General features: G+C 52.6%; 2 protein-coding genes and 1 long non-coding RNA gene across 3 annotated transcripts; all 3 read right to left on the bottom strand.

The window, feature by feature from the left end:
* Positions 1–2,617: 2,617 nt before the first annotated feature.
* Positions 2,618–17,697, bottom strand: LOC140404682 (uncharacterized). Its single transcript, XR_011938549.1, has 2 exons — positions 17,249–17,697; positions 2,618–6,281 (listed from the first exon to the last, which is right to left on the bottom strand). It is a non-coding gene; the product is annotated as an uncharacterized lncRNA (long non-coding RNA).
* mblac1 (metallo-beta-lactamase domain containing 1) lies at positions 8,660–9,322 on the bottom strand. The gene is given in 4 exon segments (XM_072493340.1): positions 8,660–8,885; positions 8,887–8,904; positions 8,906–9,012; positions 9,015–9,322. Coding segments are annotated over 4 exon segments (657 nt in total). The 5' UTR covers position 9,322; the 3' UTR covers position 8,660.
* Positions 17,698–18,990: 1,293 nt separating the features above from the next.
* Positions 18,991–53,046, bottom strand: cnpy4 (canopy FGF signaling regulator 4). The gene is made up of 6 exons (XM_072493339.1): positions 52,892–53,046; positions 50,444–50,570; positions 43,102–43,198; positions 26,247–26,369; positions 23,856–23,973; positions 18,991–21,879 (listed from the first exon to the last, which is right to left on the bottom strand). Exons 1-6 carry the CDS (start codon positions 52,986–52,988, stop codon positions 21,692–21,694), a joined length of 750 nt encoding a protein of 249 aa, XP_072349440.1. The 5' UTR covers positions 52,989–53,046; the 3' UTR covers positions 18,991–21,691.
* Between the last annotated feature and the right edge of the window lie 6,490 nt (positions 53,047–59,536).

The following is a 59,536-nucleotide window of genomic DNA, read 5'->3' as shown; positions in this document are numbered from 1 at the left end:
CCCTTGACCTCTCTCCTAGAATGCGACGTCCAGAACAATTCACAACACTGCAGTTAACCTGCGTTTTATGAAGGTTAAACATAACGTCCTTCCCTCCATGCCTCGATTCATAAAGCCCCAGATCCTGTCTGCTTTGTAACAGAACATGTGTCCTGCCCTCTTACGAGCCTTGTGTCCATACACTGCCCACTTCTCTCAGCCCCATACCCTCTTTAAGATTGTACCATTTGGTTTATCTGCCATCCTTATTCCTCCCACCAAAATGTCTCCAGATAAATTGTGAGGGGTCAAGACAGAGTTCCAATTCTCCCCCCACACCTTGTCATGTACTAAGACAGATTTTCGTCTGTTTACACAGTAAGTAATTCCGGGAACAGATCGTCTGTTCCTCCTACGCAGAGTGGATAGGAAGGATCAATAACTGGAGGCAGGGACAAAGATTTGAAGCAGGAAAGATTAGAAGGGAGTTTGAGGAGAGATGTTCCCACAAAGAGGGTAGGTTGACACCTGAGAGATTAGGTAAAGCCGTCCTTAGCCCAGATGACCATAGGCTGCTTTCCTCGTTGAGGGGGGAGAGCTGACTGGTGCTGATTTAACCCGAAGGTCACCACACCTCAGGCGAGGGGGAAGGTTGAGAAGGCGGGGCCTTATTGAATATCCTCAGCCGGCACGGGAATCAAACCCACACTGCTGGCCTCGCCCTGCATCACGGACCAGCCGTCCAGCCAACTGGGCCAAACAGGCATCTGAGAACTCGCTGCCTGAATGGGTGCTAGAGGCAGGGACCCTCATGACATTTAAAAGCTACTTGGGTGTGGGCGTCAAAGTGGCACAGTGGATTGGCACTGCTGCCTCACAGCTCCAGGGACCTGGGCTCGATTCCGGCCTTGGGTGACTGTGTGGAGTCTGCACGTTCTCCCCGTGTCTGCGTGGGGTTCCTCCGGGTGCTCCGGTTTCCTCCCACAGTCCAAAGATGTGCAGGTTAGGGTGGATTGGCCGGGCTAAATTGCCCCTTAGTGTCCAGGGATGTGCAGATTAGGTGGGGTTTATAGGGAATGGGCCGAGGTAGGGGGCTCTTTTGGAGGGTCAGCGCAAACTCTATGGGCCAAATGGACTACTCCAGCTCCTAACTCTTAAGCTTATCACAGTCAACATGATCGAGCTCAACCAGAATCCGAAAATCGACACTCGACCCTCCTCTTAAACTTCACTTTTCCCATTAGACGGTGCCCGATTGACATAATCCACTCCTCAGAATCCTCTGTCGTCCCCGATCATTTTACTCAATCTCTTTCTGCTTCAGTGGCTGACTTGTCCTTTCAGTTCCGAGATGACGAGAAGTGCTCAGTATTTCACATGGCAGGATTTCCTCGGTGATTGCGGCTCAGAAAGTAACCCAAACATATTCACTTGCTTATCCAGCTCAGCTCGGGAGTCTTACCCACAGAGAACCGCGAGGGTGGGGGCTGGGGGGGGGGAGACGATTAGCCAAAAGTATCCGGGGACACAAGAGGACAAACTTTATTTCACCCGGCGAGGGGTTAGAACATATAACATACAGTGCAGAAGGCCATTCGGCCCATCGAGTCTGCACCGACCCACTTAAGCCCTCACTTCCACCCTATCCCCGTAACCCAATAACCCCACCTAACCTTTTTGGTCACTAAGGGCAATTTATCATGGCCAATTCACCTAACCTGCACATCTTTGGACTGTGGGAGGAAACTGGAGCACCCGGAGGAAACCCACGCAGACACGGGGAGAACGTGCAGACTCCGCACAGACAGTGACCCAGCGGGGAATCGATCCTGGGACCCTGGTGCTGTGAAGCCACAGTGCTGGTCACTCGTGCTACCGTGCTGTCCTTAGGATTAGGATTAGGATTGGGACTGCGTCGCCCGAGAGTGTGGTGGAGGCGTGTCCAATCAAGGTTTGTAGAATCGAGGTTTGACTGCCTGAGGATAAACAAATGCAAGGCCACGGGGCAAATAGGTTCCAGCTAATTTGTTCTCACCGCGAGCTTGCACAGAGAGGGCGAATGGGGGTCCATTCTGTGCTGTAAAAATTCCGAGCTTGGCTTTGTGTCAACTACAGGTTTAGTCAATGCTGGTGGCACCTGGCTTCAGATAGTTTATAAAGGTATTAAACTGGAGGCCCTGAAATAGGTGGCTGAGACCCCCCTGGTGGCATTCCTCAAGGCCTGTTGGCATGCCAGTAACCTCTAACCTCCAGCTCCAATCAGAGAAAACATTGCTTATTCATAAAATATCTCCGCTGTTTCCTCATTCTTCCCAAGCCATTCCGGAGGAGCTGCGTTGGAGGCCTTTGAGGGGTGGCTTCGAACCTGTGTCTGAAAAAATGTTCGGTGGCTTGGTCTCCACGGCCTTCTGTGGTAGAGAATTCCACAGAGACTGTGTCCTCTTCTTCTAAACCCTCCCCATCCTGCATCCAGTCTGCCCAGCCCTGTCAGAATTTTATACGTTTCAATTAGATCCCCTATTACAATCCTAGACCAGACCCTGGAATGCTGGACTGAAATCCCAGTATTTTAGTTCATTTGTAAGACAATGCGGAAAGAATGTTTCGCCCCAGGAGTGATCGCACAAAGAAATAGGGATTTGGTATTTTAAAAACTTTATTACGAATGCAATATTAAACCCTTTAACTTAACAGCCGAAAAGAACAGCTTACAATTACCCCTTAATACTACTACTCAATATCCCCTTAAACAACAAGAAAATCAATCAATCCATTTAAAAATCAGCACGGCTTAGAGTAATACTTTATAAAACAGATTTGGCTTCAGTTGGAACCTCTTCAGACTCTGGCTGAATATCTTCAAATCGCTGCTTCAACTGCGTTGTTCCAGCCTCGTCCTCGTCTTCAGGCAAGACTGCTCTGCTTTGAAATATTATCACTCTTTTCTAAACTATCCTACCGGGGGAGAAAACTGCCTTTACTTGTGGTCAAACCAAGGGTTGCCATATCAGACCTCAACTCTTCTCCCCAAATACAACTTTTTAAAAAATGTCTCTCTCTCACCCTTAGATCCACCCAGCACTGGCATCATCTCCCCAAGCTGAAAAACAAATGGACTTTCCAGGGACTGAAAGCACATTAACTCCCCAGGGACTGTTCTCCAGTCAAACCGCAGTGCATTAGCCCAGACTGACAAACACATTCCCCTGTCAATTTCACCTTCTGGCTGATAAAAGCTCCCGGGACCTGCAAAACAGAATCCTTAAAAAAAAACCCACAGGACCACTGCAGTCACTCACACTCCCAATTGCCCAATACATTTACAATCCAATTTTCTGAAAATCCTCCAACCTTCACATTCCTCTAAACTCCAGTGAATACAGACCCTCCACCCTCATAACTGTTCTTCAGAGTTACATAGACACGGAGACAGACCATTTGGCCCGAGTAGTGCATGCTCAAACCACCCCCCCCCCCCCACCCCCCCCCGCGCTCCACCTCACCCCATCAGCATATCCTTCTGCTTCTTTCTTCCTCGTGTGTTTATCCAGCTTCCACATTCTCACCACTCTCTGGGTAAAGATGTTTCTCCTGAATTCCTGACTGGACTCATGAGTGACTATCCTATATTTTTGATCCCTAGTTTTGAGTCTAGGGTGGTGAAAAAGGGCATACGGGACACTTGCCTTTATCAATCGAGGCACAGATTACAAAAGCAGGGAGGTCATGTTGGAGTTGTACAGAACTTTGGTGAGGCCACAGCTGGAGTACTGTGTGCAGTTCTCGTCGCCACATTATAGGAAGGATGTGATTGCGCTGGAGGGGGTGCAGAGGAGATTCACCAGGATGTTGCCTGGGATGGAACATTTAAATGATGAAGAGAGGTTGGAGAGGCTTGGGTTGTTTTCGCTGGAGCAGAGAAGACTGAGGGGCGGCCTGATCGAGATGGACAAGATTATGAGGGTAACGGACAGGGTGGATAGGGAGCAGCTGTTCCCTTTAGTTGAAGGGTCAGTTACGAGGGGACACAAGTTCAAGGTGAGGGGTAGGAGGTTTGGGGGTGATTGGCAGGTCAGGTGTTTTTCATGTGTTGGTGCAGACTCTGCACTGTATCGTCCGTGATTCTGAGGCTTCTCCTTGTTCTCGTCCATGATCACTGCATCACATCAGGTAATCACATTATAAGCCGGTTATGAAATAATGTTTTTCCAAATGTCAGTGAGCTATTAATACATTTTATATATGCCTCGCTAAGTACCTGATAACTGCAAGAGAACATTGCAGTCATTATCAATGTCGCTGGTGCAATTGATTTATCTGCTGTGTCAAGCTGCAATAATCAATGGTTCAAGTGCCCATACCTTTGTTGCCCCTGGACTGAAATGTTGCAACACCTTCCTGTCTGGCATCCCATGTTGTACCTCCCCTGCAAACTCGGAATCTCATCCTTACACACTGCTTCCTGTATTCTGTGACAAATGTAGAAATTGTTTCTATTATGTTTCATATTTGTGGCAGTGATGTTATTGAAATCCTGGCTTACAATCCATACAGGCAGTGTGTCTACTAAAGCTGTAATTAAGGAGCCGTAAAAGTGAGGTCACCATTGCTTCTAACCGTTTACTATATAGATAGCTAATTATATTTTGGATGGTTCCCTGGGATATAGATAATTTGAGAGAATTGAATCAAAATAATACATAAACTTGTCAAGACATGGCTAAAAAGTCATAAAACATAAACACAAGAAAAATGTTTTAAAAATTACTTTGAAAAAAAGTAATTTAACAGATGCTTCAAGAATTCTGGAAAAACTAGAATTCTGCGCTGAAATTAACCATACGATCCTATTCTTTTTTTATAAAAAATTTTTTTTTTTAGAGTACCCAATTATTTTTTCCAATTAAGGGGCAATTTAGTGTGGCCAATCCGCCTATCCTGCACATCTTTGGGTTGTGGGGGTGAAACCCACGCAGACACGGGGAGAATGTGCAAACTCCACACAGACAGTGACCCAGGGCCGGGATTCGCTGCGCTGCCCCATACGATTCTATTCTTAAGGAAATCCTTATCTATAGTTTAGTCCCATGTTCATTTTCATTGGTTCTAACTCTCAGCTGAGACTTCGTGATTCGTTCAAAAAGGTATCAATCGCTCAACAGGTGATTAGTTATTCAGATATTAATCACTTACTCAAGATTAATTAATATTTCCCTGGCACAATCCAGTTTCTCACATGCCTTTTCACGGTTATCGATTCTTTATGTCATGACTAGCCACTGGCCTTGCCATGGTTACTTGATTGTTGCAATCTGTTAAATATCTCCTCAATACAAATACATTTCCATATGATGTTTCTCTAGGTATAGTTCAGATGGGGACATTCTTTGAAACATCTGCAGACATGACCTTAAGAGTTCAACAGTCCACTCATCTTCCAGAACATTAATTATACTTTTTGCAGACTAGGTATTTCGAAAAATCATTTTATTTCCCAGTTGGGGGCAGCACGGTAGCACAGTGGTTAGCACCGTTGCATCACAGCGCCAGAGTCCCAGGTTCGATTCCCAGCTTGGGTCACTGACTGCGTGGAGTCTGCACGTTCTCCCCGTGTCTGTGTGGGTTTCCTCCGGGTGCTCCGGTTTCCTCCCGCAAGTCCCGAAAGATGTGCTTGTGAAATGAATTGGACATTCTGAATTCTCTCTGTGTACCTGAACAGGCGCCGGAGTGTGGCCACTAGGGGATTTTCACAGTAGCTTCATTGGAGTGTTAATGTAAGCCTACTTGTGACAATGAAGATTATTATAGTGTGAACATGAAGGTATAATCAACGTATGTTTATCGATTGAGTTACTATTAAAGTTCAAATCATGTTAATGTGTGATCGGCAAATGCTAACAAACTATTATCTGTCTAACAGGATAGGAATGGTGCACTGTAGCTGATCGAGAAGCTTGCACTCCATCTTGTCTGGGTCTCGCCTCCCTGTATCTGCTTGAGGAAGACTGGTGAACGAAGAAATTCGAGTCTTGTCCGATCACCGTGCAGTTGGATGGTACCGATCCCCTCCCTTTCAACGTGAAGGCGCAGGTTAAGAAAGATCAATGATTAAATGGAACTTGGAAGTTTAATTTTGACTCCGATGTCTCAGCAGGCTTCAGCCCAGGACTGCTCCGCGCGACCAATAAAAATCCACCGAGATCTCTCACCGATTCCCAGCAGGAGGAAGTTCAAAATAAACCAGTGGGTAAACAAATGGGGGAAGCTGAGCGTTGATACACCAAAGTGTCGTAACCAGAAACCTGTATGTGAAATGAAATGGAAATGAAAATCGCTTATTGCCACAAGTAGGCTTCAATTAAGTTACTGTGAAAAGCCCCTAGTCGCCACATTCCGGCGCCTGTTCGGGGAGGCTGGTACAGGAATTGAACCATGCTGCTGGCCTGCTTTCAAAGCCAGCGATTTAGCCCTGTGCTAAACAGCCCCTGTTTTATGTTCCAGGACTGATAACACCTTATTGTACTCTGGTCACTGAATCGCGATCATTCAATTGCCCGTGATTTGCACATTGAGGTTTCTTCCGAGAACTCGTCAAGTTCAGCAGCCAAACCCTCCTTGTTGAGAGAGACGGCCTCGATTCGACATGCACACATTAAACTCCCCTATTCAGGTTAAAGTTTGCTGTTGCAAAGATCTCACCTGGACAAATTACACAATGAGGCTGACAGGACCCGCCCCCCCCCCCCCCCCCCCCCCCCGTAGTGTGTGCCCGTTGCAAGCTGACACACGGCTACGAAAGAATGTCATTTCCATTCATCGATCCCCGGGGATTTTGTTTTTGTAAAGAATCGACAGAAATGTATGGCACAGAATGAGGCCATTCAGCCCATTGTTCATGTGCCGGCTGGAGGAGAGATTTCCAGGCAGGTCTCATTTTGGTCTGTTGGCCCGCAGGCCTTTCAAGCTCATATCCAAATCTTCATCAATGCGATGAGGGTTTCTGCCTCTTCAACTGAATGAGAGAGGGTGCAGAGGAGATTCGCCAGGATGCTGCCTGGGCTGGAGCGTCTCAGCTATGGGGAGAGGCTGGTTAGGCCGGGGTTGTTTTCCTTGGAGCAGAGAAGGCCGGGGGGGGGCCTGATCGAGGGGGGCAATATTATGAGGGACATTGATAGGGTGGGTAGGAAGGAACTTTCCCCCTTAGTAGAGGGTCAATAACCAGGGGGCAGATTTAAGGTCAGGGGCAGGAGATTTGGAGGGGATTTGAGGAAAACCTTTTCCCCCAGAGGATGCTGGGAGTCTGGAACTCGCTGCCTGAAAGGGTGGGAGAGGCGGGAACCCTCACAACATTTAAGAAGCATTTAGATGAGCGATTGGAACTCCGCAGCAAACAAGGCTACGGCCCAAGTGCTAGGAAACGGGATTAGAATTGATTGGAGCTTGATGGATGGCGCACACTCAATGGGCCGAAGGGCCTCTTTCTGTGCTGATTCTTCTCCAGACCCGCTGGGTGAAAATGTGCCCATTCAACTCCCCTCTGGCTCTTCTTATTATATCTGCCACTATAGTTCATTGGCCTCTCTGCTAATGGAAACAGGCCCTTCTTATTTGCTCCATCCAGGTTCCACATGATGTTATAAAGCACAATTAAACCTCCTCTCAGCCTCCTGTTCTAAAGAAAGCAACCCTGGCCTGTCCAAATTTTCTTCATTGTTGCAATTCTCCAGTCCTGACGACATCCTCTATAAATCTCCTGTCCCCCTCACTGTCGCGATCATAGCCAGTGATAGCACCCCCCTTGCAGCACGCCGCTGTGCAGAGGGACCTGGGTGTCCTTGTGCGTGAATCGCAAAAAAGTTGGTTTGCAGATGCAGCAGGTAATTGAAGGAAAATTGAATTTTGTCCTTCATTGCCAGAGGGGTGGAGTTTAAAAGCAGGGAGGTTATGTTGCAGCTGTATAGGGTGCTGGTGAGGCCACTCCTGGAGTACTGTGTACAGATTTGATCTCCTTACTTGAGAAAGGATGGACTGGCACTGCAGGGTGAGCAGAGGAGATTCACTAGGTTGATTCCAGAGTTAGGATTGGCTTATGACGAGAGACTGAGTAGACTGGGACTATACTCATTGGAACTTAGAAGAATGAGGGGGGAACCTTAGAGAAACATATAAAAATTATGACGGGAATAGGAAAGATAGAAGCAGGGACGTTGTTTCCACTGGCGGGTGAAACTACAACTAGGGGGCATAACCTCAAAATAAGGGGAAGCAGATTTAGGACTGAGTTGAGGAGGGACTTCCCAAAGAGCCGTGAATCTGTGGTATTCTCTGCCCAGTGAAGCAGTTGGGGCTACCTGATTGAATGTTTTTAAGGCAAAGATTTGGTTTTCTGATCTGTAAAGGAACTGAGGGTTATGGAGAGAGCGGGCGGGTAAGTGGAGCTGAGCCACAGAAAGATCAGCCATGATCTCATTGAATGGCAGGCAGGCCCGTGGGCCTACTCCTGCTTCTAGTTCTTATCTTCTGAGTCAGAGGGAACGGGGTCAGAGTTGGCACCTACACATGAAAATGGCCACCTAAACGAGGGTCAGCATCGTCTGGGCAGCTGCAGCCAAGCGCGAGTCAGCAGCTTCGGGAGAAACTATAAAACAGGCAGTGGAATAAAGGGACAAAGGTGGATTGCTTCATAAAACCGGCGCACTTCCCTTTATTACTCTGAAGGGTGGCCCGTGCCCAGGAATGATGACATCAGCCAGGTTCAGCACTTTATTGCGGTTCTTAGCCTGGAGTTCGGGGTTTTCGCTCAGGACCTGCCAGCTCCCGTCATCGTCTTCCCTCTCGAACAAGTCTCCAGCCACCACCACGGTGCCCTCATCCGTGCCCCTCACCAGGACACTCACGTCGCTCCCCGCAGTGGCCCGGGGTGGGCAAAGACCTCGACGCAATCGTCGACCGCGAAGGGGAGGCCAGCCCGGAAGTCGTGGCTGAGGTAGACGTCCCCCCGGCAGACGTCGTACGACACAATGACGGTGGCCCGGGGAAGAGGTTGAGGTTGCCGACGTGGTCCGAGTGGCCGTGGGTGCACACCACAAACGAGACGTCCGCCGGCGCCAGGCCGTGAGCCTCCAGCCCCCACAGGATGGCCTCCTTGTCCCAGGGGTTGCCCGTGTCCACCAGGACCGCCCGTCTCCCCTTCAGCAGCGTTACTGTGCCATCTGCCTTCATGTTGCCGTCTGTGTCTGTGTAAGCGTAGCCCTCTTTGATCACAAAGACCGAGTACTGCTTTCCCAGAATTGTGGATGAGCCGACAGGCTCTGTCCGGATTCTGGGAGCGACGCTCATCATCAATCAGTCAATGCACCGGGAGAAACCTCCAAACAATATCCAGTTCTTTATTGGAAAGACCAAAGGAAACAAAAACAAATGGATTTGCTGCTCCAAATTGAACATACTCTTAAATATAATTTAATTGTTTCTATACCTGGACCAATAAACATTTTTAAACTTAGTTAATGGGATGTGGACATCGCTGGGCGGACCCAGCATTTGTTACCCGTCCCTAATTGCCCTTGAACCGAGTGTCTCGTTAGCCATTTCAGAGGGGCCGTTAAAGAGTCAATCCCATTGGCTGTGGGTCTGGAGTCACATGTAGGCCAGACCGGGGTAAGGATGGCAGATTTCCTCCCCTAAAGGGGACATCAGTGAACCTGATGGGTTTTTAACAACAGTCGGTGATAGTTTCATGGGCATTATTACGGAGACTAGCCAGAATTTAAAAATTTAATTTCAATTCCTCCAGCTGCCGGGGTGCGGTGTGAACGCGCGCCTCCCTCCTCAGGGCACCCCAGCACCACCCTCCTCGGGGCACCCCAGCGCCTCCCTCCTCAGGGCACCCCAGCACCACCCTCCTCGGGGCACCCCAGCGCCTCCCTCCTCAGGGCACCCCAGCACCACCCTCCGCGGGGCACCCCAGCGCCTCCCTCCTCGGGGCACGCCTGCGCCTCCCTCCTCGGGGCACGCCAGCGCCACCCTCCGCGGGGCACCCCAGCGCCTCCCTCCTCGGGGCACCCCAGCGCCTTCCTCCGCGGGGCACCCCAGCGCCTCCCTCCTCGGGGCACCCCAGCACCACCGTCCGCGGGGCACCCCAGCGCCTCCCTCCTCGGGGCACGCCTGCGCCTCCCTCCTCGGGGCACGCCAGCGCCACCCTCCGCGGGGCACCCCAGCGCCTCCCTCCTCGGGGCACCCCAGCACCTCCCTCCTCGGGGCACCCCAGCACCACCCTCCGCGGGGCACCCCAGCGCCTCCCTCCTCGGGGCACCCCAGCGCCTCCCTCCTCGGGGCACGCCAGCGCCTCCCTCCTCGGGGCACCCCAGCGCCACCCTCCGCGGGGCACCCCAGTACCACCCTCCGCGGGGCACCCCAGCGCCCCACCCCAAAGCACTTTGCAAGCCGACAAAGGACCTGCTGGGAGGTAAGTCTGTGCTTTAAAAACACTTACCTGGTCCCGTTTTCGGTCCCTCTTTTCTGCTTTTTAAAAATATTTTAGTATTTAAGGCGGGAACAGGAAGTTTGACCCGCGGACCTCTGGGAAGACCCTCACCAATAAATTCTGGTGGAGAGGAAACCCGAGACACTACACGTGTAGTGTCTCCCACCCGCCCTCCTCCTCTAACCTAATAATAAAACCCACTGGTGTGAGGTAAGTACCATATTTTATTATTAACACGAAAGCAAGTAAGTGATTTTTACGCATTTTTACTTTTGTACCTTTTTCAAATTGTGTGTGTGTCGGGGGGGAAACTGAAGTGAAATCACAGAAAAGCTGTGGCCTGAGTGGCTGGTTGGGATTCTACACTAAATTAAAAAACTGAGCATTGGTAACTAATTAAACATAATTACTTAATTATAATTTAGAGGGATATCTAAGCCAGAGATCGGAGAGTACTATATTTAGCTTTCGCATTTCTATTAGAAATCTAGTGCTAGGAAACAGATAGTCAACAGTAACTTTGAAATAAATAAAAAAATATTCAAAAAAAATTTTTTTTAATTTAAATTTAAATTTTAATTAATTGACGCAATGTCAGTTAGAGGGGTGCTGTGCTCTGACTGTGAGATGTGGCAGGTCCGGGAGGCTTCCAGCGTCCCGGATGGCTTCATCTGCAGAAAGTGCACCCAACTGGAGCTCCTCACAGACCGCATGGTTCGGTTGGAGCGGCAATTGGATGCACTTAGGAGCATGCAGGTGGCGGAAAGCATCATAGATCGCAGTTATGTAGATGTGGTCACACCCAAGGTGCAGGCAGAGAAATGGGTGACCACCAGAAAGGGCAGGCAGTCAGTGCAGGAATCCCCTGTGGTTGTCCCCCTCTCGAACAGATATACCCCTTTGGATACTGTCGGGGGGGATAGCCTATCAGGGGAAAACAGCAGCAGCCAGAGCAGTGGCACCACGGCTGGCTCTGATGTTCAGAAGGGAGGGTCAAAGCGCAGAAGAGTAATAGTAATAGGGGACTCTATAGTCAGGGGCACAGATAGGCGCTTCTGTGGACGTGAAAGAGACTCCAGGATGGTATGTTGCCTCCCTGGTGCCAGGGTCCAGGATGTCTCCGAACGGGTAGAGGGCATCCTGAAGGGGGAGGGCAAACAGGCAGAGGTCGTTGTACATATTGGTACTAACGACATAGGCAGGAAGGGGCATGAGGTCCTGCAGCAGGAGTTCAGGGAGCTAGGCAGAAAGTTAAAAGACAGGACCTCGAGGGTTGTAATCTCGGGATTACTCCCTGTGCCACGTGCCAGTGAGGCTAGAAATAGGAAGATAGAGCAGCTAAACACGTGGCTAAACAGCTGGTGTAGGAGGGAGGGTTTCCATTATCTGGACCACTGGGAGCGCTTCCGGGGCAGGTGTGACCTGTATAAGGACGGGTTGCATCTAAACCGGAGAGGCATAAATATCCTGGCCGCGAAGTTTGCTAGTGTCACACGGGAGGGTTTAAACTAGTATGGCAGGGGGGTGGGCATGGGAGCAATAGGTCAGAAGGTGAGAGCATTGAGGGAGAACTAGGGAATAGGGACAGTGTGGCTCTGAGGCAGAGCAGACAGGGAGAAGTTGCTGAACACAGCGGGTCTGGTGGCCTGAAGTGCGTATGTTTTAATGCAAGAAGTATTACGGGTAAGGCAGATGAGCTTAGAGCTTGGATTAGTACTTGGAACTATGATATTGTTGCCATTACAGAGACCTGGTTGAGGGGAGGGCAGGATTGGCAGCTAAACGTTCCAGGATTTAGATGTTTCAGGCGGGATAGAGGGGGATGTAAAAGGGGAGGCGGAGTTGCGCTACTGGTTCGGGAGAATATCACCGCTGTACTGTGAGAGGACACCTCAGAGGGCAGTGAAGCTATATGGGTAGAGATCAGGAATAAGAAGGGTGCAGTCACAATGTTGGGGGTTTACTACAGGCCTCCCAACAGCCAGCGAGAGATAGAGCAGATAGGTAGACAGATTTTGGAAAAGAGTAAAAACAACAGGGTTGTGGTGATGGGAGACGTCAACTTCCCCAATATTGACTGGGACTCACTTAGTGCCAGGGGCTTAGACGGGGCGGAGTTTGTAAGGAGCACCCAGGAGGGCTTCTTAAAACAATATGTAGACAGTCCAAACTAGGGAAGGGGCGGTACTGGACCTGGTATTGGGGAATGAGCCCGGCCAGGTGGTAGATGTTTCAGTAGGGGAGCATTTCGGTAACAGTGACCACAATTCAGTAAGTTTTAAAGTACTGGTGGACAAGGATAAGAGTGGTCCTAGGATGAATGTGCTAAATTGGGGGAAGGCTAATTATAACAATATTAGGCGGGAACTGAAGAACATAGATTGGGGGCAGATGTTTGAGGGCAAATCAACATCTGACATGTGGGAGGCTTTCAAGTGGCAGTTGAAAAGAATTCAGGACCGGCATGTTCCTGTGAGGAAGAAGGATAAATACGGCAATTTTCGGGAACCTTGGATGACGAGAGATATTGTAGGCCTCGTCAAAAAGAAAAAGGAGGCATTTATCAGGGCTAAAAGGCTGGGAACAGACGAAGCCTGCGTGGAATATAAGGAAAGTAGGAAGGAACTTAAGCAAGGAGTCAGGAGGGCTAGAAGGGGTCACGAACAGTCATTGGCAAATAGGGTTAAGGAAAATCCCAAGGCTTTTTACACGTACATAAGGGGCAGCACGGTAGCATTGTGGATAGCACAATTGCTTCACAGCTCCAGGGTCCCAGGTTCGATTCCGGCTTGGGTCACTGTCTGTGCGGAGTCTGCACATCCTCCCCGTGTGTGCGTGGGTTTCCTCCGGGTGCTCCGGTTTCCTCCCACAGTCCAAAGATGTGCAGGTTAGGTGGATTGGCCATGATAAATTGCCCTTAGTGTCCAAAATTGCCCTTAGTGTTGGGTGGGGTTACTGGGTTATGGGGATAGGGGGAGGTGTTGACCTTGGGTAGGGTGCTCTTTCCAAGAGCTGGTGCAGACTCGATGGGCCGAATGGCCTCCTTCTGCACTGTAAATTCTATGAAAAAGCAAAAGGGTAGCCAGGGAAAGGGTTGGCCCACTGAAGGATAGGCAAGGGAATCTATGTGTGGAGCCAGAGGAAATGGGCGAGGTACTAAATGAATACTTTGCATCAGTATTCACCAAAGAGAAGGAATTGGTAGATGTTGAGTCTGGAGAAGGGTGTGTAGATAGCCTGGGTCACATTGAGATCCAAAAAGAAGAGGTGTTGGGTGTCTTAAAAAATATTAAGGTAGATAAGTCCCCAGGGCCTGATGGGATCTACCCCAGAATAATGAAGGAGGCTGGAGAGGAAATTGCTGAGGCCTTGACGGAAATCTTTGGATCCTCGCTGTCTTCGGGGGATGTCCCGGAGGACTGGAGAATAGCCAATGTTGTTCCTCTGTTTAAGAAGGGTAGCAAGGATAATCCCGGGAACTACAGGCCGGTGAGCCTTACTTCAGTGGTAGGGAAATTACTGGAGAGAATTCTTCAAGACAGGATCTACTCCCATTTGGAAGCAAATCGACGTATTAGTGCGAGGCAGCACGGTTTTGTGAAGGGGAGGTCGTGTCTCACGAACTTGAGGAGGTCACTAAGATGATTGATGCAGGTAGGGCAGTGGATGTTGTCTATATGGACTTCAGTAAGGCCTTTGACAAGGTCCCTCATGGTAGACTAGTACAAAAGGTGAAGTCACACGGGATCAGGGGTGAGCTGGCAAGGTGGATACAGAACTGGCTAGGCCATAGAAGGCAGAGAGTAGCAATGGAAGGATGCTTTTCTAATTGGAGGGCTGTGACCAGTGGTGTTCCACAGGGATCAGTGCTGGGGCCTTTGCTCTTTGTAGTATATATAAATGATTTGGAGGAAAATGTAACTGGTCTGATTAGTAAGTTTGCAGACGACACAAAGGTTGGTGGAATTGCGGATAGCGATGAGGACTGTCGGAGGATACAGCAGGATTTAGATTGTTTGGAGACTTGGGCGGAGAGATGGCAGATGGAGTTTAATCCGGACAAATGTGAGGTAATGCATTTTGGAAGGTCTAATGCAGGTAGGGAATATACGGTGAATGGTAGAACCCTCAAGAGTATTGAAAGTCAAAGAGATCTAGGAGTACAGGTCCACAGGTCACTGAAAGGGGCAACACAGGTGGAGAAGGTAGTCAAGAAGGCATACGGCATGCTTGCCTTCATTGGCCGGGGCATTGAGTATAAGAATTGGCAAGTCATGTTGCAGCTGTATAGAACCTTAGTTAGGCCACACTTGGAGTATAGTGTTCAATTCTGGTCGCCACACTACCAGAAGGATGTGGAGGCAGAAGAGATTTACCAGAATGTTGCCTGGTATGGAGGGCATTAGCTATGAGGAGCGGTTGAATAAACTCGGTTTGTTCTCACTGGAACGAAGGAGGTTGAGGGGAGACCTGATAGAGGTATACAAAATTATGAGGGGCATAGACAGAGTGGATAGTCAGAGGCTTTTCCCCAGGGTAGAGGGGTCAATTACTAGGGGGCATAGGTTTAAGGTGAGAGGGGCAAGGTTTAGAGTAGATGTACGAGCAAGTTTTTTACGCAGAGGGTAGTGGGTGCCTGGAACTCGCTACCGGAGGAGGTGGTGGAAGCAGGGACGATAGTGACATTTAAGGGGCATCTTGACAAATACATGAATAGGATGGGAATAGAGGGATACGGACCCAGGAAGTGTAGAAGATTGTAGTTTAGTCGGGCAGCATGGTCGGCACGGGCTTGGAGGGCCGAAGGGCCTGTTCCTGTGCTGTACATTTCTTTGTTCTTTGTTCTTCTTTGTTCAGAGCGCATTCACCGTTGTAATGTCGGAAACACAGCAACCCACTTTGGACGCATGATGATCCCAGGCTGAGATAACGGCCGGAGAATGTTTGTCTTGAGTGACGAGGGAAGGATATTGTCCAGGACACTGCCCTGCTCCTCTTTGAGTAGTGGCTGTGTGGGATTTCTCATGTCCAGCTAAGAGGGGGAGAGTCTGTTTGACATCTTTCCTGAGGCTGGGGGAGGTCGACATGGGGGGGGGGGGGGGGTGGGGGGGAGTCGGTGGGAGGCTGCTTGATGCAAGTGAAGAGTTTTAACAGTTTAACTTGTGTGGTTCCCTCGAATTAGTCAGCAGAGCTCTGAAGGTAACAGCTTGATGGCTCAATCTTTTTATGACTCATTATATTGTCTGCAAAGATTAGGTTTGATCCATCAATTGCTGGGGGACACGGGCAGAGACAGCAGGAAAGTCCACTGTTCGGCCACTGCTGCTCTTTGCATTAGACAGAGTCAATGGGAGGGAGGCTGGTTTGCGTGAAGGACTGGGCTACTGGGTTATATTGGGTGGTTTTGGGGGTATTTTGGGTGGTTTAGGGGGTATTTTGGGGGGTTATGGGGGTGTTTTGGGTGGTTATGGGGGTATTTCGGGTAGTTATGGGGGTATTTTTGGGTGGTTTTGGGTGTATTTTGGGTGGTTATGGGGGTGTTTTGGGTGGTTATGGGGGTGTTTGGGTGGTTATGGGGGTATTTTGGGTGGTTTTGGGGGTATTTTGGGGGGTTATGGGGTATTTTGGGTGGTAATGGGGTATTTTGGGGGGTTATGGGTGGTTATGGGGGTGTTTTGGGTGGTTATGGGGGTATTTTGGGGGGGTTATGGGGGTGTTTTGGGTGGTTATGGGGGTGTTTTGGGTGGTTATGGGGGTATTTTGGGTGGTTATGGGGGTATTTTGGGTGGTTTTGGGGGTATTTTGGGTGGTTATGGGGGTATTTTGGGTGGTTATGGGGGTGTTTTGGGTGTTTATGGGGGTATTTCGGGTGATTATGGGGGTATTTTGGGTGGTTTTGGGGGTATTTTGGGTGGTTATGGGGGTATTTTGGGGGGTTATGGGGTATTTTGGGTGGTTATGGGGGTGTTTTGGGTGTTATGGGGGTATTTTGGGTGGTTTTGGGGTATTTTGGGTGGTTTTGGGGGTATTTTGGGTGGTTTTGGGGGTATTTTGGGTGGTTATGGGGGTATTTTGGGTGGTTATGGGGGTATTTTGGGTGGTTATGGGGGTATTTTGGGTGGTTTTGGGGGTATTTTGGGTGGTTTTGGGTGTATTTTGGGTGGTTATGGGGGTATTTTGGGTGGTTATGGGGGTATTTTTGGGTGGTTATGGGGGTATTTTGGGTGGTTTTGGGTGGTTATGGGGGTATTTTGGGTGGTTATGGGGGTATTTTGGGTGGTTATGGGGGTATTTTGGGTGGTTATGGGGGTATTTTGGGTGGTTATGGGGGTATTTTGGGTGGTTATGGGGGTATTTTGGGTGGTTATGGGGGTATTTTGGGTGGTTATGGGGTATTTTGGGTTGTTATGGGGGTATTTTGGGTGGTTTTGGGGGTATTTTGGGTGGTTATGGGGGTATTTTGGGTGGTTTTGGGGGTGTTTTGGGTGGTTTTGGAGGTGTTTTGGGTGGTTTTGGGGGTATTTTGGGTGGTTATGGGGGTATTTTGGGTGGTTTTGGGGGTGTTTTGGGTGGTTTTGGAGGTGTTTTGGGTGGTTATGGGGGTATTTTGGGTGGTTACGGGGTTATTTTCTCTCCCGAGGCCGCGGGACGGTTCTCTCTCTCTCTGCCCCGGGTGGAGGCTCCTCCCGGCCGGGCTGCGATCCAAATTGAGGCCGGGGACGGGTGAGAGCGGAGGCCACAGACTTTAACCCGAGATTATTCCAATACCCGCCCGGGACTAACCTGAGCCCGGCTCCCGGCTGCAAACCGCCCGCCGCCTCTTTCCGCTCCCGGTCCGAAGGCACCACAATAAATCCCACCCGCCCGCTTCAGTCACACCGGGCTTCCCGCGGTGAACCTGCAGATCAACCCTGCCTCTGAACAACCAGCTTCCGGCGCCCTCCCGCCTGGTCCTGTTTGAGTTTCAGCAAGGACAACTTGCATTGATTTATTGTGGCAGCTTCAACAGTTAACATCAGAAAAGGGGATAACATTTGATACCAGAGGCAGGCAAGGGGAGCAAAGCAGTGTGAATACTGGAAATGCTCAGCAGGTCTGGCAGCATCTGTGATGATTCAGATCAAATGACCTTCCAAATTGGAGGGTCACCAGATCACCGGGGTGGGGGGAATCGTCCATAAACTTGCCGAATCGGGCAAGTCGGTTTCACGGATTGACGGGAGGTTACAGCTGTCCCCGACGCCATGGCGTCCGCATTACCACGCCCAAGCGGTCTTGACCTCCCGACAGGCTTGGGCGATACGGAGCCCCGCTCCGTCGCGACACCAGTGAGCAAGTTCAAAAGCTCGTGGCATTTCGGTTTAAGGCAGGGGCTACCGGGGAACGATTGTGTTGTAGGCTCGAGGGAGCGGGCGGCACGGTGGTTAGCGCGGCTGCCTCACAGCGCCAGGGACCCGGGTTCGATTCCAGCCTTGGGCCACTGTCTGCGCAGAGTTTGCACTTTCTCCCTGTGTCGCCGTGGGTTTCCTCCGGGTGCGCCGGTTTGAAAATGAATGAAATGAAAATCGCTTATTGTCACAAGTAGACTTCAATGAAGTTACTGTGAAAAGCCCCTAGTCGCCACATTCCGGCGCCTGTTCGGGGAGGCTGGTATGGGAATTGAACCGTGCTGCTGGCCTGCTTTCAAAGCCAGCGATTTAGCCCAGTGTGCTAAACCAGCCCCTAAACCAGTTTCCTCCCACAGTCCAAAGATGTGCGGGTTAGGGGCCTGGGTAGGGTGCTCTTTCAGGTCGGTGCAGACCCGATGGGCTGAATGGCCTTCGGCACACTCGGGATTCCATGGACTTTGCCAGTACTACGTTTTAGTCGGCAGAACAGGGAGCTCACTCGGTACTCAGGTTCGAGACTAGGTTGCGCAGAGGAACAAAGGGACCTCGGAGAACAAACGCCGCCATGTGTATGACAGTTTCACATCAGGCAGAGCACTGTCGCTGGAAGCTATGAAGTGAACGGTAACCTTCACAGGTTCCAGTATGCAGGATTTTTACACCTTAAACTGGCACCGTTACTATGCAGCAATATTTCCAAAGCATTTAAAAAAAACTTTTGTTGGTCCCAGGATAAATAGTTCCCATTCGAGCTCGTATCTCAAATAATCATTAATTCCGATTCAGCAGGTTCAATAATTGCCGTAAGGGAATTGGCATAAATACTTGCGAGATTGGCTTGCTCTCAGACTCGACGGGCTGAATGGCCTGCTGTACTGTACTGTTTTGATTCTGGCATCAGCGAGCCTTCAGTTCAGATGTGTTTCACGGTGTCAAGAGGCGGCCTCACCATTTGCGTGCGGTGAAATCTTCCGGACCCGCCAATGGTTACGGGGTTGGGCATGCCCTGTACTGTTCCCCCGCCAGGGAATGCGCCATGGGGGGGGTCGGACGTCACCGTCGGCGGGACTGGAAGATGCCACCGGCGGGAAGGGGCTGGAACGTTGTGGTCAAACTGTTTGCAAAAGACACAATATGTTCTGAAAGAGACTCTTTATTGTTCTATATCCTCAAATACAAAAATACTGTAAAAATACTGAGCACATGAAACAAATACAAAATTCCAGGTGTAAGGGAAGTCGTCACAAAACGTGCTGCCACATGGGTGTAAAATATTGTGTTTACGGAGATATTATGGAGCGCACTTGGGCGTGTTTACTGGACAGACACTAGTAAGAACTGATCATGGCTCACTGTGACAATAAGGTCAAGATTCACAAGGACATTCCCACCCGCACCATCCTGTACCCGGCAGTTCCTTTCACAGGTGTGTCCGGTGCGAGATCCCTTGAAGCGAACGCTTCGGAACTTAAACAACAAAAATAAAAATACAAAGAGGCTGGCGGTGGGCTAACTCACCGAGCCGGTGAGCTCCAGGCCCGGGATGAGCCAGCGAGGAGGTTGTTACTCGATGTCTCGGGTCACCCACCGCAGCACACGGAGTACCTTGTAGACATCGATAACACTACGGTTAAGTTGCCGAGGGCTTATATTAGTTTGCAGCAGGTGCCCTAAAACAGGGGCCTTGTGTTGACTTATGCTTGGCGAGCCAGGAGCAACCCAGTATGGATTCCTTACTGGTCTATCGAATGGAAAAGGCAGAGGCAGGTGAGGTTTATCAAAGATTCCACACCCAGTTTGGGTTTACGGTGTCAAAGTTACAGGGGACAAAGAAAGTGCAATCTCTTCTTTCCGGAGCCGAGGTCACAGATAGATCAGCTATGATCGTATTGACTAGCAGAGTTGGCTCAAAGGGCCGAGTGGACCACTCCCTGCTCCCGAGTCCTATATGCAGCTCACTGAATATTCAGGCAGAACGAGGCAGGGGAACGCCATGAGCTTGTCTGACATTATATTTGCTTCGGAGGCGGATCAGAGAAGGGGCACTGGGCTGATTCCTGGGATAAAGGTCAAGCTGGTCGGGCCTACACTCGTTGCCGAGTTCAGAAGACCAAAGAGGTAAAATATAGATAATCCTGAGGGGGGGCTTTATAGTTCGGACACGCAGAGGTATGCGCGTTCTTCTCTCCAACAGAGGGCAGTGGAGGCCGAGTCACTGAATTCGTTCAAGGCCGATTCAGACAGATTCCAGATCTAGGAGGGAGTTAAGGGGCATGGGGGACAGGCAAGAAGATGGGAGGAGAGGCCACAATCTGCTCAGCCACCATTTTATTCCATGGTGGAGCTGGCTCGAAGGGCCAAATGGCCAATGGCTGCTCCCGGTTTCTTAGGTGGTCCGAAGGGGGGGTGGGGTGAAATAGGTTTTCCCAAGGCGTGGGCCCTGGTGGTAAAAGAGGCAGTTTTCCTCATCCTGAATAGCGTGTTACTCGGATCCATCAGCATTTGAATTCAATAACAATCTGGAATTAAAAGTTTTACATTGGTGACCGAGAGTCGATTGTCTGGGGGGGGGGGGGGGGGGGGGGGGAATAAAGAAAAGGTCCCTTTTGGGAAGGAAATCTGCCACCATTACCTGGTCTGGCCGACACGTGGCTCCAGGTACACACAACGTGGTTAACACTTGCCTGCCTCTCTGAAGTAGCCTCAGTTCAAGAGGCAGTTAGGGATGGGCATTGAATGCCGACCACGCCTAGTGACACCCACATGGGTGTATAAGAATCACCACTGTACCCTCCTCCTAAAAACGCTAGCCCTCCCGGAGCGAGATTTTGGTTAACCGTCGTAATCTGCCTGGAGGCTTGCGGGATAGGAAATGGTCTCCTGCACCCCCTGGGAGTTTAACCGTTTAGCTCCCTCCTGCACATAGAAGCAGGCGCCTCGTACATTCGAGCGCGCGAGGGAAGGTTGGGTTCCGAGGACCTGGGATGAGGGGGGGTCGGGGGGTCCCAGTGGCAGCCTCAGGGCAGTGCTGGGAGACAGCTGCTCACCTCATGAAGTGCACCTCTCAGGCAAGATGAGAGAAGCAGAGAGTTTAGGGCACCGGAGGTGAAGCCCATTTTGCGCCGTCGGCAACTCCATACCTCTCTCCTCGCAGGTTCCGCCGGGGCCCAAACACAAGGAAGCTCGCGCGGCTGTACCCGAAGTGGATCGGTTGGTGCCGTGTGGAGTTTGGGTTAGCTGGAGTTGGTCCCTCAAGAGGCCGCCTGTTTCACAGGATTCTGGGATCAAGTGGATACCCCGGGTAGCGGGAAATTCGAGCCGGTTTCGGTCCAGTTTCCCTTTTGGATTGAAATGGTCGGCAGGGGCCTGCTGCTACATCCCGAGACCCTGCCCATCTCCTATCCCCATTGTTGAGACAGGGAAGATTAAAAAACACCAGGTTACACCCTGGGATGAGGGTTAAAACATCCCCAGTTAGCGAGCAGTTTTATTATAAGGAATGTCCATGATTTTTAATCTTGTGAGGGGTGGGGACAAGTTGCTGCCTCAAGCTCTTTGGGTTATGTTGAAAGATTAAAATCATACTTTTATTCCCTAATACCTCCATGTCACTGAGTATAAGAAGCAGAAGTCCAAAGACACCTTTGCAGGCTGGAGTGGTCAGGGTACAAGGTTACACTGCGGTCGGACAGCCCTGGATTGAGAGATATAATACCAAGGATCAAACGGCCTCCGTTAACTGTACTGACGAGGTTAGTCACTGGCCGGCAAAGCCGGGGCTTTTCAATCCATGTTCAGGAGTCCGGGGGGGGGTCAAGAGTACAGCAGCGGCGCGAGGTCAGAGTTCAGCAGCGTCGTGATGCACGGCTTCCCGACCAGCCATCACACCCTCGCCGCTCTCCACCCCGTCCCCTTGGCCGCCGCGGCCGTCCGTCCGTGGTTTCTCCTCCCCGTCAGCCTCCTGTCTCTTCTCCTGGCTGTTGGCTGGGTCCCCCTTCCGTCCCGTCCACATTTCAGTCAGGCAATCTGCAAAGGGGGGGTGGGGGGGGGAAAAAAAGGTGAGCGGGAGACAGTTCATTCGACGGTCAGGGATTAACACGGCAATGCCGCGAGGGATGCCAACTGCGATTGGACGGACGCCTGGAGAGTTTTTTTTCACTCCAGGTGACCGCCCATCCTCAACCACCCCGCCCCAGTTGATGCTGTGAAGCAACGGTGCTAACCGCTGTGCTACCTTGCTGCCCAAGACAATGGTTTCACGGCCATCATCAGACTCGGAATTACAATTTTTTTTAATTGAATTCGAATATCACCGCCTGCCGAGGTGGGATTCAAACCTGGGTCCCCAGAACATTAACCTGGGTCTCTGGATTACTATTCAGTGACAACGGCACTGGATCACTGCCTCCCCAGCTGCAATGCATCTTGTAGATGGTACACATTGTGAGTCGGTGGTGGTGGAGGGAGTGAATGTTTGTGGAAGGGGTGCCAATCAAGCGGGGCTGCTTTGTCCTGGATGGCGTCGAGCTTCTTGAGTGTTGTCGGAGCTGCGCTCAACCAGGCGAGTGGAGAATATTCCCTCACACTCCTGACTTGTGCCTTGTAGATGGTGGACAGGCTTTGGGGGGCGGTCAGGAGGTGAGTTACTCTCCGCAGGATTCCCAGCCTCTGACCTGCTCTGGTAGCCACAGTATTTATATGGCTGGGTCCAGTTCAGTCTCTGCTCAATGGTAACCCCCAGGATGTTGATTGTGGGGGATTCAGCGACGGCAACGCCATTGAATGTCAAGGGGAGATGGTTAGATTCGCTCTTGTTGGAGAATGTATGAGACACAGGCTGAGCGTAAAGAGAGGCTGAATAGAAAAGCAAGGAAGTAAAGATTAAACCTTTATCCATGACGAGTTTGATCGTTCCCCGATCGAGTACTGTGTCCAATTCCCAATGGGTAAGTGCAACTTTTGGAGAGGATAGCGAGAGGTTTACTGGAAGGGGCGCGGGATTATACGGAGACTCTGGAGAAGCTGGGTTGCCCGCCACAGAGCAGGGGTGAAGGGGTTATGGGGAGAAGAATGGGGATGAGAAAGCTATCAGCCTTGATTGAATGGCGGTGCCAAGTAGCCTAATTCTGCTCCTATGTCTTGTGGTCTAAGGCAAGGTTTAATCATTTAAAATCACTAGGAGTTAAACGGCTTCCAATAGCTCAACGGAGCAATCACCAGAGATCACGGAGTAGGAGGTGGCACAAGCAGGAAGCGGTTTCACCCAGCGGGTGGTTAGAATTTGGAACGTGCCTGCAGATCCGACAGGAATGTTCAGAGAGGAATCGGATAAATCCTTGAAAGAGAAGGAATAGCAGGGATAGGGGGAGAAGAGCAGGGCAGCGGGAATAACCGGATTGTTTTTTGAAAGGGCCAGCACACACGTCCGATGGGCTGAATAGCCTCCCTCCGGGATTCTATGAAAAGATGACTCTCTCTCTCTCACGCCAGCATTGAGGCTTTCGATAGCCGGCCGGCCGCCTCGCAACCCAGCTGCCAGAGACTGAGCAAACATATCGTGGAGGGAGTGGGATGGGGCAACAGACACAAAACGGGCTCTGCTGCCTCTTTAACCTGCAACTGCCCTGGGTGCGGAGGGGATCTAAGAAACAGGCGTTAGTTCCACGCACGGGAAGGGGGGTAGCATTAAAATAAATTCCAACGTCCGCATGGGCCGTCAGTCCTTGGTCGATGAGGTGGCGCCTCCTTGCTCTCGCAGCCTTGACCTTCGTCGCCCAGTCCTACGCCCCATCCCCGCAGTTCCTTCTCCTTCAAGTACTTTTCCAATTCCTTTTTAAACGTTCCGACGGATGATCCAAAAGCAGCCGTTATGTTAACCTGCTCAAACCACCGATGGGACTGCATCCACGCCAGGAGTCTGCGCCCAAAACAGGGACAAGCAAGGGCAGAGAAGGTTGGGAAACGAAAAGAAAAACGCAACCCGACCCCCACCCCAGACTGACCTCGATCGTCCTCTGCCAGCACATGGGACATGCAGAGAAACCGCTCCAGATTCAGGTCCTGGTGGCGAAAGTACCAGTCCTCCACTACCTCCTCGTACCGCTCCAACATGTTCTCGCACTGAAAAAGGGGCAAACGTCAGTGATGCACGATCAATTACAATCAAAGACGAGGTAGTAACATAACTGAAGGCTTTAATCGACTAGAACTGTTCCCCAGCAGCTTCGGTACAGAAAGAGGGCTGCTGGGACGGCACCGGTTCTTATACCCCGCCTGTCAGGGCGGAGCTACATAGAACATTACAGCGCAGTACAGGCCCTTCGGCCCTCGATGTTGCGCCGACCTGTGAAACCACGCTAAAGCCCATCTACACTATTCCCTTATCGTCCATATGTCTATCCAATGACCATTTGAATGCGCTTAGTGTTGGCGAGTCCACTACTGTTGCAGGCAGTGCATTCCACGCCCTTACTACTCTCTGAGTAAAGAACCTACCTCTGACATCTGTCTTATATCTATCTCCCCTCAATTTAAAGCTATGTCCCCTCGTGCTAGACATCACCATCCGAGGAAAAAGGCTCTTACTGTCCACCCTATCCAATCCTCTGATCATCTTTTATGCCTCAATTAAGTCACCTCTTAACCTTCTTCTCTTTAACGAAAACAGCCTCAAGTCCCTCAGCCTTTCCTCATAAGATCTTCCCTCCATACCAGGCAACATTCTGGTAAATCTCCTCTGCACCCTTTCCAATGCCTCCACATCCTTCCTATAATGTGGCGACCAGAATTGCACGCAATACTCCAAATGCGGCCGCACCAGAGTTTTGTACAGCTGCAACATGACCTCATGACTCCGAAACTCAATCCCTCTACCAATAAAAGCTAACACACCGTACGCCTTCTTAACAACCCTCTCAACCTGGGTGGCAACTTTCAGGGATCTATGTACATGGACACCGAGATCTCTCTGCTCATCCACACTGCCAAGAATCTTACCATTAGCCCAGTACTCTGTCTTCCTGTTATTCCTTCCAAAATGAATCACCTCACACTTTTCTGCATTAAACTCCATTTGCCACCTCTCAGCCCAGCCCTGCAGCTTATCTATGTCCCTCTGTAACTTGTAACATCCTTCCGCACTGTCCACAGCTCGACCGACTTTAGTGTCATCTGCACATTTACTCACCCATCCTTCTACGCCCTCCTCCAGGTCATTTATAAAAATGACAAACAGCAGTGGCCCCAAACAGATTCTTGTGGTACACCACTGGTAACTGGACTCCAGTCTGAACATTTCCCATCAACCACCACCCTTTGTCTTCTTCCAGCTAGCCAATTTCTGATCAAAACTGCTAAATCACCCTGAACCCCATGCCTCCGTATTTTCTGCAGTAGCCTACCGTGGGGAACCTTATCAAACGCTTTACTGAAAGCCATATACACCACATCAACTGCTTTACCCTCATCCACCTCTCAAAGAACTCAATAAGGTTTGTGAGGCACGACCTACCCTTCACAAAACCGTGTTGACTATCTCTCATCAAATTATTCCTTTCCAGATGATTATACATCCTATCTCTTATAAACCTTTCCAAGATTTTGCCCACAACAGAAGTAAGGCTCACTGGTCTATAGGTACCGGGGTTGTCTCTACTCCCCTTCTTGAACATACCAAACAGCCAATGATAAACTCCTAGGTTTAACCAATGGTCTTCAGCCTCTCGGGTACTGTAATACCTGATAATACCACAGTCAGGCAGCACAGTATCGGGTGCATTGGGTGGTGCTTGGCCGGAATGCGATCTTCCCGATTTAACACAGAGCTTAATAATCTTAGATTGGAACTTCTGCCTCCATTTTGTTTCCCCTCTTCCCTTGGTCTGATCTCTCTCCTCTCCCTTCGCACGGCAGCTATCCTGCCATTCTCACCTCCTCTAGCCACATCCTTTCTGCTTCCTTTCCTCATTCCCACTCGCGGCAAGAACCCAAACAGGCGCCGGAATGTGGCGACTAGGGGCTTTTCACAGTAACTTCATTTGAAGCCTACCTGAGACAGTGAGCGATTTTCATTTCAACCGTTTTGGGATTTAATCTCTCGTACCACAGACGCTACAGGAAACAGGTCAGTGGATTGACCGGAATGTTCTCAGCGTTAAGGGGCAGAGTTTGGAATAAGGGAAGGTTTGGGTCTACAGAGTAAGGAAATACAGGTAATCCCGAATAGAATAGAGTTAACTCTCCCGCCTGCGCCACTCTCTCAGGTGACAAATTCCAGATTCTAACTGTGACTTTGATTGGTGGAAAATTGGAGAGATTTCCTCATTCCCAACTGCGATCCCGTAATCCCAGGTTGGAAACTGCCCGGAAGCGCACCCGCACAAATGGCCTTTCACCTGCTTTTTCAGATCCGTCACCTCGGCCGAGGGCTCGTCCCACATTTCAAACGGGATACCCAGCTCCACCTTGACGCCCTTGTTTACCAGATTCTTCAGGGTCATCATCGTCTCACTGGTGCCCTGTCAACGGCACAACAAAACGCTGAGGCCACACAGCACAGTCGGCCATCAGCCTTGCTGCTACCGACAGCAGCCAGGCCTTCAAACACCCAGACAATAAAACAAGGAGATGCATTAATATAGCGCCTTCATGTAGTAAAATGCCCAAGGGTGTTATCAGGTGTTATCTCAGCGTGTCACCGAGCCACATGGGGTTGATATTAGGGGCAGGCGGCCAATGGCTCGGTCAGAGAGAACGGTTTTGACAGCCCCCTAAAGGAGAGAGAGGCAGAGAGGTTGAGAGAGAGAGAGAGAGAGAGAGAGAGAGAGAGAGAGAGAGAGGGGGGCAGAGAGGTTTAGAGAGAGAGAGAGGCAGAGAGGTTTAGAGAGAGAGAGAGAGAGAGAGAGAGAGGCAGAGAGGTTTAGAGAGAGAGAGAGAGAGAGAGAGAGAGAGAGAGAGAGAGAGAGAGAGGCAGGGTGCAACTTAACCAGGAGCTGATGTGGGTCACAGAGCAGATGGGGTGACACACAGACAGTCTCACACACACACAGTCCCCCCCACACCCACACACAGTCTTCCCCCCCACACACCCACACACACAGTCTTCCCCCCCACGCACCCACACACACAGTCTTCCCCCCCACGCACCCACACACACAGTCTTCCCCCCCACGCACCCACACACACAGTCTTCCCCCCCACGCACCCACACACACAGTCTTCCCCCCCACGCACCCACACACACAGTCTTCCCCCCCACGCACCCACACACACAGTCTTCCCCCCCACGCACCCACACACAGTCTTCCCCCACACCCCATGCGCACACACTCCCCCGCACACACTCCCCCGCACACACTCCCCCGCACACACTCCCCCGCACACACTCCCCCGCACACACTCCCCCGCACACACTCCCCCGCACACACTCCCCCGCACACACTCCCCCGCACACACTCCCCCGCACACACTCCCCCGCACACACTCCCCCGCACACACTCCCCCGCACACACTCCCCCGCACACACTCCCCCGCACACACTCCCCCGCACACACTCCCCCGCACACACTCCCCCGCACACACTCCCCCGCACACACTCCCCCGCACACACTCCCCCACACACACTCCCCCACACACACTCCCCCACACACACTCCCCCACACACACTCCCCCACACACACTCCCCCACACACACTCCCCCACACACACTCCCCCACACACACTCCCCCACACACACTCCCCCACACACACTCCCCCACACACACTCCCCCACACACACTCCCCCACACACACTCCCCCACACACACTCCCCCACACACACTCCCCCACACACACTCCCCCACACACACTCCCCCACACACACTCCCCCACACACACTCCCCCACACACACTCCCCCACACACACTCCCCCACACACACTCCCCCACACACACTCCCCCACACACACTCCCCCACACACACTCCCCCACACACACTCCCCCACACACACTCCCCCACACACACTCCCCCACACACACTCCCCCACACACACTCCCCCACACACACTCCCCCACACACACTCCCCCACACACACTCCCCCACACACACTCCCCCACACACACTCCCCCACACACACTCCCCCACACACACTCCCCCACACACACTCCCCCACACACACTCCCCCACACACACTCCCCCACACACACTCCCCCACACACACTCCCCCACACACACTCCCCCACACACACTCCCCCACACACACGCCCCCACACACACGCCCCCACACACACGCCCCCACACACACGCCCCCACACACACGCCCCCACACACACGCCCCCACACACACGCCCCCACACACACGCCCCCACACACACGCCCCCACACACACGCCCCCACACACACGCCCCCACACACACGCCCCCACACACACGCCCCCACACACACGCCCCCACACACACGCCCCCACACACACGCCCCCACACACACGCCCCCACACACACGCCCCCACACACACGCCCCCACACACACGCCCCCACACACACGCCCCCACACACACGCGCACACACACACGCGCACACACACACGCGCACACACACACGCGCACACACACACGCGCACACACACACGCGCACACACACACGCGCACACACACACGCGCACACACACACGCGCACACACACACGCGCACACACACACGCGCACACACACACGCGCACACACACACGCGCACACACTCCCCCACACACACGCGCACACACTCCCCCACACACACGCGCACACACTCCCCCACACACACGCGCACACACTCCCCCACACACACGCGCACACACTCCCCCACACACACGCGCACACACTCCCCCACACACACGCGCACACACTCCCCCACACACACGCGCACACACTCCCCCACACACACACGCGCACACACTCCCCCACACACACGCGCACACACTCCCCCACACACACGCGCACACACTCCCCCACACACACGCGCACACACTCCCCCACACACACGCGCACACACTCCCCCACACACACGCGCACACACTCCCCCACACACACGCGCACACACTCCCCCACACACACGCGCACACACTCCCCCACACACACTCCCCCACACACACGCGCACACACTCCCCCACACACACGCGCACACACTCCCCCACACACACGCGCACACACTCCCCCACACACACGCGCAAACACTCCCCCACACACACGCGCACACACTCCCCCACACACACGCGCACACACTCCCCCACACACACGCGCACACACTCCCCCACACACACGCGCACACACTCCCCCACACACACGCGCACACACTCCCCCACACACACGCGCACACACTCCCCCACACACACGCGCACACACTCCCCCACACACACGCGCACACACTCCCCCACACACACGCGCACACACTCCCCCACACACACGCGCACACACTCCCCCCCCCACGCGCACACACTCCCCCCCCCACGCTCACACACTCCCCCCCCCCCCACGCGCACACACTCCCCCCCCCCCACGCGCACACACTCCCCCCCCCCCCCACGCGCACACACTCCCCCCCCCCCCACACACTCTCCCCCCCACGCGCACACACTCCCCCCCACGCGCACACACTCCCCCCCACGCGCACACACTCCCCCCCACGCGCACACACTCCCCCCCACGCGCACACACTCCCCCACGCACACGCACTCCCCCACGCACACGCACTCCCCCACGCACACGCACTCCCCCACGCACACACGCACACACACACACACAGTGTGGCCCAACCCTGCCCTCGTGGACCATGTGACCAGCTTGGGGCCCATCGTATAGAAGCACACGAACCCCAGCCAATGGCGGGGCCCTGGTCAGAGTGAGCAGACCTGTATGTGGACAAGGTTGTTAGTTGCCAATAAAGCTTTTGTTCCTTTATATTGGGCGTCTCCTAGAGTAAAACAATTTCATTCCGAGAGATTGCACAAATGATGATTTCCCCCGCTCCCCATTTTTCTGACTCAACGTAGGAACCAGTTTTCTCGGCTGAAATGGGGTCAGTAAACGCTCTGGTTAACAGGTCAGTGCAGTCTGAGGCAGTGAAGATCGGCAGTACAGTAAACCCCTGGTTAACAGTGGGTCAGTGCGGTCTGAGGCAGTGAAGATCGGCAGTGCAGTAAACTCCTGGTTAACAGTGGGTCAGTGCCGTCTGAGGCAGTGAAGATCGGCAGTGCAGTAAACCCCTGGTTAATAGGTCAGTGCGGTCTGAGGCAGTGAAGATCGGCAGTGCAGTAAACTCCTGGTTAACAGTGGGTCAGTGCGGTCTGAGGCAGTGAAGATGGGCAGAGCAGTAAACTCCTGGTTAACAGGTCAGTGCGGTCGGAGGCAGTGAAGATCGGCAGTGCAGTAAACTCCTGGTTAACAGTGGGTCAGTGCGGTCTGAGGCAGTGAAGATCGGCAGTGCAGTAAACTCCTGGTTAACAGTGGGTCAGTGCGGTCTGAGGCAGTGAAGATCGGCAGTGCAGTAAACCCCTGGTTAACAGGTCAGTGCGGTCTGAGGCAGTGAAGATCGGCAGTGCAGTAAACTCCTGGTTAACAGTGGGTCAGTGCGGACTGAGGCAGTGAAGATCGGCAGTGCAGTAAACCCCTGGTTAACAGTGGGTCAGTGCGGTCTGAGGCAGTGAAGATCGCCAGTGCAGTAAACTCCTGGTTAACAGTGGGTCAGTGCGGTCTGAGGCAGTGAAGATCGGCAGTGCAGTAAACTCCTGGTTAACAGTGGGTCAGTGCGGACTGAGGCAGTGAAGATGGGCAGTGCAGTAAACCCCTGGTTAACAGGTCAGTGCGGTCTGAGGCAGTGATGATCGGCAGTGCAGTAAACTCCTGGTTAACAGGTCAGTGCGGTCTGAGGCAGTGAAGATCGGCAGTGCAGTAAACCCCTGGTGAACAGGTCAGTGCGGTCTGAGGCAGTGAAGATCGGCAGTGCAGTAAACTCCTGGTTAACTGTGGGTCAGTGCGGACTGAGGCAGTGAAGATCGGCAGTGCAGTAAACCCCTGGTTAATAGGTCAGTGCGGTCTGAGGCAGTGAAGATCGGCAGTGCAGTAAACCCCTGAACAGGTCAGCGCGGTCTGAGGCAGTGAAGATCGGCAGTGCAGTAAACTCCTGGTTAACAGTGGGTCAGTGCGGTCTGAGGCAGTGAAGATCGGCAGTGCAGTAAACTCCTGGTTAACTGTGGGTCAGTGCGGTCTGAGGCAGTGAAGATCGGCAGTGCAGTAAACTCCTGGTTAACTGTGGGTCAGTGCGGTCTGAGGCAGTGAAGATCGGCAGTGCAGTAAACTACTGGTTAACAGTGGGTCAGTGCGGTCTGAGGCAGTGAAGATGGGCAGAGCAGTAAACTCCTGGTTAACAGGTCAGTGCGGTCGGAGGCAGTGAAGATCGGCAGTGCAGTAAACTCCTGGTTAGCAGGTCAGTGCGGTCTGAGGCAGTGAAGATCGGCAGTGCAGTAAACTCCTGGTTAACAGTGGGTCAGTGCGGACTGAGGCAGTGAAGATGGGCAGTGCAGTAAACTCCTGGTTAACAGTGGGTCAGTGCGGACTGAGGCAGTGAAGATGGGCAGTGCAGTAAACTCCTGGTTAACAGTGGGTCAGTGCGGTCTGAGGCAGTGAAGATCGGCAGTACAGTAAACCCCTGGTTAACAGTGGGTCAGTGCGGTCTGAGGCAGTGAAGATCGGCAGTGCAGTAAACTCCTGGTTAACTGTGGGTCAGTGCGGTCTGAGGCAGTGAAGGTCGGCAGTGCAGTAAACTCCTGGTTAACTGTGGGTCAGTGCGGTCTGAGGCAGTGAAGATGGGCAGAGCAGTAAACTCCTGGTTAACAGTGGGTCAGTGCCGTCTGAGGCAGTGAAGATCGGCAGTGCAGTAAACCCCTGGTTAACAGGTCAGTGTGGTCTGAGGCAGTGAAGATCGGCAGTACAGTAAACCCCTGGTTAACAGTGGGTCAGTGCGGACTGAGGCAGTGAAGATGGGCAGAGCAGTAAACTCCTGGTGAACAGTGGGTCAGTGCGGTCTGAGGCAGTGAAGATCGGCAGTGCAGTAAACCCCTGGTTAACAGGTCAGTGCGGTCTGAAGCAGTGAAGATCGGCAGTACAGTAAACCCCTGGTTAACAGTGGGTCAGTGCGGACTGAGGCAGTGAAGATGGGCAGAGCAGTAAACTCCTGGTTAACAGTGGGTCAGTGCCGTCTGAGGCAGTGAAGATCGGCAGTGCAGTAAACCCCTGGTTAATAGGTCAGTGCGGTCTGAGGCAGTGAAGATCGGCAGTGCAGTAAACTCCTGGTGAACAGGTCAGTGCGGTCTGAGGCAGTGAAGATCGGCAGTGCAGTAAACTCCTGGTTAACAGTGGGTCAGTGCGGACTGAGGCAGTGAAGATCGGCAGTGCAGTAAACTCCTGGTTAACAGGTCAGTGCGGTCTGAGGCAGTGAAGATCGGCAGTGCAGTAAACCCCTGGTGAACAGGTCAGTGCGGTCTGAGGCAGTGAAGATCGGCAGTGCAGTAAACCCCTGGTTAACAGGTCAGTGCGGTCTGAGGCAGTGAAGATCGGCAGTGCAGTAAACTCCTGGTTGACAGGTCAGTGCGGACTGAGGCAGTGAAGATCGGCAGTGCAGTAAACTCCTGGTTAACAGTGGGTCAGTGCGGTCTGAGGCAGTGAAGGTCGGCAGTGCAGTAAACCCCTGGTGAACAGGTCAGTGCGGTCTGAGGCAGTGAAGATCGGCAGTGCAGTAAACCCCTGGTGAACAGGTCAGTGCGGTCTGAGGCAGTGAAGATCGGCAGTGCAGTAAACCCCTGGTTAACAGGTCAGTGCGGTCTGAGGCAGTGAAGATCGGCAGTGCAGTAAAATCCTGGTTAACAGTGGGTCAGTGCGGTCTGAGGCAGCGAAGATTGGCAGTGCAGTAAACCCCTGGTGAACAGGTCAGTGTGGACTGAGGCAGTGAAGATCGGCAGTGCAGTAAACTCCTGGTTAACAGGTCAGTGCGGTCTGAGGCAGTGAAGATCGGCAGTGCAGTAAACTCCTGGTTAACTGTGGGTCAGTGCGGTCTGAGGCAGTGAAGATCGGCAGTGCAGTAAACTCCTGGTTAACTGTGGGTCAGTGCGGTCTGAGGCAGTGAAGATGGGCAGAGCAGTAAACTCCTGGTTAACAGGTCAGTGCGGTCGGAGGCAGTGAAGATCGGCAGTGCAGTAAACCCCTGGTGAACAGGTCAGTGCGGACTGAGGCAGTGAAGATCGGCAGTGCAGTAAACCCCTGGTGAACAGGTCAGTGCGGTCTGAGGCAGTGAAGATCGGCAGTGCAGTAAACTCCTGGTTAACTGTGGGTCAGTGCGGACTGAGGCAGTGAAGATCGGCAGTGCAGTAAACCCCTGGTTAATAGGTCAGTGCGGTCTGAGGCAGTGAAGATCGGCAGTGCAGTAAACCCCTGAACAGGTCAGCGCGGTCTGAGGCAGTGAAGATCGGCAGTGCAGTAAACTCCTGGTTAACTGTGGGTCAGTGCGGACTGAGGCAGTGAAGATCGGCAGTGCAGTAAACCCCTGGTTAATAGGTCAGTGCGGTCTGAGGCAGTGAAGATCGGCAGTGCAGTAAACCCCTGAACAGGTCAGCGCGGTCTGAGGCAGTGAAGATCGGCAGTGCAGTAAACTCCTGGTTAACTGTGGGTCAGTGCGGTCTGAGGCAGTGAAGATCGGCAGTGCAGTAAACTACTGGTTAACAGTGGGTCAGTGCGGTCTGAGGCAGTGAAGATGGGCAGAGCAGTAAACTCCTGGTTAACAGGTCAGTGCGGTCGGAGGCAGTGAAGATCGGCAGTGCAGTAAACTCCTGGTTAACAGGTCAGTGCGGTCTGAGGCAGTGAAGATCGGCAGTGCAGTAAACTCCTGGTTAACAGTGGGTCAGTGCGGACTGAGGCAGTGAAGATGGGCAGTGCAGTAAACTCCTGGTTAACTGTGGGTCAGTGCGGTCTGAGGCAGTGAAGGTCGGCAGTGCAGTAAACTCCTGGTTAACTGTGGGTCAGTGCGGTCTGAGGCAGTGAAGATGGGCAGAGCAGTAAACTCCTGGTTAACAGTGGGTCAGTGCCGTCTGAGGCAGTGAAGATCGGCAGTGCAGTAAACCCCTGGTTAACAGGTCAGTGTGGTCTGAGGCAGTGAAGATCGGCAGTACAGTAAACCCCTGGTTAACAGTGGGTCAGTGCGGACTGAGGCAGTGAAGATGGGCAGAGCAGTAAACTCCTGGTTAACAGTGGGTCAGTGCCGTCTGAGGCAGTGAAGATCGGCAGTGCAGTAAACCCCTGGTTAACAGGTCAGTGCGGTCTGAGGCAGTGAAGATCGGCAGTGCAGTAAGCCCCTGGTGAACAGGTCAGTGCGGTCTGAGGCAGTGAAGATCGGCAGTGCAGTAAACTCCTGGTTAACTGTGGGTCAGTGCGGTCTGAGGCAGTGAAGATGGGCAGAGCAGTAAACTCCTGGTTAACAGGTCAGTGCGGTCGGAGGCAGTGAAGATCGGCAGTGCAGTAAACCCCTGGTGAACAGGTCAGTGCGGACTGAGGCAGTGAAGATCGGCAGTGCAGTAAACCCCTGGTGAACAGGTCAGTGCGGTCTGAGGCAGTGAAGATCGGCAGTGCAGTAAACTCCTGGTTAACTGTGGGTCAGTGCGGACTGAGGCAGTGAAGATCGGCAGTGCAGTAAACCCCTGGTTAATAGGTCAGTGCGGTCTGAGGCAGTGAAGATCGGCAGTGCAGTAAACCCCTGAACAGGTCAGCGCGGTCTGAGGCAGTGAAGATCGGCAGTGCAGTAAACTCCTGGTTAACAGTGGGTCAGTGCGGTCTGAGGCAGTGAAGATCGGCAGTGCAGTAAACTCCTGGTTAACTGTGGGTCAGTGCGGACTGAGGCAGTGAAGATCGGCAGTGCAGTAAACCCCTGGTTAATAGGTCAGTGCGGTCTGAGGCAGTGAAGATCGGCAGTGCAGTAAACCCCTGAACAGGTCAGCGCGGTCTGAGGCAGTGAAGATCGGCAGTGCAGTAAACTCCTGGTTAACTGTGGGTCAGTGCGGTCTGAGGCAGTGAAGATCGGCAGTGCAGTAAACTACTGGTTAACAGTGGGTCCAGTGAAGATGGGCAGAGCAGTAAACTCCTGGTTAACAGGTCAGTGCGGTCGGAGGCAGTGAAGATCGGCAGTGCAGTAAACTCCTGGTTAACAGGTCAGTGCGGTCTGAGGCAGTGAAGATCGGCAGTGCAGTAAACTCCTGGTTAACAGTGGGTCAGTGCGGACTGAGGCAGTGAAGATGGGCAGTGCAGTAAACTCCTGGTTAACAGTGGGTCAGTGCGGTCTGAGGCAGTGAAGATCGGCAGTACAGTAAACCCCTGGTTAACAGTGGGTCAGTGCGGTCTGAGGCAGTGAAGATCGGCAGTGCAGTAAACTCCTGGTTAACAGTGGGTCAGTGCGGTCTGAGGCAGTGAAGATCGGCAGTGCAGTAAACTCCTGGTTAACTGTGGGTCAGTGCGGTCTGAGGCAGTGAAGGTCGGCAGTGCAGTAAACTCCTGGTTAACTGTGGGTCAGTGCGGTCTGAGGCAGTGAAGATGGGCAGAGCAGTAAACTCCTGGTTAACAGTGGGTCAGTGCCGTCTGAGGCAGTGAAGATCGGCAGTGCAGTAAACCCCTGGTTAACAGGTCAGTGTGGTCTGAGGCAGTGAAGATCGGCAGTACAGTAAACCCCTGGTTAACAGTGGGTCAGTGCGGACTGAGGCAGTGAAGATGGGCAGAGCAGTAAACTCCTGGTTAACAGTGGGTCAGTGCCGTCTGAGGCAGTGAAGATCGGCAGTGCAGTAAACCCCTGGTTAACAGGTCAGTGCGGTCTGAGGCAGTGAAGATCGGCAGTGCAGTAAACCCCTGGTGAACAGGTCAGTGCGGTCTGAGGCAGTGAAGATCGGCAGTGCAGTAAACCCCTGGTTAACAGGTCAGTGCGGTCTGAGGCAGTGAAGATCGGCAGTGCAGTAAACTCCTGGTTAACAGGTCAGTGCGGACTGAGGCAGTGAAGATCGGCAGTGCAGTAAACTCCTGGTTAACAGTGGGTCAGTGCGGTCTGAGGCAGTGAAGGTCGGCAGTGCAGTAAACCCCTGGTGAACAGGTCAGTGCGGTCTGAGGCAGTGAAGATCGGCAGTGCAGTAAACTCCTGGTTAACTGTGGGTCAGTGCGGTCTGAGGCAGTGAAGATGGGCAGAGCAGTAAACTCCTGGTTAACAGGTCAGTGCGGTCGGAGGCAGTGAAGATCGGCAGTGCAGTAAACTCCTGGTTAACAGGTCAGTGCGGTCTGAGGCAGTGAAGATCGGCAGTGCAGTAAACTCCTGGTTAACAGTGGGTCAGTGCGGACTGAGGCAGTGAAGATGGGCAGTGCAGTAAACTCCTGGTTAACAGTGGGTCAGTGCGGTCTGAGGCAGTGAAGATCGGCAGTACAGTAAACCCCTGGTTAACAGTGGGTCAGTGCGGTCTGAGGCAGTGAAGATCGGCAGTGCAGTAAACTCCTGGTTAACAGTGGGTCAGTGCGGTCTGAGGCAGTGAAGATCGGCAGTGCAGTAAACTCCTGGTTAACTGTGGGTCAGTGCGGTCTGAGGCAGTGAAGGTCGGCAGTGCAGTAAACTCCTGGTTAACTGTGGGTCAGTGCGGTCTGAGGCAGTGAAGATGGGCAGAGCAGTAAACTCCTGGTTAACAGGTCAGTGCGGTCGGAGGCAGTGAAGATCGGCAGTGCAGTAAACCCCTGGTGAACAGGTCAGTGCGGACTGAGGCAGTGAAGATCGGCAGTGCAGTAAACCCCTGGTGAACAGGTCAGTGCGGTCTGAGGCAGTGAAGATCGGCAGTGCAGTAAACTCCTGGTTAACTGTGGGTCAGTGCGGACTGAGGCAGTGAAGATCGGCAGTGCAGTAAACCCCTGGTTAATAGGTCAGTGCGGTCTGAGGCAGTGAAGATCGGCAGTGCAGTAAACCCCTGAACAGGTCAGCGCGGTCTGAGGCAGTGAAGATCGGCAGTGCAGTAAACTCCTGGTTAACAGTGGGTCAGTGCGGTCTGAGGCAGTGAAGATCGGCAGTGCAGTAAACTCCTGGTTAACTGTGGGTCAGTGCGGACTGAGGCAGTGAAGATCGGCAGTGCAGTAAACCCCTGGTTAATAGGTCAGTGCGGTCTGAGGCAGTGAAGATCGGCAGTGCAGTAAACCCCTGAACAGGTCAGCGCGGTCTGAGGCAGTGAAGATCGGCAGTGCAGTAAACTCCTGGTTAACTGTGGGTCAGTGCGGTCTGAGGCAGTGAAGATCGGCAGTGCAGTAAACTACTGGTTAACAGTGGGTCAGTGCGGTCTGAGGCAGTGAAGATGGGCAGAGCAGTAAACTCCTGGTTAACAGGTCAGTGCGGTCGGAGGCAGTGAAGATCGGCAGTGCAGTAAACTCCTGGTTAACAGGTCAGTGCGGTCTGAGGCAGTGAAGATCGGCAGTGCAGTAAACTCCTGGTTAACAGTGGGTCAGTGCGGACTGAGGCAGTGAAGATGGGCAGTGCAGTAAACTCCTGGTTAACAGTGGGTCAGTGCGGTCTGAGGCAGTGAAGATCGGCAGTACAGTAAACCCCTGGTTAACAGTGGGTCAGTGCGGTCTGAGGCAGTGAAGATCGGCAGTGCAGTAAACTCCTGGTTAACAGTGGGTCAGTGCGGTCTGAGGCAGTGAAGATCGGCAGTGCAGTAAACTCCTGGTTAACTGTGGGTCAGTGCGGTCTGAGGCAGTGAAGGTCGGCAGTGCAGTAAACTCCTGGTTAACTGTGGGTCAGTGCGGTCTGAGGCAGTGAAGATGGGCAGAGCAGTAAACTCCTGGTTAACAGTGGGTCAGTGCCGTCTGAGGCAGTGAAGATCGGCAGTGCAGTAAACCCCTGGTTAACAGGTCAGTGTGGTCTGAGGCAGTGAAGATCGGCAGTACAGTAAACCCCTGGTTAACAGTGGGTCAGTGCGGACTGAGGCAGTGAAGATGGGCAGAGCAGTAAACTCCTGGTTAACAGTGGGTCAGTGCCGTCTGAGGCAGTGAAGATCGGCAGTGCAGTAAACCCCTGGTTAACAGGTCAGTGCGGTCTGAGGCAGTGAAGATCGGCAGTGCAGTAAACCCCTGGTGAACAGGTCAGTGCGGTCTGAGGCAGTGAAGATCGGCAGTGCAGTAAACCCCTGGTTAACAGGTCAGTGCGGTCTGAGGCAGTGAAGATCGGCAGTGCAGTAAACTCCTGGTTAACAGGTCAGTGCGGACTGAGGCAGTGAAGATCGGCAGTGCAGTAAACTCCTGGTTAACAGTGGGTCAGTGCGGTCTGAGGCAGTGAAGGTCGGCAGTGCAGTAAACCCCTGGTGAACAGGTCAGTGCGGTCTGAGGCAGTGAAGATCGGCAGTGCAGTAAACTCCTGGTTAACTGTGGGTCAGTGCGGTCTGAGGCAGTGAAGATCGGCAGTGCAGTAAACTCCTGGTTAACAGTGGGTCAGTGCGGTCTGAGGCAGTGAAGGTCGGCAGTGCAGTAAACCCCTGGTGAACAGGTCAGTGCGGTCTGAGGCAGTGAAGATCGGCAGTGCAGTAAACTCCTGGTTAACTGTGGGTCAGTGCGGTCTGAGGCAGTGAAGATGGGCAGAGCAGTAAACTCCTGGTTAACAGGTCAGTGCGGTCGGAGGCAGTGAAGATCGGCAGTGCAGTAAACTCCTGGTTAACAGGTCAGTGCGGTCTGAGGCAGTGAAGATCGGCAGTGCAGTAAACTCCTGGTTAACAGTGGGTCAGTGCGGACTGAGGCAGTGAAGATGGGCAGTGCAGTAAACTCCTGGTTAACAGTGGGTCAGTGCGGTCTGAGGCAGTGAAGATCGGCAGTACAGTAAACCCCTGGTTAACAGTGGGTCAGTGCGGTCTGAGGCAGTGAAGATCGGCAGTGCAGTAAACTCCTGGTTAACAGTGGGTCAGTGCGGTCTGAGGCAGTGAAGATCGGCAGTGCAGTAAACTCCTGGTTAACTGTGGGTCAGTGCGGTCTGAGGCAGTGAAGGTCGGCAGTGCAGTAAACTCCTGGTTAACTGTGGGTCAGTGCGGTCTGAGGCAGTGAAGATGGGCAGAGCAGTAAACTCCTGGTTAACAGGTCAGTGCGGTCGGAGGCAGTGAAGATCGGCAGTGCAGTAAACCCCTGGTGAACAGGTCAGTGCGGACTGAGGCAGTGAAGATCGGCAGTGCAGTAAACCCCTGGTGAACAGGTCAGTGCGGTCTGAGGCAGTGAAGATCGGCAGTGCAGTAAACTCCTGGTTAACTGTGGGTCAGTGCGGACTGAGGCAGTGAAGATCGGCAGTGCAGTAAACCCCTGGTTAATAGGTCAGTGCGGTCTGAGGCAGTGAAGATCGGCAGTGCAGTAAACCCCTGAACAGGTCAGCGCGGTCTGAGGCAGTGAAGATCGGCAGTGCAGTAAACTCCTGGTTAACAGTGGGTCAGTGCGGTCTGAGGCAGTGAAGATCGGCAGTGCAGTAAACTCCTGGTTAACTGTGGGTCAGTGCGGACTGAGGCAGTGAAGATCGGCAGTGCAGTAAACCCCTGGTTAATAGGTCAGTGCGGTCTGAGGCAGTGAAGATCGGCAGTGCAGTAAACCCCTGAACAGGTCAGCGCGGTCTGAGGCAGTGAAGATCGGCAGTGCAGTAAACTCCTGGTTAACTGTGGGTCAGTGCGGTCTGAGGCAGTGAAGATCGGCAGTGCAGTAAACTACTGGTTAACAGTGGGTCAGTGCGGTCTGAGGCAGTGAAGATGGGCAGAGCAGTAAACTCCTGGTTAACAGGTCAGTGCGGTCGGAGGCAGTGAAGATCGGCAGTGCAGTAAACTCCTGGTTAACAGGTCAGTGCGGTCTGAGGCAGTGAAGATCGGCAGTGCAGTAAACTCCTGGTTAACAGTGGGTCAGTGCGGACTGAGGCAGTGAAGATGGGCAGTGCAGTAAACTCCTGGTTAACAGTGGGTCAGTGCGGTCTGAGGCAGTGAAGATCGGCAGTACAGTAAACCCCTGGTTAACAGTGGGTCAGTGCGGTCTGAGGCAGTGAAGATCGGCAGTGCAGTAAACTCCTGGTTAACAGTGGGTCAGTGCGGTCTGAGGCAGTGAAGATCGGCAGTGCAGTAAACTCCTGGTTAACTGTGGGTCAGTGCGGTCTGAGGCAGTGAAGGTCGGCAGTGCAGTAAACTCCTGGTTAACTGTGGGTCAGTGCGGTCTGAGGCAGTGAAGATGGGCAGAGCAGTAAACTCCTGGTTAACAGTGGGTCAGTGCCGTCTGAGGCAGTGAAGATCGGCAGTGCAGTAAACCCCTGGTTAACAGGTCAGTGTGGTCTGAGGCAGTGAAGATCGGCAGTACAGTAAACCCCTGGTTAACAGTGGGTCAGTGCGGACTGAGGCAGTGAAGATGGGCAGAGCAGTAAACTCCTGGTTAACAGTGGGTCAGTGCCGTCTGAGGCAGTGAAGATCGGCAGTGCAGTAAACCCCTGGTTAACAGGTCAGTGCGGTCTGAGGCAGTGAAGATCGGCAGTGCAGTAAACCCCTGGTGAACAGGTCAGTGCGGTCTGAGGCAGTGAAGATCGGCAGTGCAGTAAACCCCTGGTTAACAGGTCAGTGCGGTCTGAGGCAGTGAAGATCGGCAGTGCAGTAAACTCCTGGTTAACAGGTCAGTGCGGACTGAGGCAGTGAAGATCGGCAGTGCAGTAAACTCCTGGTTAACAGTGGGTCAGTGCGGTCTGAGGCAGTGAAGGTCGGCAGTGCAGTAAACCCCTGGTGAACAGGTCAGTGCGGTCTGAGGCAGTGAAGATCGGCAGTGCAGTAAACTCCTGGTTAACTGTGGGTCAGTGCGGTCTGAGGCAGTGAAGATCGGCAGTGCAGTAAACTCCTGGTTAACTGTGGGTCAGTGCGGTCTGAGGCAGTGAAGATGGGCAGAGCAGTAAACTCCTGGTTAACAGGTCAGTGCGGTCGGAGGCAGTGAAGATCGGCAGTGCAGTAAACCCCTGGTTAACAGGTCAGTGCGGTCTGAGGCAGTGAAGATCGGCAGTGCAGTAAACTCCTGGTGAACAGGTCAGTGCGGTCTGAGGCAGTGAAGATCGGCAGTGCAGTAAACTCCTGGTTAACAGTGGGTCAGTGCGGACTGAGGCAGTGAAGATCGGCAGTGCAGTAAACCCCTGGTTAACAGGTCAGTGCGGTCTGAGGCTGTGAAGATCGGCAGTGCAGTAAACTCCTGGTTAACAGTGGGTCAGTGCGGACTGAGGCAGTGAAGATCGGCAGTGCAGTAAACTCCTGGTTAACAGGTCAGTGCGGTCTGAGGCTGTGAAGATCGGCAGTGCAGTAAACTCCTGGTTAACAGGTCAGTGCGGTCTGAGGCAGTGAAGATCGGCAGTGCAGTAAACTCCTGGTTAACAGTGGGTCAGTGCGGACTGAGGCAGTGAAGATGGGCAGTGCAGTAAACTCCTGGTTAACAGTGGGTCAGTGCGGTCTGAGGCAGTGAAGATCGGCAGTGCAGTAAACCCCTGGTTAACAGGTCAGTGCGGTCTGAGGCAGTGAAGATCGGAAGTGCAGTAAACACCTGGTTAACAGGTCAGTGCGGTCTGAGGCAGTGAAGATCGGCAGTGCAGTAAACCCCTGGTGAACAGGTCAGTGCGGTCTGAGGCAGTGAAGATCGGCAGTGCAGTAAACCCCTGGTTAACAGGTCAGTGCGGTCTGAGGCTGTGAAGATCGGCAGTGCAGTAAACTGGTTAACAGGTCAGTGCGGACTGAGGCAGTGAAGATCGGCAGTGCAGTAAACTCCTGGTTAACAGTGGGTCAGTGCGGTCTGAGGCAGTGAAGATCGGCAGTGCAGTAAACTCCTGGTTAACAGGTCAGTGCGGTCTGAGGCAGTGAAGATCGGCAGTGCAGTAAAATCCTGGTTAACAGTGGGTCAGTGCGGTCTGAGGCAGCGAAGATTGGCAGTGCAGTAAACTCCTGGTTAACAGGTCAGTGCGGTCTGAGGCAGTGAAGATCGGCAGTGCAGTAAACCCCTGGTGAACAGGTCAGTGCGGTCTGAGGCAGTGAAGATCGGCAGTGCAGTAAACTCCTGTTTAACAGGTCAGTGCGGACTGAGGCAGTGACCCCACAGCAACTTCCCACAACGGGCCAATGTTGGGGTTATCCAAAAGCTGCTGTCTGATTCGCCGGTAACGTTGTGGAAACAATACCTCACCTCAAACCACCTCCTCCGTTTGCGATCCTTTTGCCTCGCTCAAGGAACCCACTCGCCTCGCTCAAGGAACCCACAAGGTACCCACTCGCCTCGCTCAAGGTACCCACTCGCCTCGCTCAAGGTACCCACTCGCCTCGCTCAAGGTACCCACTCGCCTCGCTCAAGGTACCCACTCGCCTCGCTCAAGGTACCCACTCGCCTCGCTCAAGGTACCCACTCGCCTCGCTCAAGGTACCCACTCGCCTCGCTCAAGGTACCCACTCGCCTCGCTCAAGGTACCCACTCGCCTCGCTCAAGGTACCCACTCGCCTCGCTCAAGGTACCCACTCGCCTCGCTCAAGGTACCCACTCGCCTCGCTCAAGGTACCCACTCGCCTCGCTCAAGGTACCCACTCGCCTCGCTCAAGGTACCCACTCAGCTGGTCGCAGGGATTAAACCTGGTCAGAACACACGTCAATACTCCTGTTACAGAGATCCTAGGCTGCCCAGCGACACAGAAGGCTCTCACACAAGGGGAGGGGGGCAAGGTGAAAGGATCGCAAACGGGGGAGGTGGTTTGAGGGGAGGTATTGTTTCCATAACGTTACCGGCCAATCAGACAGCAGCTTTTGGATAACCCCAAATTACTGGCATTTCTCGCCTGTGGTATCATCACAACTGCAAGAACTGCCAGGGTTAATGAAGTGTCTAGAGTAGCCACCAGAGGGAGCTACAGTCACAAGTATATAAGGCAGTGATGCTGAGCCTTGTGGGAGAGAGTAGTGCTGTAGTTAGCCAGAGAGACAGAAGTATTGATAGTGTGAGTAAGTGCAGATCATAGTTTATACCAGTATTAAGATTAGCTGGATGAGTGTAATTTAAATGTTGACAATCAACTGTGAATTCTTTAGGAGTACGTGTCAAATCCAAATGAGTGGTGTTGATAAATTTATAACTTTGTTTAAGTTAAAGCTATTTTGTGGTCTGTGTGAACACTACGCCAACCATCCTGAATTAAGCAACACAAAGAACACCACTTCGCCCTCATATTGTGCCCCTACCTTTGCGTATCGTAAGCTTCCAGGTCTCTCGGCGTGTACATTGTACTGCAGGATCCTTTCACAGATGTTATCCATGGCGTCCGTGAGCCGTGTCTCCCTATCAGACCAGAGAGAGAGTCACTGAGTGTGAACACTCACCACCATTATGACGGAACTCCATGGAGCCAGCCCGCAGAGGGCAGCGTCATTAGGCCGTGACCAAAAAACAGATTACTGTCTCACTCTGGCCTCGGAAAGCAAATTCGCTCTTAAAATCTGTCCCTGCTCCCCCGCCCCCCTCCCACGGCTCTACTTTCTCCCTCTCCCGAAGGTGCTGACTATATCTGGGGTCCAATTTCCAAAATGACACAAATCCTAAACCAGCATATTTAAGAGAGTGACAAGAACATGGGATTTGTTTATTTGTTATCCCAGGGAGTGGTCGAGTTAGTCAAGAGGGATGTGTTCAAGGGGAAAGATATACGAGGGGGAAAAGGATAGAAGAGCGTTCCGAAGGGGGAAGAGATGAAGGACGTTCCGTTTTGTGTGTGTGGGCGTTGGGAAAGTGTGCCTGAAGGGGCGCATTATCGAACATCAGGAAGCAAGCACGTTCAAAAGGAGGCAGTTACCCCGGAGAAGCTGCCTAGCAGGGCCACAAAACAAACGGATGGAACTTGTTTTAATTGCTGCTGGAGGTGGGGGGGGGGTCCTGTTAATTGTAGAACCACATCAGCAGGAGGTAACAAAGAAGAACAATACAGCACAGGAACAGGCCCTTCGGCCCTCGAAGCCTGTACCGGTCATGTTGATACCACTGTAGCCATCTGGGATGGCCACTTACAATAAGAAAAATGGGCAATGTAAGGTTCAGGCAGGCTCAGAGCCTGAATGTATATTTGTGAGCGAAGAATCCAGACAGCATCGAAACCCCCAACCGATTATCATTTTGATGGCCCATCTCCGTAAGACAAAAGACTGATACTCGAGTAACTGATGCAATCCCACACATTTCGGCGCCACTCCCTGTACCCAGGAAGCATCATCAACAGGGTCAATGACCGCTTAGGACACGCCCGGCCATCAAGGCACCCGCCCCTTTATTGGCTCAAATCAAATACAGTGATCAAGAGCGACCCATTTAATGGTGTCCAAACCGAAGAACCGCCCAAAAGAGCGCGAAACTCCCCAAGGATAAAGAGAGAGACCACCATGCGTTCGATCTCTATTGGACCTGGCGCTCCAGCAACGTCCACCGCCCAATCGCAGCACCACCAGAAGCAAGTTCAAGTTCAACGCCCGCTACCAGACGGATGAGCCCAGCTGAGCAGCAGTTACTTCTCCAGACCCAGTGGATCCAGATTCGAGCAAAGGCTACTGTTCCTCTGACCTAAGCCGGGTGCCCGAAGTTAAGTACAGGTTGTCTTAGTTGTTAGGTTTAACTAGTAGTGTTTATGTTGCATGATAATTGTGTGTAAATAAAGTACCCTTGACCTTGAACTAACTAACTGGTGTTTGGCTCTTTGATCGATAGCCGGTTGAAACTTGTGGTGGTATCATTCGATACCTGCCGACTCTGAGCAATACAATATCGATATCCAAAGAAGCGCAACCGTATTGATTGCCATATTTCTAGCAGGTAAAAAAGGCAACACCAACCTTGGTCAAAACCCTCAGCACTTCCTCGTGCCGTATCCCTCATACCCGTCCTATCCATGCATTTGTCGCGATGCCTTTTGAATGCCGTTAATGTATCTGCTAAAGGTTAGGGTTCTTGAACTCCCACTTTCCCATATCCCTTAATTCTCGGAGACCAAAAATCCAACAATCGCAGGCTTAAATGCTTTAAACGATGGAGCACCCAGCAATCCCTAGGGTGGAAAATGTCAACGATTCACAACGCTTCGAGTGAATAAATTTCTCCTCTGCTCCATCCCAAATGAGAACGAGGAGAGCGGCGAGGACGCCGGATAAAAGAGTGCGAGGAGAGCGGCGGGGACACAGGATAAAAGAGCGTGAGGAGAGCGGCGGGGTCACAGGATAAAAGAGCGCGAGGACACAGGATAAAAGAGCGCGAGGAGAGCGGCGGGGACACAGGATAAAAGAGCGCGAGGAGAGCGGCGGAGACACAGTGAAAGAGTGCGAGAAGAGCGGCAGGGACACAGGATAAAAGAGCGCGAGGAGAGCAGCCTAAAACAGCGCAAGGAGAGCGGCGGGGACACAGTGAAAGAGCGCGAGGAGAGCGGCGGGGACACAGTGAAAGAGCGCGAGGAGAGCGGCGGGGACACAGTGAAAGAGCGCGAGGAGAGCGGCGGGGACACAGTGAAAGAGCGCGAGGAGAGCGGCGGGGACACAGTGAAAGAGCGCGAGGAGAGCGGCGGGGACACAGTGAAAGAGCGCGAGGAGAGCGGCGGGGACACAGTGAAAGAGCGCGAGGAGAGCGGCGGGGACACAGTGAAAGAGCGCGAGGAGAGCGGCGGGGACACAGTGAAAGAGCGCGAGGAGAGCGGCGGGGACACAGTGAAAGAGCGCGAGGAGAGCGGCGGGGACACAGTGAAAGAGCGCGAGGAGAGCGGCGGGGATACAGTGAAAGAGCGCGAGGAGAGCGGCGGGGATACAGTGAAAGAGCGCGAGGAGAGCGGCGGGGACACAGTGAAAGAGCGCGAGGAGAGCGGCGGGGACACAGTGAAAGAGCGCGAGGAGAGCGGCGGGGACACAGTGAAAGAGCGCGAGGAGAGCGGCGGGGATACAGTGAAAGAGCGCGAGGAGAGCGGCGGGGATACAGTGAAAGAGCGCGAGGAGAGTGACGGGTACACAGTGAAAGAGCGCGAGGAGGGCGGCGGGGACACAGGATAAAAGAGCGCGAGGAGAGCGCGGGGACACAGGATAAAAGAGCGCGAGGAGAGCGGCGGGGACACAGGATAAAAGAGCGCGAGGACACAGGATAAAAGAGCGCGAGGAGAGCGGCGGAGACACAGTGAAAGAGCGCGAGGACACAGTGAAAGAGGACGAGGAGAGCGGCGGGGACACAATGAAAGAACGCGAGGAGAGCGGCGGGGACACAGGATAAAAGAGCGTGAGGAGAGCGGCGGAGACTCAGTGAAAGAGCGTGAGGAGAGCGGCGGGGACACAGGATAAAAGAGCGCGAGGAGAGCGGCGGGGACACAGGATAAAAGAGCGCGAGGAGAGCGGCGGGGACACAGGATAAAAGAGCGCGAGGAGAGCGGCGGGGACACAGGATAAAAGAGCGCGAGGAGAGCGGCGGGGACACAGGATAAAAGAGCGCGAGGAGAGCGGCGGGGACACAGCTGCCGGAGAAGCGGCCTTCAGATTTTCGGTGGGGGCAGTGGCTAGGGGTCTGATGGGAAGGTAAGTTTACCTCTTTAAAAAAAACTTACCTTGAAGAGTGACCTGACAGCAAAGCAGTGACCTGATTGGCTGGTAAGGAAAGTGCTCCAATTAGCAGTAGCTGGGAGAAATTGAACTCTTCGTGTGTTGGTAAGTATTGTGATTAGTAAGTAAAATCTTTATTGCTTTCACTTATGGATTATTTGATATATTTGTAATCAGTTAAGGTAAAGTGTAAAAATGGCAGGAGATTCCAGACACGTGTTATGCTCCTAGTGCTCAATATGGGAGGTCAGGGACGCGGCCGATGCCCCTGACTCCTTCATGTGCTGGAAGTGTGTCCAGCTGCAGGTCCTGTTAGACCGCATGATGGCTCTAGAGCTGCGGATGGACTCACTTTGGAGCATCCGCGATGCTGAGGTCGTGGATAGCACGTTCAGTGAGTTGGTCACACCGCAGGTTAGGATTGGTGAGGGAGACAGGGAATGGGTGACCAAAAGGCAGAGAAAGAGCAGGAAGGCAGTGCAGGTGTCCCCTGCGGGCATCTCCTTCCAAAACAGGTATACCGTTTTGGATACTGTAGGGGGAGATGACTCACCAGGGGACGGCAGTAGTAGCCAGGCTCATGGCACCGTGGCTGGCTCTGCTGCACGGAAGGGCGGGAAAAAGACTGGCAGGGCTACAGTCATAGGGGATTCAATCGTAAGGGGAGTAGACAGACATTTCTGTGGTCGAAAACAAGACTCCCGAATGGTATGTTGCCTCCCGTGTGCACGGGTCAGGGATGTCTCAGATCGGCTGCAGGACATACTGAAGGGGGAGGGTGAACAGCCAGTTGTCGTGGTGCATATAGGCACCAACGATATAGGTAAAAAAACGGGATGAGGTCCTACAATCAGAATTTGGGGAGTTAGGAGACAAGTTAAAAAGTAGGACCTCAAAGGTAGTAATCTCAGGATTGCTACCAGTGCCACGAGACAGTCAGAGTAGAAATTCAAGAATAGTCAGAATGAATACGTGGCTTGAGAGATGGTGCAGGAGGGAGGGGTTCAGATTTTTGGGACATTGGAACCAGTTCTGGGGGCGGTGGGACCATTACAAATCGGATGGTCTACACCTGGGCAAGACTGGAACCAATGTCCTAGGGCGTGCTTTTGCGAACACTATTGGGGAGGTTTTAAACTAATGTGGCAGGGGGATGTGAACCAGATTAAGAAGTTAGAGGTCAGTAAAGAGGTAGCAACTAAAGCCAGTAAGGTACTAGATAAACCCAATGTGACTAAAGGGAAGTGTAGACAGGGAAGAGATGAAGAATGCAAAGGAACAGGTGATCTGAGGTGCATTTGTTTTAATGCGAGAAGTGCAGCAGGTAAAGCAGATGAACTTAGGGCTTGGATTAGTACCTGGGAATAAGATGTTATTGGTATTACTGAGACTTGGTTGAGGGAAGGGCAAGACTGGCAACTAAATATCCCAGGGTGTAGATGCTTCAGGAGGGATAGAGGGGGAGATAAAAGGGGTGGAGGAGTTGCATTACTGGTCAGAGATGATATCACAGCTGTGCTAAAGGAGGGCACGATGGGACTTCCGGTTATGGCGATGCGGAGCTAAGCCGCACATTTCGGCGGCTCCCGCTAGAACAGACTTTTGGGCTCTCCGGAGGAGCCCCAACGGAAAGTTTTTGATCGATTCCCGTGTGGGAAGGTGAGAGTAAGGTCCCCCTTCCGTCATGTATAGAGGGGACTAGAAGTGGAGCGGCGGAAAAAGAGGCTTTGGAGCAGCGGCAGAAACGAGGGGGAAAAAACAAGATGGCGGAGATCGAGCAGCATGGGGGCCGGACCAGCAGGGGTTTCTCAGGCGCTGCGTGGAGGAGCTTAAAAAGGAAGTGCTGGCGCCAATGCTGTTGGCGATCGAGGGGCTGAAGGAGAACCAGAAGGCCCAGGAGGTAGAGCTCCGGAGGGACAAAACCAACGAGAACGAGGATGAGATCTTGGGCCTGGCGGTGAAGATGGAGGCACACGAGGCGCTGCACAAGAGGTGGGCCGAGAGATTAGAGGTACTGGAGAACAGGTCGAGGAGGAAGAATCTCCGGATTCTGGGTCTCCCTGAAGGAGTGGAGGGGGCCGATGCCGGGGCGTATGTGAGCACGATGCTCCATTCACTGATGGGTGCGGAGGCCTCTCCGAGCCCCCTGGAGCTAGAAGGGGCTCACCGGGTCCTGGCGAGGAGACCCAAGGCCGGCGAGCCGCCAAGGGCGATATAAGGGACGAAATAGCTGGGGCCTTAACAGATATCTTTGCAGCATCCTTGAGCACGGGTGAGGTCCCGGAGGACTGGAGAATTGCTAATGTTGTCCCTTTGTTTAAGGGTAGCAGGGATAATCCAGGGAATTATAGACCTGTGAGCTTGACGTCAGTGGTAGGCAAACTGTTGGAGATGATACTGGGGGATAGGATCTATTCACATTTGGAAGAAAATAGATTTATCAGTGATAGGCAGCATGGTTTTGTGCAGGGAAGGTCATGTCTTGCAAACCTAATAGAATTCTTTGAGGAAGTGACAAAGTTAATTGATGAGGGAAGTGCTTTAGATGTCATCTACATGGACTTCAGTAAGGCATTTGATAAAGTTTCCCATGGCAGATTGATGGAAAAAGTGAAGTCGCATGGGGTTCAGGGTGTACTAGCTAGATGGATAAAGAACTAGCTGGGCAACAGGAGACAGAGAGTAGTGGTGGAAGGGAGTGTCTCAAAATGGAGAAAGGTGACTAGTGGTGTTCCACAGGGATCCGTGATTGGGCCACTGTTGTTTGTGATATACATAAAATGATCTGGATGGAGGTATAGGTGTGATTAGCAAGTTTGCAGATGATACTAAGATTGGTGGAGTTGCAGATAGCGAGGAGGACTGTCAGAGAATACAGCAAAATAGACAGATTGGAGAGTTGGGCAGAGAAATGGCAGATGGAGTTCAATCCAGGCAAATGCGAGGTGATGCATTTTGGAAGATCTAATTCAAGAGCGGACTATACGGTCAATGGAAGAGTCCTGGGGAAAATTGATGTACAGAGAGATCTGGGCGTTCAGGTCCATTGTACCCTGAAGGTGGCAACGCAGGTCGATAGAGTGGTCAAGAAGGCATACGGCATGCTTTCCTTCATCGGACAGGGTATTGAGCACAAGAGTCGGCAGGTCATGTTACAGTTGTATAGGACTTTGGTTAGGCCACATTTGGAATACTGCGTGCAGTTCTGGTCGCCACATTACCAGAAGGATGTGGATGCTTTAGAGAGGGTGAAGAGGAGGTTCACCAGGATGTTGCCTGGTATGGAGGATGCTAGCTATGAAGAAAGATTGAGTAGATTAGGATTGTTTTCGTTGGAAAGACGGAGGTTGAGGGGGGACCTGATTGAGGTCTACAAAATTGAGAGGTATGGACAGGGTGAATAACAAGCTTTTTCCAAGAGTGGGGGTGCCAATTACAAGGGGTCACGATTTCAAGGTGAGAGGGGGAAAGTTTAAGGGAGATGTGCGTGGAAAGTTTTTTACGCAGAGGGTGGTGGGGGCCTGGAACGCTTTGCGAGCGGAGGTGGTAGAGGCGGGCATGATAGCATCATTCAAGATGCATCTAGACAGATATATGAACGGGCGGGGAATAGAGGGAAGTAGATCCTTGGAAAATTGGCGATAGGTTTAGATAAAGGATCTGGATCGGCGCAGGCTGGGAGGGCCGAAGGGCCTGTTCCTGTGTTGTAATTTTCTTTGTTCAAACGATCATCACTTTACCCAGTGTTCTAGGTTCCCCCGACCAGTAGAAACAACCTGTCAGCTGGCTGTCCTATCACGGCCCAGACGTTGGCTGGGAATCAAACCCAGTCTGGGGTGTTGATACCGCAGATGCCTGATCACCAGGCACTCGCAAACTATAAGGTGTGCTTTGGGAGAAATGGTCTAGAGGACTGAAAACGCATCGAGTAACTGGGGCTACAGGGCTCCAGAGATTATTGCGCCGTACTTACGATGTGTTGTACTTTATCTTTCTCTTGCGTTTCCCATTGTCCAGCACTTCCCCGAGCTCCAACACTTCCTTGGAACGTTTAGTCTTATCCAGTGCCGTCTGCAGCTCCACCGTCAGGAACTTGCACACTTCTCACACACACACACACAAGAGACAGAAAGGAGAGTTAGGAACCATGCAATGGCGCCGTTCCAGGCTGCTTATCACCCTTCTCCCGAGATCGTGCTTTCGGTTTCCAAAATGCATCCCTGATGCACTCACAGCTCAGGGTCTCCCACTGCTGACCGCACAAGGAGTGCGGGTCCCCTGCAAAGGGGGCAATTAAAACACATTTGGAGCTTCGCAAGATGAACCCCACATATTCCTGACACTCACCATCCCTCCGCCTCACAACTAAAGCATTGAATCAACATGGATCCCTCGCTTGGGAAAATTACTCTCAAGACATAGAAAAAAAAAATTCATTTTATTCTTCAGAACAGAATTATTGTGGACAGCATGGCGGGTGAGGGCGGTCCCCCACAGAGCTTGATCCTGGGCCTGAAAACTGCTTCTGCTTCAGAGAGGTAAAAGACCCATTCTGTGGTTTATTGATTAGTGCGGCACTCCCTCAGTACTGACCCTCTGACAGTGCAGCACTCCCTCAGTACTGACCCTCTGACAGTGCGGCTCTCCCTCAGTACTGACCCACTGACAGTGCGGCACTCCCTCAGTACTGACCCTCTGACAGTGCGGCACTCCCTCAGTACTGACCCTCTGACAGTGCGGCACTCCCTCAGTACTGACCCTCTGACAGTGCTGCACTCCCTCAGTACCGACCCTCTGACAGTGCGGCACTCCCTCAGTACTGACTCTCTGACAGTGCGGCACTCCCTCAGTAGTGACTCTCTGACAGTGCGGCACTCCCTCAGTACTGACCCTCTGACAGTGCGGCACTCCCTCAGTACTGACCCTCTGACAGTGCTGCACTCCCCCAGTACTGACCCACTGACAGTGCGGCACTCCCTCAGTACTGACCCTCTGACAGTGCAGCACTCCCTCAGTACTGACCCTCTGACAGTGCGGCTCTCCCTCAGTACTGACCCACTGACAGTGCGGCACTCCCTCAGTACTGACCCTCTGACAGTGCGGCACTCCCTCAGTACTGACCCTCTGACAGTGCGGCACTCCCTCAGTACTGACCCTCTGACAGTGCTGCACTCCCTCAGTACCGACCCTCTGACAGTGCGGCACTCCCTCAGTACTGACTCTCTGACAGTGCGGCACTCCCTCAGTACTGACCCTCTGACAGTGCTGCACTCCCTCAGTACTGACCCTCTGACAGTGCTGCACTCCCTCAGTACTGACCCTCTGACAGTGCGGCACTCCCTCAGTACTGACTTTCTGACAGTGCAGCACTCCCTCAGTACTGGCCCTCTGACAGTGCGGCACTCCCTCAGTACTGACCCTCTGACAGTGCGGCACTCCCTCAGTACTGACCCTCTGACAGTGCGGCACTCCCTCAGTACTGACTTTCTGACAGTACGGCACTCCCTCAGTACTGTCCCTCTGACAGTGCGGCACTCCCTCAGTACTGACCCTCTGACAGTGCGGCACTCCCTCAGTACTGACTTTCTGACAGTGCAGCACTCCCTCAGTACTGGCCCTCTGACAGTGCGGCACTCCCTCAGTACTGACCCTGACAGTGCGGCACTCCCTCAGTACTGACCCTCCGACAGTGCGGCACTCCCTCAGTACTGACCCTCCGACAGTGCGGCACTCCCTCAGTACTGACCCTCCGGCAGTGCGGCACTCCCTCAGTACTGCCCCTCCGACAGTGCGGCACTCCCTCAGTACTGACCCTCCGACAGTGCGGCACTCCCTCAGTACTGACCCTCCGGCAGTGCGGCACTCCCTCAGTACTGCCCCTCTGACAGTGCGGCACTCCCTCAGTACTGACCCTCTGACAGTGCAGCACTCCCTCAGTACTGACCCTCTGACAGTGCAGCACTCCCTCAGTACTGACCCTCTGACAGTGCGGCTCTCCCTCAGTACTGACCCACTGACAGTGCGGCACTCCCTCAGTACTGACCCTCTGACAGTGCGGCACTCCCTCAGTACTGACCCTCTGACAGTGCGGCACTCCCTCAGTACTGACCCTCTGACAGTGCAGCACTCCCTCAGTACTGACCCTCTGACAGTGCAGCACTCCCTCAGTACTGACCCTCTGGCAGTGCAGCACTCCCTCAGTACTGACCCTCTGACAGTGGGGCACTCACTCAGTGACCATCAGGTGGGACCCACTGGTCCGCCGCCATTTTGGGAAGGTCAGTTGCTCGGGGCAACCAGCTCTGAGCTTTAATCCCCTCACCCCCCCCGCGCGGATCGCACCCTTTGAACTGCCGCAGGAGTGGCCTGCACATACAGAGGGCCAGGATCGGCCTCATCTCTCCCCCCAACTACTTGACACCTTCGCATTTGGTGGGCAGCCTCTCGGCGTCCCCGTCCTCCGCTGCCGCTCCGCCGGCGAGCAGCGGAATAAGAAACACGAACACCGACCGCAGCATCTTCCCCCCCGCCGAACCCCAGGTCGAGCTGGCAGGCGGCAGCCAATCACCGGGCCGCGAGCACGTGACCCGCCCGCGGCGACCAATCACCGGGCGCGCCCCACCTGACCCCGCCAACGGCGGCCAATCAGCGAGCGCGGCGGTTGCCTTCCTCTCCCCCTCCACACCCCACGTGGACGGGCGCTCTCCACCCCAGGCCAATCATGCTGCTCCCCCCTCCCCACGTGGGGCGCATGCCGGCGCATGCGCCGTCGAGCCGCGCCCCGCTCTCCTCCTCCTACTTCCCCATTGGCTGCTGCTTCAGTTTGAATCTCCCGCCCTGCTGGGCAAGTGGGTGGGGCCCTGTTTCAACCCGGAAGTAGTGCAATTTTGTGTTCAAACATTAACCCCCTGAAAGATGCAGTTTTAAAACAATTTCATTTTCACTGCCCTTCATTATTTTGAAACTTTTGAGTTATTGAATGATCCAGGTTCAGAAATAGAAACTTCACCTGGCTCAGTGGGCCTGGGTACGGTTTGGTTCTTTCAGAGGTTCGGTGCAGACTCGAAGGGCCGAATGGCCTTCTGTACTGTAGAATCATAGAATTTACAGTGCAGAAGGAGGCCATTTGGCCCATCGAGTCTGCACCGGCTCTTGGATAGAGCACCCTATCCCCACAACCCCACCCAACACTAAGGCCAATTTTGGACACTAAGGGCAATTTATCATGGCCAATCCACCTAACCTGCGGTGTCCCGCAGGGTTCAGTGTTGGGGCCACAGCTGTTCTCTTTATCTATTAACGATCTAGATGACGGGACTGGGGGCATTCTGGCTAAGTTTGCCGATGATACAAAGATAGGTGGAGGGGCAGGTAGAATGGAGGAGGTGGGGAGGCTGAAGAAAGATTTAGACAGTTTAGGAGAGTGGTCCAAGAAATGGCTGATGAAATTCAACGTGGGCAAGTGCGAGGTCTTGCACTTTGGAAAAAAGAATAGAGGCATGGACTATTTTCTAAACGGTGACAAAATTCATAATGCTGAAGTGCAAAGGGACTTGGGAGTCCTAGTCCAGGATTCTCTAAAGGTAAACTTGCAGGTTGAGTCTGTAATTAAGAAAGCAAATGCAATGTTGTCATTCATCTCAAGAGGCTTGGAATATAAAAGCAGGGATGTACTTCTGAAGCTTTATAAAGCATTAGTTAGGCCCCATTTAGAATACTGTGAGCAATTTTGGGCCCCACACCTCAGGAAGGACATACTGGCACTGGAGCGGGTCCAGCGGAGATTCACACGGATGATCCCAGGAATGGTAGGCCTAACATACGATGAACGTCTGAGGATCCTGGGATTATATTCATTGGAGTTTAGGAGGTTGAGGGGAGATCTAATAGAAACTTACAAGATAATGAATGGCTTAGATAGGGTGGATGTAGGGAAGTTGTTTCCATTAGCAGGGGAGACTAGGACCCGGGGGCACAGCCTTAGAATAAAAGGGAGTCACTTTAGAACAGAGATGAGGAGAAATTTCTTCAGCCAGAGAGTGGTGGGTCTGTGGAATTCATTGCCACAGAGGGCGGTGGAGGCCGGGACGTTGAGTGTCTTTAAGACAGAAGTTGATAAATTCTTGATTTCTCGAGGAATTAAGGGCTATGGAGAGAGAGCGGGTAAATGGAGTTGAAATCAGCCATGATTGAATGGCGGAGTGGACTCGATGGGCTGAATGGCCTTACTTCCGCTCCTATGTCTTATGGTCTAACCTGTACATCTTTGGACTGTGGGAGGAAACCGGAGCACCCGGAGGAAACCCACGCACACACGGGGAGAACGTGCAGACTCCGCACAGACAGTGACCCAAGCCGGAATCGAACCTGGGACCCTGGAGCTGTGAAGCAATTGTGCTATCCACAATGCCACCGTGCTGCCCACTATAGGGGTTCTATGATTCTAGGTGCGATACCCATGGTGTGGCTGTCCGTCCTGGCATTTCCAAGGTTCTGTGGCAACATTAACTTTTACATGTATGTTGTTGCCTGGAGCTATGGGTAGCGATGGCAGTGGCTCCAACATCCATTCCCCCATAGGAATCGCTGCCCTGCCTCCTTTATTCATTCACGGGACGTGGCATCTCACCTTATTGTCCTGGAACATTGCCCTCATGCATTCACGGGATAGATTGTATTGGGATCAAGGGCAGAACACAGGAGTGATGTGACATTGAGATAAGAAGTTCAGCCATGACCATGTTAAATGGCAGAGGAGGCTTGAAGGGCCGACTCCAGTTCCACGTTGAGCAGAGTCGCCATTTCTGAGGGTATTTAAAAAAAATGAATTTAGAGCACCCAATTATTTTTTTTCCAATTAAGGGGCAATTTAGCATGGCCAATCCACTTAACCGGCACATCTTTGGGTTGTGGGGGTGAGACCCACGCAGGCACGGGGAGAATGTGCAAACTCCACACGGACTGTGACCCAGGGCCGGGACTCGAACCCGGGTCCTCAGCGCCGCAGTCCCAGTGTTGACCGCTGCGTCACATGCCACCCGTTTTCAGAGGGTATTGAAGGATCAAGCAAATTGCTGTGGATCGGGACTCGCATGGAAGCCAAGATGGCAGATTTCCTTCCCCATGTAGGGCCGGATGAGGTTTTTCTTTAAACAACGACAATCGTTTCATGGTCTTCGTTTTTTTTAATGCCATATTTTTATTGAATTCACATTTCATCATGATGGGATTTGAACCTGGGCCGGCAGAACATTATCCGGAGTCTGTATTACTAGTCCAGCAGCAGTACCACTGCACGCCCCCGCTAGCCGAGTTGGAAGGGTTTGCAGGTCAACCTATTTGATCCTGGGGTGGAGCTCTAATCGAGAACTTCTGACTCAAGCAGGAATGCTCCCCACTGCAAAACCATTGCTATGCAGTCATTAATCCAGTGGAGGATTCTGCAGAAAGTTATTTGCCCCATTTACAACCCAACACAACGTTTAGTCTGCTTTGGCAGCGGGTCGAGAGGTCATTCTAGAACTTTTTAAAAATAATGGAAGAATCTAATAGGGATAATTGATCTCTTCAGACAACGGTCCAATTCCTCGGGCAGCACCTTCCAGATCCTAACCCTTCGCTGTGTAAAAATCTTTTCCTTCCAAGTCACGACCAGTTCTTTTGTCATTCAACTTAAACCAGTGTCTTTTGTCAACATGTTTCCAGTTGCAGATTGCACCAGAACAAGCAGTATCAACAGGGTTAATAAGCAGGTTCAGCGAGGAATTAGGAAAGCTAATAGAACATTGTTGTTTATTGAACGGAACTGATTACAAAAGTAGGGAGGTTATGCTTCAGTTGTACAGGGGCGTTGGTGAGACCACATGTGGACTATTGTGTACTGTATCGGTCTCCTTATTTAAGGAATAATGTAAATGTGAAGAGCCCGTTCAGAGGTTTTAGACTAATACCAGGAGCGGGCGGGTTGTCTGATGAGGAAAGGTTGGAGAGGTTGGGTTTGTGTCCGCTGGAGTTTAGAAGAGTGAGAGGCGACGCGATCGAAATCTTTAAGATCCTGAGGGGGTGTCGACAGGGGGGGGATGTGGAGAGGATGTTTCCTCTTGTGGGAGAATCGAGAACCGGGGGGGGGGGTCACTGTTTAAAAATAAGGAGTCACAGATTTAACACGGAGATTAAAAGTTTTTTTCCCTCAGAGGGCGGAGTCTCTGGAACTCTTCCTCGAAAGGCGGCGGAAGCAGAATCTTGGAATATTTTTACGGCAGAGCTGGATAGATTCCTGACTAACGAGAAGGTGAAGGGTCATCGGGGTCTGGCAGGAATGTGGAATTCAGGTGATCTTACTGAATGGGGCAGCAGGATCGAGGGGCCTATTCCTGCTCCTGATCTGTATGTTCATAGTCTTACAACACCAGGTTAAACAGGTTTGTTTCGAATCAGTGGCTTTCGGAGCGCTGCTCCGTCCCTCAGGTGAAGGAGCAGCGCTCCGAAAGCTAGTGACATCGAAACAAACCTGTTGGACTTTAACCTGGTGTTGTAAGACTTCTTACTGTGCTCACCCCGGTCCAACGCCGGCATCTCCACATCATGTATGTTCATAAGAAGTCATGAATATTCATATTCAAAAGGTGGATTTTGAAGAAATGTCCTCAGGATCAATGGAATGGTTGCCAGCACAGGAATCCATTCGATCCAGGGCAGTGGCGCAGTGGGTTAGCCCTGCTGCCTCAAGGCGCCGAGGTCCCGGGTTCGACCCCGGGTCATTGTCCGTGTGGAGTTTGCACATTCTCCCCGTGTTTGCGTGGGGTTCGCCCCCACAACCCAAAGATGTGCAGGGTAGGTGGATTGGCCACGCTAAATTGCCCCTTTGGAAAAAATTAATTGGGTACTCTAAATTTTTTTAAAAAGGAGTCCATTCGATCCGTCGTCTTTGTACTGGCTCTCTGCAAGATCAACTCAGCTAGTCCCACACCCCTGCCTTTTCCCTGGAATTTCTCTCAACAGATAATAATCCAATTCCTTTCTGGAAGCCTCGATTGAAGCTGCCTCCACCACTCTCAGGCAGCGCCTTCCGAATCCTGACCCGTCGCTGTGTAAAAATATTTTCCTTCAAGTCACTACCAGTTCTTTTGTCATTCAACTTAAAGCGGTGTCTTTTGGTTCTCAACCCTTCCACCCGTGGTAAGCTTTCCTCTCTCTATCGATCGTGCCCAAACCCCTCATAATTTTAAACGCCTCCATCAAAATGTCCATTTCCTTCTCCAAGGAGAACCGTCCAATCTAGCGACGTGACTCCGAGTTCCTTATCCCTGGAACCAATCTGGAGAAACTTTTTTTTGCAACCGTTCCAACGCCTTCAGATCCCACCTCGAGTACACTGCCCAGCAGAAGACACGTACTCCCGGTTGAGGCTGACCCAGCGTCTTCCGAACTGTTTCACTCAAAACTATGAGAAGGTGGACTGTGGGAAGAAACCGGAGCGACCGGAGGAAGCCCACGCAGACACGGGGAGAAAGTGCAAACTCCACAGTCACCCGGGGCCGGAATCAAACCTGGGTCCTTGGCACCGTAAGGCAACAGTGCTAACCACCGTGCCACTTTGGGACGCACTGTGTGATTTTACAATGCGAGTCAAACACAGACGTTGCAAGGTGACATTCTCAGCTCCCTATTTCCAGTGTCTATACGTCCAGTCACCACACGAGGAATGTCGGTACACAGGGAGACCGAGGAGATCTTGATTGTGATATTAACCGGCTTCAGATTTCGGCAAAGGACCACCCGCCAAACATGATAGGCATCTCTGTCATTGTCAAACAGTTGGCAGCTTCTCGTCCGCTACCCATCGAAACGTCATTGGTCGACTGAAACATCGATAGTTTATTATAGAAAACATTAAAAGCAGTAAAAACTCAACTCTCACATTAACACACGGTGCCATACCCAAGGATCCAGTGGTAAGAAAAATCAAATGACAAGTAACTAATGGACCCGCCATTGCGTTCAGGCCATATTTGCTTTCTCCAGCAGGCACAGAAGGGGTTCCACGGTCTCTCCCTACTGGGAACAAGTCTGTTTTATCACCATCAGCCTCTATAACTACAGTTGTATCGGTGTACAGCTCCTCAATCAGGACAATCCTTCGGGCGTACTCAGTCATAGAGCACAGAAAGAGGCCATTCGGCCCATTGTGACCGCGACGGCCATCAAACACATAATCTATTCGAATCCCGTTTTCCGGCACTCGGTCCATAGCCTTACTACTCTGTGACTTTTCAAGTGGTCAACCAAATGCTTCTCGGATAACGTCTTGTGCCTGGAGTGGGAAGATTACGCCGAGCCCAAAGGCCAGTTCTTTGTCGCAGTACTCAGTCCCCCCACCCCACCCCTGTAGCATCCTCAGAATGGTAACATCGTTCCTATAGTGTAGTGACCAGAACTGTAAACAGTATTCTAGCTGTGGCCTGACCAGCGTTTTATACAGCTCCATGATAGCCCCACCGCTCTTATATTCTATAACTCGGCTAATAAAGGCAAATGTCCCATAGGCCTTCTTAACCACCTGTCCTGCTACCTTCAGGGATCTATGAACATGTATCCCAAGGTCCCTCTGTAGTTCTGAGCGTCCTACCGCCCATTGTAAATCCCTTTGCCTTGTTAGTCCTTCCAAAATGCATTACTGTACACTTTTCAGGGTTAAATTCCTTCTGCCACTGTACTGCCCATCTAACCAGCCTGTCTATATGCTGTAATCTAAGGCTTTCCTCCTCGCTTTTACCACACCACCAATTTCCGCCTCATCTGCGAACGTACTGATCCTACCCCCCCACATTCACATCTAGATCATTAATATGCAGACAGCGAGGGACCCAACACCGATCCCTGCGGCACTTCGCTGGGCACAGGCCTCCAGTCACAAAAACAATCTTCGCCCGTCCCCCTCTGCCTGCCGCCCCTGAGCCGATTCGGATCTGCCGGATTTCCCCGGATCCCAGGGGCTCTTGTCCAGCCTGCCGTGTGGAACTTTGTCAAAAGCCTTGCTGAAGTCCAGGGAGGCCGCATCTACCGC

Source organism: Scyliorhinus torazame, chromosome 31 (genome assembly GCF_047496885.1).
Source record: "Scyliorhinus torazame isolate Kashiwa2021f chromosome 31, sScyTor2.1, whole genome shotgun sequence".
Lineage (NCBI taxonomy): Eukaryota > Metazoa > Chordata > Chondrichthyes > Carcharhiniformes > Scyliorhinidae > Scyliorhinus > Scyliorhinus torazame.
Note: the sequence above shows the minus strand (reverse complement) of the source record. Positions and strands in the feature narration are given on the sequence as shown.

Coding starts and splice junctions, on each gene's coding strand:
- cnpy4 (XM_072493339.1), bottom strand. CDS start 52,988: ATGCTGCGGTCGGTGTTCGTGTTTCTTATTCCGCTGCTCGCCGGCGGA. Junction 50,571..52,891: donor GCTGCCCACCAAATGCGAAG/GTGTCAAGTAGT, acceptor GTGTGTGAGAAG/TGTGCAAGTTCCTGACGGTG. Junction 21,880..23,855: donor GCTGGCAGAGGACGATCGAG/GTCAGTCTGGGG, acceptor CCCCCTTTGCAG/ATTGCCTGACTGAAATGTGG.